The sequence below is a fragment of the Coregonus clupeaformis genome, unplaced genomic scaffold, assembly GCF_020615455.1.
Source record: "Coregonus clupeaformis isolate EN_2021a unplaced genomic scaffold, ASM2061545v1 scaf0001, whole genome shotgun sequence".
NCBI lineage: Eukaryota > Metazoa > Chordata > Actinopteri > Salmoniformes > Salmonidae > Coregonus > Coregonus clupeaformis.
This window is the reverse complement of record NW_025533456.1, coordinates 2,607,588-2,679,676: the sequence shown is the minus strand read 5'-3', so window position 1 is coordinate 2,679,676 and position 72,089 is coordinate 2,607,588. Positions and strand designations below refer to the sequence as shown.

Genomic DNA, 72,089 nt, shown 5'->3' with positions numbered 1-72,089 from the left:
AAACTTATTTTAGTCATGTGCCCTTCAGAATGACTACACATAAATATTTGGGAATTTGGGTCACACACAATTTCAAAGATCTCTATAAAGCCAATTTCCCTCCCTTGATACTCCGCCTGACACAGGATCTTGAACGCTGGGATTTACTTTCTCTTTCTTTGGGCAGAAGAATTAACCCTGTTAAAATGAATGTATTACCTACGTTTTTATACTTATTTCAATGTATTCCTATCTTTCCGACAATTTTTTTTTATCTCCATAGATAAACTGATATCTGCTTTTATCTGGAAAAAGAAAAACCCTCGGATACGTAAGAGCATATATCTTTTTCAAATCAAATCACATTTTATTTGTCACATGCGCGAATACAACAGGTGTAGACCTTACCGTGAAATGCTTACTTACAAGCCCTTAACCAACAATGCAGTTTTAAGAAAAATAAGAGTTAAGAAAAAATATTAATTAATAAAACTAAAGCAAAAAATAAAAGAGCAACAATTAAATAACAATAGCGAGACTATATACAGAGGGTACTGGTACTGAGTCAATGTGCCGGGACACAGGTTAGTTGAGGTAATTGATGTAATATGTACAGTGAGGAAAAAATGTATTTGATCCCCTGCTGATTTTATACGTTTGCCCACTGACAAAGAAATGATCAGTCTATAATTTTAATGGTAGGTTTATTTGAACAGTGAGAGACAGAATAACAACAAAAAAATCCAGAAAAACGCATTTCAAAAATGTTATAAATTGATTTGCATTTTAATGACGGAAATAAGTATTTGACCCCTCTGCAAAACACCAAGCCATTTGATTAGCTGTTCAACAGTCTTATGGCTTGGGGGTAGAAGCTGTTTAGAAGCCTCTTGGACATAGACTTGGTGCTCCGGTACCGCTTGCCATGCGGTAGCAGAGAGAACAGTTTTAGGGCTTTCTCTGACGCCGCCTGGTATAGAGGTCCTGGCTGGCAGGAAGTTTGGCCCCAGTGATGTACTGGGCCGTACGCACTACGCTCTGTAGTGCCTTGCGGTCAGAGGCCGAGCAGTTGCCATACCAGGCTGTGATCCAACCAGTCAGGATGCTCTCGATGGTGCAGCTGTTTGACTATTTGAGGATCTGAGGACCCATGCCAAATCTTTTCAGTCTCCTGAGGGGGAATATGTGTTGTCATGCCCTCTTCACGACTGTCTTGGTGTGTTTGGACCATGATAGTTTGTTGGTGATGTGGACACCAAGGAACTTGAAGCTCTCAACCTGCTCCACTACAGCCCCGTCGATGAGAATGGGGGCGTGCTCGGCCCTCCTTTTCCTGTAGTCCACGATCATCTCCTTTGTCTTGATCAAGTTGAGGGAGAGGTTGTTGTCCTGGCACCACACTTCCAGGTCCATGACCTCCTCCCTCAGAGATCTCGCCCCCAGTGTGGTCTAGCATTTCTGAAATTTCAATATTATTACTGGGCAGCTAATATAAGAATAATTCTATATTGGATGACAGAAATCCCTGATGTTACAGGCCTGAAATGGTTGACCTTGGAGATCTCATCCTGTGGCCCCACCTCCTTAGCTGCCTTACTCTGCTCAAAACTTGCTCTGCTCAAAACTTGCATTAGCTGAGCCTGTTTCCAAATATACTACAAACCCTATTGTGAAACATTCTCAAAAAATCTGGAAACAGTTGAGGCGATCGTTTGGTCTGAGTGAATTTTCTACTTCTGCCCCATTATTAAAGAACCATACATTCTGTCCATCATTATTAGACCAGGCGTTTCATATCTGGTCTGGAAAAGGAATCTCCTCACTGAACGACATGTACATTGATATGGATTATGCATCTTTTGAACAGTTAGTACACAAATGCAATATTCCTAGATACCATTTCTTTAGATACCTGCAATTGCGTAGTTTTGTGTCTTCATACTCTAGTCACTTCCCATCACGCCCACATACCTCCCTTCTAGATTCTATTTTTAAAGTGAACCCTTATATCAAAGACGGCATAAGCTTTATCTAAATGTTATTAAACTTGCACAATCTGGATTCCCTGAACTCTCTTAAGAACCAAATGGGAAGAGGATTTAGGTGAACAACTTTCTGATGAAACTTGGCAGAGTATGCTTCAGAGAATACATTCTTCATCTATATGTCTAAGACATGCTATAATTCAATTTAAAATAGTTAATCATCTGCATTGGTCAAAGGCAAAATTATCCAAGATTAGACCAGAAATAGATCCCACTTAAGGCTCCTGTTACTTTATTGCACATGTTTTGGACATGCCCGAAATTGACAGATTTCTGGATATCAATTTTTGAGATGTTTTCTAAGATACTGGAGAGACCTATAGAACCTTCTGCCTTTATTGCATTATTGGGAGTGGCACCACAGGAGGCCCCTCTAAACAGTTCTATGGGCAACATGCTGGTATTTACTACTCTTCTAGCTAGACGTTGTCACGTCTCCTCCCTTTGCTCCCCTCCGGCGCTCTGATTCGCCAGTCTACTGAGCCACCGGTCTGAGCGCACCATCTCGGCAACACCGGAATGGAAACCCAATGCACCCTAATCACCTCCAGTGCACCTGCACCTCATCACCTCATCACCACCCCTATTTAGCCCTGGACTGTTCTGGATGATGTTGTGTGTGATTGTTTAGCTTTGTGTTGTTTACTCTATCTTTGTTATTTCTCTTTGTCATTGTGAAGTAAACCTTGACCTTGTTAATTCCTGCGTCTGCGTCCTGCCTCTTCGTATACTCAGTACTCGTCACAGAATCACACACCAAACGAAAATGGATGCAGCAGGAGTTTCCCAGTGCCTCGACCAGCACCAGCAGCAGCTTGCCCAGTTGAACGCCGCCATGCAGGAAGTGCTCCAAACTCTGCATAATCTGCCCAGCGCTCCGGTTCCACCTCTGGGAGCGGCGAGTGCCCCCAATCCACCTGTTCCCACTTCTGCGGGAACCATTGCCCTACCGGAGCACTATGACGGTAAAACTACTAAATGTAGCGGCTTCCTGCTACAGGTTTCACTTTATCTGGCGCGTCAGCCTGGGGCATATCCATCTGACCAAGCCAGGATAGCACTGGTGATTTCGCTACTTAAAGGAAAGGTTCTGGATTGGGCCATGGCTGTCTGGGAAGGAGAGGAGGCAGTGGCGCTTCCCTACCCCACCTTCTTCGCTCGGTTCAGGGCGGTGTTTGATCATCCCATGGGGGGAAAGGATGGGGGTGAGCGTCTCCTCCATCTACAACAGAGAGAGGGGCCCGTGTCCGAGTACGCTCTGAGCTTTCGCATGGTGGCGGCAACTTCCGGCTGGAATGAGCGTGCTCTGCACACGGCCTTCAGGAGAGGCTTACGGGAGGACATCAAGACGGAACTCGCATGTCGGGACGACGAGATGGACCTTGATACCCTCATCACCACGTCCATCCGTCTTCACGACATGTTGAGAGAGAGAGATGGCGTTCCCAACACCTCCCGGAGCCTCGACGCTCACCCCATCTGAGCTATGGAAGCCGCCCTGCTTCCGAGTCCTCAACCATGGAGGTGGGCAGCACCCCCTAATTTGGAGCACATAAGGGCAGCGAAACGGATGAACTTCATCAAGCCAGGTGGGCCCAATTTCTCACTCACTTCCAATTAATTCTGTCCTACCGCCCAGGATCTCAGAATGTGAAGGCACTCTCCAGGATGCACCATACCGGAGAAAGGAAGGATCTTCCTCTTTGTATACTCAGTACTCGTCACAGACGTCTTATACTATCTAAGTGGAAGGATCGGTTTCCTCCTACTTTTAACCATTGGATAAATGAAGTTATGCACCATCTCAAGCTAGAGAAAATACGCTACTCCGTTAGGGGATCTGCAATTACATTTTATAATATCTGTCAACCTTTGTAGAAGACAGAACTCCATAAACCAACCCTAAATAGAATTTATATCATTCTTTTTACTCTTTTTAACTTTTTGTTTTATAATAACTTTGTAATGAAGAAATGGGAAAATACATCAGAGAGAGTGAGAGTGGGAACCAGGCTTGCTCACTGAGAGGTACAGGTGTTTTTCAGTGATGGGCACTCCTACGTCAGCGGTTAGACACATACTGCCCTCCACTCCTATACACCCCTCTCTCCGTCTATAAAACGATCTCAGCACACTGGCTACACATACACCACTCATTGTCAGGGTCTACAACAAAAAGAGAGAGTGAAAGAGAGAGTGACAGGAAAATAGTATAGAGAGAAGGTAAGCAAAGAAAATAGTGTGGCTCGGGTAGGAGAGGGAGAGAGAGAGCGTGCAGAGAGAGAAGGCGAAACTGCTTTTTTCCGTTGATATTTTCCCCCTGCAGAAAATGGCTGCCTTCATTAAAACATTAATGATCCCTGAACTGTGCTGTTACTGAGGGTGAGAGGAGAGGGGAAGCATGGAGCAGGACAGAGAGAGAAGAAGGAGGGGAAGAAAAAGTAAAGCAAGGGTGCGAGAGCGAGAGAGAGAGAGAGAGAGAGAGAGAGAGAGAGAGAGAGAGAGAGAGAGAGGGGGATAGAGAGAGAGAGAGAGAGAGAGAGAGAGAGAGAGAGAGAGAGAGAGAGAGAGAGAATGTCGCTTACATATGGAATGTCTCCTTGATTCTCCTTATGCACTCCTTGTACTGTACAGAGACTTTAACATAATGATGACATGTCACACAGATACCATTGATGGTGCATCCTGTATATGGACATGCTAAGCACAGATATATCTATACAGATTGTATCGAATTCTATGTGACCAGAAAGGAAAGCTTGTAGCATGAATGAGTCTTTGAATGGGCCATTCCACTTTATATTTGTATTTATTAGGGATCCCCATTAGCTGTTGCTAAGACAGCAGCTACTCTTCCCGGGGTGCAAACACATTAAGAAACTTACATCACACATAAAACAAAAGATAAAACAGTACATCATATAACATTATTACACCACTACATATCTACAATACAAAATGTGTAATACCACCATATACAGTGCCTTGCAAAAGTATTCATCCCCCTTGGCGTTTTTCCTATTTTGTTGCATTACAACCTGTAATTTAAATTGATTTTTATTTGGATTTCATGTAATGGACATACACAAAATAGTCAAAATTGGTGAAGTGGAATTAAAAAAATAACTTGTTTCAAGAAATGTTTAAAATAAATAACGGAAAAGTGGTGCGTGCATATGTATTCACCCCCTTTGCTATGAAGCCCCTAAATAAGATCTGGTGCAACCAATTACCGTCAGAAGTCAAATAGTTAGTTAAATAAAGTCCACATGTGTGCAATCTAAGTGTCACATGATCTCAGTATATATACACCTGTTCTGAAAGGCCCCAGAGTCTGCAACACCACTAAGCAAGGGGCACCACCAAGCAAGTGGCACCATGAAGACCAAGGAGCTCTCCAAACAGGTCAGGGACAAAATTGTGGAGAAGTACAGATCAGGGTTGGGTTATAAAAAAATATCAGAAACTTTGAACATCACACGGAGCACCATTAAATCCATTATTAAAAAATGGAAAGAATATGGCACCACAACAAACCTGCCAAGTGAGGGCCGCCCACCAAAACTCACGGACCAGGCAAGGATGGCATTAATCAGAGAGGCAACAAAGAGACCAAAGATAACCCTGAAGGACCTGCAAAGCTCCACTTGGAGTATCTGTCAATAGGTCCACTTTAAGCCGTACACTCCGCAGAGCTGGGCTTTATGGAAGAGTGGCCAGAAAAAAGCCATTGCTTAAAGAAAAAAATAAGCAAACACAAAATACATGTGGGAGACTCCCCAAACATATGGAAGAAGGTACTCTGGTCATATGACACTAAAATTGAGCTTTTTGGCCATCAAGGAAAAAGCTATGTCTGGTGCAAACCCAACACCTCTCATCACCCCAAGAACACCATTCCCACAGTGAAGCATGGTGGTGGCAGCATCATGCTGTGGGGATGATTTTCATCGGCAGGGACTTGGAAACTGGTCAGAATTGAAGGAATGATGGATGGCGCTAAATACAGGAATTTTTTTTAGGGAAACCTGTTTCAGTCTTCCAGAGATTTGAGACTGGGACAGAGGTTCACCTTCCAGCAGGACAATGACCCTAAGCATACTGCTAAAGCAACACTTGAGTGGTTTAAGGGGAAATGTTTAAATGTCTTGGAATGGCCTAGTCAAAGCCCAGACCTCAATCCAATTGAGAATCTGTGGTATGACTTAAAGATTTGCCTTGAAGAATGGGCAAAAATCCCAGTGGATAGAAGTGCCAAGCTTATAGAGACATACCCCAAGAGACTTGCAGCTGTAATTGCATCTTCAAAGTGGTAGGCATGTTATGTAAATCAAATGATATAAACCGCACATTTTTCTATTTTAATTCCAGGTTAAGGCAACAAAATAGGAAAAATGCCAAGGGGGGTGAATACTTTCGCAAGCCACTGTAACAATATTGCAATGTACGTGTGTGTATTGTGTGTGTGCTAGCGTGTGTGCGCGTATGTGTGTGTCTGTTCCTGTGTGTGTGTGTGTATCTTCACAGTCCCCTCTGTTCCATAAGGTGTATTTTTATCTGTTTTTTAAAATCTGATTTTAGTGCTTGCATCAGTCACCAGATGTGGAATAGAGTTTCATTAAGTCATGGCTCTATGTAGTACTGTGTGCCTCCCATAGTCTGTTCTTGACTTGGGGATTGTGAAGAGACCTCTGGTGGCACGTGTTGTGGGGTATGCATGGGTGTCCGATTCAGCATGTCAACACTTCTTACAAAAACAACTAGTGATGAAGTCAATCTCTCCTCCACTTTGAGCCATCAGAGATTTACATACATATTATTCACTTTAGCTCTCAATGTACATTTAAGGGCCAGCCATGCTGCCCTGTTCTGAGCCAATTGCAATGTTCCCTAAGTCACTCTTTGTGGCACCTGACCACACGACTGAACAGTAGTCCAGGTGCGACAAAACTAGGGCCTGTAGGACCTGCCTTGTTGATAGTGTTGTTAAGAAGGCAGAGTAGCACTTTATTATGGACAGACTTCTCCCCATTTTAGCTACTGTTGTATCAACATGTTTTGACCATGACAGTTTACAATCCAGGGTTATTCCAAGCAGTTTAGTCCCCAGAACTTGCTCAATTTCCACATTTTTCATTACAATATTTAGTTGAGGTTTAGGATTTAGTGAATGATTTGTCCAAAATAAAATGCTTTTCATTTAAAAAATATTTAGGACTAACTTATTCCTTGCCACACGTTCTGAAGCTAACTGCAGCTCTTTGTTAAGTGTTGCAGTCATTTCACTCGCTGTAGTAGCTGACATGTAAAGTGTTGAGTCATCTGCATACATAGACACACTAGCTTTACTCAAAGCCAGTGGCATGTCATTAGTAAAGATTGAAAAAAGTAAGGGCCCTAGACAGCTGCCCTGTGGAATTCCTGATTCTACCTAGATTATGTTGGAGAGGCTTCCATTAAAGAATACCCTCTGGGTTCTGTTAGACAGGTAACTCTTTATCCACAATATAGCAGGGGGTGTAAAGCCATAACACTTACGTTTTTCCAGCAGAAGACTATGATCGATAACGTCAGAATCCGCATTGAAATCTAACAAAACAGCTCCTACAATCTTTTTATTATCAAAGTTCAGTTTACTCAACTAAAACCCATTGGTTGTACCTCAAGCAAAATATGAATAGTAAGAATTGGATTTATAAAGTACTCTTCCAAGTGCTTAAAGTCAAGGAGGGGGAGGGGAAAGTTACCTGATCCACTACCAATGTGTATCACCCATCTAGGTGACGGTAGGCCTATCATGGGGGTTGTATGAGATTCATTCTCTGTCTATTGATCCGCGGTATTGTCGTTTTCCAGGTGTGTGTGTTAGTGTGTATGTGTGTTAGTGTGTGTGTTAGGACTCCAAGTTTACATTAATTTGCATACTCTATACCTTAATGAACATGACCGTAATCACATGACCCACCGTCATCAACCAATCAGGGCCCTTCAAACAAGTAACTGCTTATTGAAGTGCTGTGGTTAAATGTCATGGCTGGTGTTTGATTTGAATTTGAATTTTTAAACATCTCTCTCATTACATTTTCCATGATTTAATCAATTATTCATGGGATTCCACAAACAAGCCGGTAGTGGCGGTGATGCAGATAAACAGCTTTTCTCATAGACCTTAAACATTTACGTCATTTAGCAGATTCTCTTATCCAGAGCGACTTACAAATTGGTGCATTCAACTTATGATAGCCAGTGGGACAACCACCCTATTTTTTGCTTTTTCTTGTTTAAAAAAAAAATATTTTTTTATTTTTATGGGGGGGTAGAAGGATTACTTTGATACTATTCCATGTATTCCTTAAAGAGGTAGGGTTTCAAGTGTCTCTGGAAGGTGGTCAGTGACTCCGCTGTCCTGGAGTAAACATGATGTGCTGTTTTCCCGTTATCATAACCTCCAAATAATCACTCCTCCTCTTCCCCTCCTCTCTTCCTCCTCTCCTCCCCTTTCCCTCTACACAAGTCTACTGAGAGAGAGGAAGAGAAGCGGAGGATGAGAGAGAGAGGAGAGGATGAGAGAGAGGGGAAAGGATAAGAGGAAAGGGGGATAAGGGAACAAAAGGGAGAAAGGGGAGAGAGATAGGAAGGAAGAGAGAGAGAGAGAGGATGAGTGGAAATGGGGATGAGAGACAGAAAGAGAGGGATGACAGGAGAGCAGAAGGAGAGACAGAGAGTGGTGGCAGATGGAGGAGAGATGAGGGCTGGGGGTCTCGGGAGAGACAGAAAGAGAGAACGAAAGAGCGAGATAAAGAGAGAGATGGAAAACACATTGAAACCAAGGCAACGGGCAGCGTCTCTGATTATTAACGTGTCTCCTGTATGATGGAGGAATGAAACTTTGGTCACACACAGAGAGGAGGAGAGGATGATGGGGGAATGAAACGTTGGTCAAACACAGAGAGGAGGAGAGGATGATGGGGGAATGAAACGTTGGTCAAACACAGAGAGGAGGAGAGGATGATGGGGGAATGAAACGTTGGTCACACACAGAGAGGAGGAGAGGATGATGGGAGAATGAAATGTTAGTCACACACAGAGAGGATGAGTGGATGATGGGGGACAGAAACGTTGGTCACACACAGAGAGGAGGAGAGGATGATGGGAGAATGAAATGTTAGTCACACACAGAGAGGATGAGTGGATGATGGGGGACAGAAACGTTGGTCACACACAGAGAGGAGGAGAGGATGATGGGAGAATGAAATGTTAGTCACACACAGAGAGGATGAGTGGATGATGGGGGACAGAAACGTTGGTCACACACAGAGAGGAGGAGAGGATGATGGGGGAATGAAACGTTGGTCACACAAATCAAATCAAATCAAATCAAATTTTATTGGTCACATGCGCCGAATACAACAGGTGCAGACATTACAGTGAAATGCTTACTTACAGCCCTTAACCAACAGTGCATTTATTTTAAACAAAAAAGTAAGAATAAAACAACAACAAAAAAGTGTTGAGAAAAAAAGAGCAGAAGTAAAATAAAGTGACAGTAGGGAGGCTATATATACAGTAAAATAAAGTGACAGTAGGGAGGCTATATATACAGGGGGGTACCGTTGCATAGTCAATGTGCGGGGGCACCGGCTAGTAGAGGTAGTTGAGGTAATATGTACATGTGGGTAGAGTTAAAGTGACTATGCATAAATACTTAACAGAGTAGCAGCAGCGTAAAAAGGATGGGGTGGGGGGCAGTGCAAATAGTCCGGGTAGCCATGATTAGCTGTTCAGGAGTCTTATGGCTTGGGGGTAGAAGCTGTTGAGAAGTCTTTTGGACCTAGACTTGGCACTCCGGTACCGCTTGCCGTGCGGTAGCAGAGAGAACAGTCTATGACTAGGGTGGCTGGAGTCTTTGACAATTTTGAGGGCCTTCCTCTGACACCGCCTGGTATAGAGGTCCTGGATGGCAGGGAGCTTTGCCCCAGTGATGTACTGGGCCGTACGCACTACCCTCTGTAGTGCCTTGCGGTCAGAGGCCAAGCAGTTGCCATACCAGGCGGTGATGCAACCAGTCAGGATGCTCTCGATGGTGCAGCTGTAGAATTTTTTGAGGATCTGAGGACCCATGCCAAATCTTTTTAGTCTCCTGAGGGGGAATAGGCTTTGTCGTGCCCTCTTCACGACTGTCTTGGTGTGTTTGGACCATGATAGTTCGTTGGTGATGTGGACACCAAGGAACTTGAAGCTCTCAACCTGTTCCACTACAGCCCCGTCGATGAGAATGGGGGCGTGCTCAGTCCTCTTTTTTTTCCTGTAGTCCACAATCATCTCCTTTGTCTTGGTCACGTTGAGGGAGAGGTTGTTGTCCTGGCACCACACGGCCAGATCTCTGACCTCCTCCCTGTAGGCTGTCTCATCGTTGTCGGTGATCAGGCCTACCACTGTTGTGTCGTCGGCAAACTTAATGATGGTGTTGGAGTCGTGCCTGGCCATGCAGTCATGGGTGAACAGAGAGTACAGGAGGGGGACTGAGCACGCACCCCCTGAGGGGCCCCCGTGTTGAGGATCAGTGTGGCAGATGTGTTGTTACCTACCCTTACCACCTGGGGGCGGCCCGTCAGGAAGTCCAGGATCCAGTTGCAGAGGGAGGTGTTTAGTCCCAGGATCCTTAGCTTAGTGATGAGCTTAGAGGGCACTATGGTGTTGAATGCTGAGCTGTAGTCAATGAATAGCATTCTCACGTAGGTGTTCCTCTTGTCCAGGTGGGAAAGGGCAGTGTGGAGTGCGATAGAGATTGCATCATCTGTGGATCTGTTGGGGCGGTATGCAAATTGGAGTGGGTCTAGGGTTTCTGGGATTATGCTGTTGATGTGAGCCATGACCAGTCTTTCAAAGCACTTCATGGCTACAGACGTCAGTGCTACGGGTCGGTAGTCATTTAGGCAGGTTATCTTAGAGTTCTTGGGCACGGGGACTATGGTGGTCTGCTTGAAACATGTTGGTATTACAGACTCAGTCAGGGACATGTTGAAAATGTCAGTGAAGACACTTGCCAGTTGGTCAGCACATGCTCGGAGTACACGTCCTGGTAATCCGTCTGGCCCTGCGGCCTTGTGAATGTTGACCTGCTTAAAAGTCTTACTCACATCGGCTACGGAGAGCGTGATCACATAGTCGTCCGGAACAGCTGGTGCTCTCGTGCATGCTTCAGTGTTGCTTGCCTCGAAGCGAGCATAGAAGTGGTTTAGCTCGTCTGGTAGGCTTGTGTCACTGGGCAGCTCGCGGCTGGGCTTCCCTTTGTAGTCTGTAATAGTTTTCAAGCCCTGCCACATCCGACGAGCGTCAGAGCCAGTGTAGTATGATTCAATCTTAGACCTGTATTGACTCTTTGCCTGTTTGATGGTTCGTCGGAGGTCATAGCGGGATTTCTTATAAGCGTCCGGGTTAGAGTCCCGTTCCTTGAAAGCGGCAGCTCTACCCTTTAGCTCAGTGCGGATGTTTCCTGTAATCCATGGCTTCTGGTTGGGGTATGTACGTACGGTCACTGTGGGGACGACATCATCGATGCACTTATTGATGAAGCCAGTGACTGATGTGGTGTACTCCTCAATGCTGTCTGAAGAATCCCGGAACATGTTCCAGTCTGTGCTAGCAAAACAGTCCTGTAGCTTAGCATCTGCGTCATCTGACCACTTTTTTATTAGCCGAATCACTGGTGCTTCCTGCTTCAGTTTTTGCTTATAAGCAGGAATCAGGAGGATAGAGTTATGGTCAGATTTGCCAAATGGAGGGCGAGGGAGAGCTTTGTATGCGTCTCTGTGTGTGGAGTAAAGGTGGTCTAGAGTTTTTTCCCCTCTGGTTGCACATTTAACATGCTGGTAGAAATGAGGTAGAACGTATTTAAGTTTCCCTGCATTAAAGTCCCCGGCTACTAGGAGCGCTGCATCTGGATGAGCGTTTTCCTGTTGATTAATGGCCTTGTACAACTCATTCAGTGCAATCTTAATGCCAGCATTGGTTTGTGGTGGTAAATAGACAGCTATGAAAAATATAGATGAAAACTCTCTTGGTAAATAGTGTGGTCTACAGCTTATCATAAGATACTCTACCTCAGGCGAGCAAAACCTCGAGACTTCCTTAGTATTTGATTTTGTGCACCAGCTGTTGTTTACAAATATACACAGACCGCCACCCCTTGTCTTACCAGAGTCTGCCGTTCTGTCCTGTCGATGTAGCGTATAGCCCGCTAGCTGAATGTTGTCATTGTTGTCGTTCAGCCACGACTCCGTGAAACATAAGATATTACAGTTTTTAATGTCCCGTTGGTAGGATAACCGTAATCTTAAATCGTCAATTTTATTCTCAAAAGATTGAACATTGGCTAATAGGATTGATGGGAGAGGCAGTTTACTCGTTCGCCGTCGGATCCTTACAAGGCACCCGGATCTGCGTCCACGATATCTCCGTCTCTTCCTCACGCGAATGACGGGGATCTGGGCCTTGTCGGGAGTCTGTAGAATATCCTTCGCGAACGCCTCGTTGAAGAAAAAGTCTTCGTCCAACGCGAGGTGAGTAATCGCTGTCCTGATATCCAGAAGCTCTCTTTGGTTATAAGAGACGATGGCAGAAACATTATGTACAAAATAAATTACAAATAACGCGGAAAAACACACATAGTAGTACAATTGGTTAGAGGGCTGTAAAACGGCAGCCATCTTCTTCCGGCGCTGTTCTCGCTTGATGAGGAGGAGAGGATGATGGGGGAATGAAACGTTGGTCACACACAGAGAGGAGGAGAGGATGATGGGGGAATGAAACGTTGGTCACACACAGACAGGAGGATGAGATTGGTCTGAATGTGGGATTATCTCAGGTTTTAACATTCAATGCCATGGCTCTAACAGAGGAAATTACGTTTAAATAAGACCTCTTATCTCTCTCTCTCTCTCTCTCTCTCTCTCTCTCTCTCTCTCTCTCTCTCTCTCTCTCTCTCTCTCTCACTGGTCAGATAAATAAGGGAACTTGTAATGAGAACTTGCAACCCTGAAAAACAACTCTATTGTGTTCCTTACATTACCTTATGTTAGTCGCAAATTGTGAAGATTAAAGGAACCTCAGCTCTCTCTCTCTCTCTCTCTCTCTCTCTCTTACACACACACAAACACACACACACACCAGTCGACCTATGTCTGACTAAAGACAGACAGAGTAAAAAAAATGGAAGGTGAGAATATTGAAAAAGAAACATGACCTTTTCTTTTCATTTATTTCCTGCCTGCCTTCCTCTCTCTCTCTCACCCTCTCTCTCACCCTCTCGCTAATGGTTATTTGCTTGGTGGAAAGGGCTTTGCTTTCTCACTGAAGAGATAAAGAGACAAAGGGAGAGAGAGACAGAACGTGGTGGGAAGAATCAAGGAGGAGGAGGAGGACACCGCTCTTCACGCTCCTCCTCTTCTGTAATAAAAGAGAACGGTCTGGGCAGCCAGGAGAGAGAGAGATGAAAAGAGAGAAAGAGAGAATTACATGTCAATATTTGTTCCCTTTGGCTTGTCCGATAGAAACTGATACATTAGATCCTGGTCTCCCCTGTAAGCCTATTCCAATCATTCTGCTGTCTTTTGTTTGGCATTCTGTCTGTCTGGTCTCCCAGGAGATATCAAGAGATGGCAAAGAAAATAAAAGAATGGAAAAGAAATAGAAAGAGGACTGGTTCAGGGCGACGGAGAGGGAGAGAGGGAGAGGGAGAGAGAGGGGGAGAGAGAGACAGGGGGGAGAGAGAGAGTCAGAGGGATGCGGAGAGAGAGAGAGAGAGAGAGGTAGAGAGAGAGGGAGGGAGAGAGAGGGAGGGGAGAGAGAGAGGGGGAGAGGGAGAGGGAGAGAGAGGGGGTGAGAGATTCAGAGGGATGCGGAGAGAGAGAGAAAGAGAGAGAGAGAGAGAGAGGGAGAGGTAGAGAGAGAGGGAGGGAGAGAGAGGGAGGGGAGAGAGAGAGAGAGAGGGGGAGGGGGAGAGGGAGAGAGAGAGAGGGAGAGAGAGGGGGTGAGAGAGAGGGGGGAAAGAGAGATAGAGAGAGGGTAGAGAGAGAGGGATAGGGAGGGGGAGAGAGAGAGAGAGCGAGAGAGAGAGAGAGAGAGAGATAGAGAGAGAGAGAAAGAGAGAGAGAGGTGGGGAAAGAGAGGGGGGTGAGAGGGGGAGAGAGAGAGGGAGAGGGAGAGTGAGGCAGAGGGGGAGAGGGAGAGGGAGGCGGAGGGGGAGAGAGAGAGGGGAGAGGGAGAGAGAGAGGAAGAGAGAAAGGGGGCAAGAGAGAGGGGGCAAGAGAGAGGTGGCAAGAGAGAGGGAGGGGAAGAGAAAGAGGGAGAGGGAGTCGGAGGGGAGAGAGAGGGAGGCGGAGGGGGAAGAGAGAGAGAGGGAGGCGGAGGGGGAGAGAGAGAGAGGGAGGCGGAGGGGGAGAGAGAGGGGAGAGGGGGAGATAGGGGAGAGAGAGAGGGAGGAGGGAGAGGGGAGAGAGAGAGGGAGGAGGAGGGAGGGGAGAGGGAGAGGTAGAGAGAGGGGGGAGAGATAGGGAGATGGAGGCGGAGGGGGAGAGAGAGGGAGAGGGAGGTGGGAGAGAGAGTGAGGGGGAGATCGAGAGGGAGAATGAGGGAGGGAGAGGGAGGTGGAGGGGGAGAGAGAGAGAGAGAGAGAGAGAGAGAGAGAGAGAGAGAGAGAGAGAGAGAGAGAGAGAGAGAGAGAGAGAGAGAGAGAGAGAGAGAGAGAGAGAGAGAGAGAGAGAGAGAGAGGGGGAGAGAGAGAGAGAGAGAGAGAGAGAGAGAGAGAGAGGGGGAGAGACGGGTGAGAGAGGGTGAGAGCGAGAGAGAGAGGGGGTGAGAGGGGAGAGAGAGAGGGAGGGAGAGGGAGAGGGAGGCAGAGGGGGAGAGAGAGAGGGAGAGAGAGGGGGGAAGGGAGAGGGTGAGAGAGAGAGAGAGAGAGAGAGAGAGAGAGAGGGGTGAGAGGGGGAGGAGAGGGAGGCAGAGGGGGAGAGAGAGGGGGAGAGGGAGGCGGAGTGGGAGAGAGATAGGGAGAGGGAGAGAGAGGGGAAGAGAGAGGGAGGGGAGAGAGAGGGAGAGGGAGAGAGAGAGAGGGGGCAAGAGAGAGGGAGAGGGAGCGAGAGAGAGGGGGCAAGAGAGAGAGAGAGGGAAGAGAAAGAGGGAGTCGGAGGGGAGAGAGAGGGAGGTGGAGGGGGAGAGAGAGGGAGGCGGAGGGGGAGAGAGAGGGAGAAAGAGGGAGAAAGAGGGGGAGAGAGGGAGGCGGAGGAGGAGGGAGAGGGAGAGAGAGGGGGAGAGAGGGAGAGAGAGAAGGAGAGGGAGAGGGAGGGGGAGGGGGAGGTAGGGGGAGAGAGAGAGGGAGAGAGGGAGAGAGAGAGGGAGGGGGAGGGGGAGGGGGAGGAGGAGGGAGAGGGAGGAGGGAGGGGAGGGAGAGAGAGAGAGGGAAGAGAGAGGGAGGGGAGAGAGAGGGAGAGGGAGAGAGAGAGAGGGGGCAAGATAGAGGGGGGAAAGAGAGAGGGAGAGGGAGAGAGAGGGGGAGAGAGAGGGAGAGGGAGGCGGAGGGGGAGAGAGAGGGAGAGGGAGGTGGGAGAGAGAGTGAGGGGGGGAGATCGAGAGGGAGAATGAGGGAGGGAGAGGGAGGTGGAGGGGGAGGGAGTGGGATAGAGAGAGAGAGAGAGAGAGAGAGAGAGAGAGAGAGAGAGAGAGAGAGAGAGAGAGAGAGAGAGAGAGAGAGAGAGAGAATGACAAACACAGACAAACAATTAATGTAGAGCCCTAGAATGAAATGTAATGAGTAGACAGTTCCCATGCATACATAGCTGAGGACAGGACATCATCATCTATCTACTGTCTATCTATCCACATAGTTTCACTGTCACTATAACTATGTGTTATCAATGGTGTACGTGGCATAAAATTACTTTGTGTCCTATTGTGAATTATTACAGGTCGAGCAGTAGTATTATATTGCTAAGGTGCAAGCAAATCATCAAAACATCAAGCAAAGAATGAAACATCTTCTATCACCCTTCATACAATGACGTTTCACTATCACAACAACTACTTTTGTATGTTAGTACCATATTGACCAATAATAACTCTTAACTCATAACTACATGATATATTGCTCATGGTTAGTGTGTAGCATTCGTCATGGTAGCCTATAGTGTTTTCTAGTATTATAGTATTGAGCGGTCATATTGCTCAGGTGCCAGTGATATCCCCAGTTAATAAAAGAGATGCCCGTAAGGGCATACAAAGGCTCATCAGTCTCCATGCCACAGGGGGGTCAGAGGTGAGAGGTGAGCCTGGCACTCCATCTGGTTCAGAGGGCCGGGGCAGCGGGGGGCTGATAGGGGTGAGAGTCCAGCCACGCCTACCCCTCACTCCTCATCTCAGATACTGAGACTTCCCTCCCAAGGGGTGCAGAGGTGAGGGGATTGGGCGGGGGGGGTGGGTAATCTGCCACGCAATTTTACAGTTAGTGAGTGCATACATTTTTCATACGCAATGCACCTCTAGTGTGACAGATGGGGACAGGACACACACACACATGCAGGCCACATGCGCGCACACAGGCCATGTGCACGCGCACACACACACACACACTTCCTTCAATTTCCTGTGCCCTTGGTGTCCTTTGGAGGCTGGCAAGGTCGTGACCCCAGTACCCTGACCCCCAGACTGGGCAGCATATGGAGCTGAAGCCCTGGGGGATTAGAGAGACAGACAGAGACAGGGCAAAGGAAGGCCTGGATGGCATGGTTGGGCCTGGCCTGTTTCTACCTGGCTTAAACACACATCCACATTTAGGATGCGTCCCAAATGGCACCCTATTCTTTATATAGTGCACTACTTTTGACCAGAGCCTATGGGGTAGTGCACTAGCTAGGGGTTTAAACACACAGCTAGCCACATTTACTCACTTCCACCTCTGCAAACCATATTCATACCCCCCATCCATGTAATCATATTCAGTATGATCGATAAGGCAAAACTGTTCCTAGATCAGCACTCCTACACTGAGAAGCTTTATATAGTTAGTATTTAGTATTTTATTAAGATCTCCATCAGCTGTTGGGGAGCCACACACACAGCCCCAGACATTCACATTTTCCCTACCAATCCTCACTATCAACAACACCAGAAGCACAGCTGAGTTAAATCTCTAACTAGATTGTTCTAGAAACAGTTTCACTTGAGATGCATTGAATCGATCCAGGTAGATCCAGCCTTCATCTACAATCCTCTGTCCAATCCAACACCATCACGTCATCTACATCCAATCTACTCCATCAGTGTAGTGAAAGCCCATCCTTCACCCCCCATTTACTCTTAACAACCTAGTCAGACTGAGACGTATGTGTGTGTGTGTACATGCAACAGTGTGTGTGTGTACGTGTGTACATGTGCGCACGTGTGTGCGCTTGTGTATGTGTGTCTCACCTGTGTGAATTGTCTCTGCGAGAACATATCACCAGCTGCTAGGGGGAAATGGAGATAGAAGCACTCCTGACTGCCATGTAGCGTCTACACAGACACTTCGTTCTGCCATGAGAACTCATTTAGATGGGCACTTTGGATAGAGGGAGACGTACGCACACACACACTGATGTAGACGTACACACACACACGCATACACACACACTGACATAGACGCCCACACACATACTCACAAACACAGTGACACACACACACATACCCTGTCACATCACCAGAAATCTGCTTAACTGCAGCGTAGATCAGGAGCTCTGCCACTCTTTCTAATAACTCTGTTCTGTATTCAGATCCAATCTCCCCATCTCTCTCTCTCTCTCTCTCTCTCTTCTCTTCTCTCACGGACACCTATCTCCCCTACTCTCTCCCCTGCCTCCATATTTTCCTTTCTTCCTCTCTACCTTTCCTCTGTCTGTTACAGCGTCCGTGGCAACACAAAGGAATGGTTGGCGAGCAAAGAGGAGGTAGGTAAGCATGTACACACACACAAACACACACACATACACACGCACAAACCCGGAGAGGTAATGACAGACACTTTGTAATTAGCCAGAGTAAACAATTACAGCGGGAGGAGAAACATTCACATGCAAATCAATTCAGGACCAGACACACACACACACACACACACACACACACACACACACACACACACACACACACACACACCGGAAATTACAGCACCAGACAGATGATAACATGACAACACAATGCTGCAACTGCCGCTGAATACATTTGTATCAGTAATTAGGAATACCTTGCTTCCAGGTTGTATATCTCTCTCTCTCTCTCTCGTCTCTCTGTCTCTCTGTCTGTCTGTCTGTCTGTCTGTCTGTCTGTCTGTCTGTCTGTCTGTCTGTCTGTCTCTCTCTCTCTCTCTCTGTTTGTCTTTAGCCAACTAACATTTTTTACTTTCATTGTTCTTTTGTCAGCCTTTCTCATTACATCTTATGGAATTATTTCAGTGAGTAGTGTGTTTGTGTGCGTGCGTAGAATAGAAAATGCAATCAAATTGAGGTTGAATGGCATGGAAGGGAACCAGGAATGAATCGTGCCCACATTAGGAACCAGTGAATTATCATTGTATGCCTCTTTGCCTCTTAATTGTTTAACTGATGAATTAAATGATTTGTCAAGTTCATCACCAATAAACATTTAGTCTTTTAACCGTATGTTACATTAGTGACTTGCATGGTAAACAATTAGTTATTGTTCATCTTCTATCATAATATATTACATACATAGTACACTACATACTCAATGAGAGAGAGTAGTTGTTTATGCGTTGTTGTATTTAATGAATATGTCACCTGGTGATGAAGAGCTTTTTTTCCTCTCACGTTTGCTGTTTTCCCGTTTTGAAATACTTCTGCTGTGCCAACCTATTCACGAGTGCTGTGTTCAATAATTGAAGTGTGAAATCTCATGTGTGCTACCAATAATGCATGTGCTAAATTCTCACGAGTGCTATCCATTAAGCTAGTTGGCCAATGATATGCTAACCCACATTCCTGCATGCCTCTCTTTCCACTCTTGCTTGTGCACAGGTGAAGGAAATGAACGGGACTCCCTAAAAGACGAAAGTGCACAGCCAGTGAGCGTGCCTCTCTCCCAGCATCCGACAGTTTGGACACACAGCTCTCCGGTGGCCGCCTGCAGTGGTGGAAAAAGTACCCAATTGTCATACTTAAGTAAAAGTAAATATACCTTAATAGAAAATGACTCAAGTAAAAGTCACCCAGTAGAATACTACTTAAGTAAAAGTCTAAAAGTATTTGGTTAAGTATACTTAAGTATCAAAAGTAAATGTAATCGCTAAAATATACTTAAGTATCAATTCCTTATATTAAGCAAACCAGACTGAACCATTTTCTTGTTTGTTATTTATTTATGGAAAGCCAGGGGCACATTCCAACACTCAGACATCATTTACAAACAAAGCACGTGTGTTTAGTGAGTCCGCCAGATCAGAGGCAGTATGGATGACCAGGGATGTTCTCTTGATAAGTGTGTGAATTGGACCATTTTCCTGTCCTGCTAAGCATTCAAAATGTAATGAGTACCTTTGGGTGTCAGGGAAAATGTATGGAGTAAAAAGTACATAATTTTCTTTAGGAATGTAGTGAAGTAAAAGATCCCCCCCAAAACGACTTATGTAGTCCCCTGTAGCTCAGTTGGTAGAGCACGGCGCTTGCAACGCCAGGGTTGTGGGTTCGTTTCCCACGGGGGGCCAGTATGAAAATGTATGCACTCACTAACTGTAAGTCGCTCTGGATAAGAGCGTCTGCTAAATGACTAAAATGTAAAAATATAGTACTTCTAAGTATTCTTACTTAAGTACTTTACACCACAGGACGCACAGAGCCCATATCCATGCCTGTCTTAAACACTCATTGCTACAAACTAAAGTGAAGTACTCTTTTCCTCTCGCCCTCGAAGTTATCATCTACGGATCAACGTCACTTCTGTAATGTGGATAAGTTCTGATTATGCAGGATATGAGCTAACATTGTGCTGAAGATATACTGTAGAAGTAAGAGGGAAGTCATACGGGGAAACTGATACCTACTTGCCTCCGATACTTACACTGCCTTCTTCTTCCCCACTACCTTCCCTTCACAGAGACTGGAACCTGTGGAGAGAAAGAGAATCAATAGAGAGCTAAGGAGAAAAGAGGAGAAAAAAGGAGACCACCTTCCGGAGACACTTGAAACCCTACCTCTTTAAGGAATACCTGGAATAGTATAAAGTAATCCTTCTTCCCCCACCCCCCATACATAAAAAAAAGGTGGTTGTCCCACTGGCTATCATAAGTTGAATGCACCAATTTGTAAGTCGCTCTGGATAAGAGCGTCTGCTAAATGATGTAAATGTAAATGTAATGTAAAAGGCCTAACTGAAAGTGAAGGAACTGACGCCACGGGCGGATTCGACTACAGAGGCTGGCTACATGAGTATTGACTGTTGGAAATGATAAATGATGATTGATTGTTTAATCAAACAGAGGAGACCTTTTTTTAAACAGACAGTGCACATTTTTGGACTACCATTTTTAAGAGACATTTCCTGGCTTTTCAAATAAAGTTTTCCATATTTACATTTCAGTCATTTAGCAGACGCTCTTATCCAGAGCAACTTACAGTTAGTGAGTGCATACATTTTTCATACTGCCCCCCCGTGGGAAATGAACCCACAACCCTGGCGTTGCAAGCCCCATGCTCTACCAACTGAGCTACAGGGGACCATATCTGACACATAAACAATTATAATCACTATGATTTTCCATCTTCGTTTCATACCACAACCTTTCCTTCTTCTAGTCTATTTCAAATTGGTCTTGTATGATAAAAAATCACACCCTTCAATTACATTTCCCCCATTATGGAGACTCTTTAAGGATGTAAATCTCTCTTCATCCCTTACTTTTCATTTTGGCCCTATTCTCTGGTTTTCTGCTTCTCTGAAGTAATTGCAGTAATAGTGAACACTGCTGCTAATTAATTATGCAGAGGCTGAAAATTGAGGTGTGAGAGAGAGGGAGAGAGAGGGTGGAGAGATAGAGATGAGGCCTGTGCCAAATGGACTACTGTACAGAGACCATGGAGAGAAAAAGAGAGGACTGGAGAAGAGGGGGAGGGGGGGTTGTAATGTGGAAGAGGAAAGAAAAGAAAAGAGAGACAATGAGCATTGGTGGAAAGAACAAGGGAACAAGACATGGAGATGAGAGGAGAATAAAATAAAGGGAAGATAATGTTTGACCAACGATCTATGGTAAGCTTGGAGACCCAGAATGAGAGAGGAAGGAAATTGCACAAGGTATGATACCGTACACCAGGAGAAACAGAAAGAAAAACGATACCATTTCCCTACTGTTCCAGAGGTGACGACTGATCGGCATGCACACTCTCAGATCCTCTATTCTCCACTAACTCCCCCCTCCCCTCGCCCCACCCCTCTTCTTTCCATCCCCCTCGCCCTCCCCTCTGTCGCCCTCTCAAAATGGACTGCTCGGTTCCCTAATTAAAACCTTTAGTCAAACTCATAATTAGGCCCAATCAGTGCCATGTTATTAATTTCCTCCTTTATCTCCCCCTCCTACACTGAAGGCCAAGATGCTTATGAAATAATTTAGGCAACTTAACATGTCCAAATGTGAGAGAGAAGGGGGTAGGAGGCTAGAAAGAGAGAGAGGGAGCGAGGGAGCGAGAGACTGAGAGACAGAGAGAGAGAGAGAGAGAGAGAGAGAGAGAGAGAGAGAGAGAGAGAGAGAGAGAGAGAGGGAGAGAGAGAGAGAGAGAGAGAGAGAGAGAGAGAGAGAGAGAGAGAGAGAGAGAGGGAGCGAGAGAGAGGGAGAGACGGGGAGAGAGAGAAAGAGAGACGGGGAGAGAGAGAGAGAGAGGGAGCGAGAGAGAGAGAGAGAGATGGGGAGAGAGAGAGAGACGGAGAGAGAGAGAGAGAGAGAGAGAGAGAGAGAGGGAGCGAGAGAGAGAGAGCGATAAAAAGGATGAGAAAAGAGAGAGCGAGAATAAAGGGAGAGAGAGAAACAAAAAGGAGCTAGAGAGTAGTGAAAGAGAGGAGAGGAAAAATATGATTGGGGACCAGCCTACTTATTACTGTTTCTCTGTTCAGTCTCCGCTGCTCTGATTATTATTATGAGGCCCTAATAAAACAGACTGCCTAACAGATTATACCCACAATTACTCTATATCCATCCACCCTTACCTATTAGCCCAACTAAGGTTGCAAAATTCTGGTAACTTTCCCAAAATGTCCAGGTTTTACAGAAATCCTGATCGGAAGTTTCACTGAATCAGGAGGGAATAAACAGGAAATCCGAAATCCCCCAACCAGGATTTTTGGAAAATATGGACATTTTGGGAAAGTTATTTATATTTTTCTAACCTATACTGAAAAAAATGTAAACGCAACATGCAACAATTTCAACGATTTTACTGAGTTACAGTTCATTTAAAGATATCAGTCAATTGAAATAAATTAATTAGGCCCTAATTTCTCCCCAAAAAAAGGGCTTTATTACAGACAGAAACACTCCTCAGTTCCATCAGCTGTCCAGGTGGCTGGTCTTAGACGATCCAACAGGTGAAGAAGCCGGATGTGGAGGTCCTGGGCTGGCGTGGTTAAACGTGGTCTGCGGTTGTGAGTTCAGTTGGACGTACTGCCAAATTCTCTAAAAGGATGTTGGAGGCGGCTTATGGTAGAGAAATTAACATTCAAATTGTCTGGCAACAGCGCTGGAGGACATTCCTGCAGTCAGCATGCCAATTGCACACTCCCTCAAAACTTGAGACATCTGTGATATTGTGTAGTGTGACAAAATTTCACATTTTAGAGTGGCGTTTTATTGTCCCCAGCACAAGGTGCACCTGTGTAATGATCATGCTGTTTAATCAGCTTCTTGATATGCCACACCTGTCAGGTGGATGGATTATCTTGGCAAAGGAGAAATGCTCACTAACAGGGATATAAACAAATTTGTGCACAACATTTGAGAGAAATAACCTTTTTGTGCGAATGGAAAAGTTCTGGGATCTTTTATTTCAGCTCATGAAACATGGGACCATCACTTTGCGTTTATATTTTTGTTCAGTATATTTCCAACTGAGTGTTGGTGTCGAAGCAAACCTAGATGTTCTCAGGATCTGACCTTTCCAACTGAGTACAGACTGTACCGTTATTACTTAAAGTTACTGAATCTGCCAAAGTCATACAATGTGCTGTACAGTTTAGGTGATTCTATATAAGCTTTTCATGACAATATTGTTATCATAATATGTTATATTATTAAATATTATAGAAGTCATTTTTATCACAGAAGCCATAGTACCATCATCATGTGTTGCATTGTGTAATACATATGATGGTCCAGAGACCTCCCAGCAACACATGATCATATCCCATATCACATTCCACACATAATGACTTACTCTAAGCAGTCATTTCCTGCTGAATTAGGTCCACTAAACACCACAGCATTAACAGAGCCAGAATAATAATAGCATCAGTTGAGTTGACCTCTTGACATCTGGAACAGCTTAAATCTATCCTACTGATAACACTGCATATAACACTATTATATATTATATATACAGTATATATAACACTGCACTGGAAATGAACGGAGTCTGATAGGGATTCAATTCTCCATCTTAAGCCGCGACGAAGCAAATAGCAGAGCAGCTTAGGGGGGTGATGGAGGGATGGAGAGATTGAGAGGAGAGCGGGAGGGAGGAATAGAGGGATAATGGAAAGACAGAGCTGGTTTCCCTCTCCTTTATGAGGGTAGCTAATGCCCTGAAAACACATTTGTGACCTCCTTCTTTACTGTAGCTGAAGTCATTATTTGGGTAAATGATATCACCTGTTGATTATCCTCCAGACATCCTCTGTGGCTCATATCTCTCTCTCTTTTCATTCTCTAACTCTCTCTTTCTCTCTCTTTTAATTCTCCCTCTCTCTCTCCGTTTTTCTCTATTTGTTACTCTCGGCTTCTGCTTGCTTTCATTCCTTTTTGATTTCTAAGTATTTCTTTCTTTACTTCCCTCTCTCTCTTTTACACTCCCACATGTCTGTCTTTGTGCCCTGCAGGCCTGCATTAGCCTATTTCCATTTTCCATTGAAGGTGACTAGCTGCCTGTCTGTCTGACCCAGGGTGCGTACCAAATGGCACCATATTCCCTATGGGCCCTGGTCAAAAGTAGAGCACAGGGTACCATGTGGGACAAAGGCCCAATGTCTAGCTACCTACCCTCATTGGCATCTTAATGTCCTAGTGATGCTACTTCCTCCTCTCTTCTGAAAACCCAGGAATGACCAGCCCATCTGCCCCGCAACCATCATCTATCAGTCAATCTTTGCTTTCCAGAAACACAAACAATGAATATCTCTGTGTGTGAGACTGTACAGTAACTGCTGTGAAGGACTGTCTGCAATGAAATGACAACTCCAGCCCCGAGGGAACCTGTAGTGTGTGTGAGTGCGTGTGCATGCGGATGCGTGTGTATGTGCGTATGTGTAATACATTACTGTTTGTATGAACGTGAATAGGGTATTGTGTACGTGGTATGTGGGTGATATGTATTTGTTATAAGTGTTTGTGTATATATGCGTGCGTGTATGTGTGTGTGTTTCTATGACTGCACCATATATTTATTCTAAAGTCATTTCAGGACAACCTTGAAAAGAAACCTCTGTCATACCATAGCTCTAGCTACGAATCAACCAGCCAGCGAGGATACAGTACATTTAGGCCTGGTGGCTGTGTGATATCACACTGCACACTTTAACACACATCCAAACACTACCTAATGCATTCTGCTGTAGCCATTTTACCTTCCGGGAAGTTCCACCTTAAAAAGCACAAGAAGAGGATTTCGACACCCACCATCTCAGATTGTTCTGAAATCGTTACTGTAGTTAGCAACAGATACAATTAAATATAATTTGATCTCTGAGAAATTAAGCTAATTGATTGCACTCAAATTGGCAATTTTAATTTATAAGATTCAGATAATATTAAATAAATAATAGTACGCAACATCCAATTTGGGCCAAACTTCTTCTTCTTCCTACCAATGAGTAACAAATTAAGGAATCCCCCCAAAAATTAAAAAGCCACCCACGGACTCCTCACACCCCATGCCAATCCCACCCCAACAACCAGTATACAGTATCAGTTCTCTATGTTTGACAAGTAGTATAAAGCTGTGGCTTGTAGTATTGCTTCTCCGTACTATGTAATGTATGCCCTGTGAATCTGGAGATGTTTTCTTTTTCTCTCCCCTGTTCAGAGAAATTAGTCATTGTAGTCGTTTGCATTATTTACCATAAAGTAGTTTGAAAGTACCAAGTTTTGACCACTAGCTGCCGCTGGTCTTGATATACCGCCGCACAGAGGTGGGTAGTTACATGCCACAAGTAACCTTTCTAGTTACTCTCTGTGGGGTGTACTTGTACTCTTACTCAAGTAATTTCTGAAGGATACTCAGAACAAATAATTTCAGTTACATAGGTTTATATTATTTTATCGTTGCTGTCAGATGTAGTGATTATTTGTTTTTTACATGAATCGATACTATTCCCCTTTATGTCTATAAGAACGTTTCACGACCCCTTAACCAATGAAATGTATTCAAAATAGCTTGTCATCAAAACTCTTAAGTCCATTGGCTCTTAAAGTTGTCCATCTAACCCCATATCTCCACCACGGCTCTTGACGTGAAGTGCACGTCTTAAGGATATTTTTGTTTGTGGGTTCTTAGCCCAACACGATCAGAGGTAAGTTGCACTTTAATTACCTTCTGCTTTTGTAATATTATATACAGTCGTGGTCAAAAGTTTTGAGAATGACACAAATACTAATTCTCACAAAGTCTGCTGCCTCAGTTTTGATGATGGCAATTTGCATATACTCCAGAATGTCATGAAGAATGATCAGATGAATTGCAATTAATTGCAAAGTCCCTCTTTGCCATGAAAATGAACTTAATCCCCCAAAAACATTTCCACTGCATTTCAGCCCTGTCACAAAAGGACCAGCTGCCATCATGTCAGTGATTCTCTCGTTAACACAGGTGAGAGTGTTGACGAGGACAAGGCTCGAGATCACTCTGTCATGCTGATTGAGATAGAACAGACTGCAAGCTTTAAAAGGAGGGTGGTGCTTGAAATCATTGTTCTTCCTCTGTTAACCATGGTTACCTGCAAGGAAACACGTGCCGTCATCATTGCTTTGCATAAAAAGGGCTTCACAGGCAAGGATATTGCTGCTAGTAAGATTGCACCTAAATCAACCATTTATCGGATCATCAAGAACTTCAAGGAGAGAGGTTCAATTGTTGTGAAGAAGGCGCCAGGGCGCCCAAGAAAGTCCAGCAAGCGCCAAGACCGTCTCCTAATGTTGATTCAGCTGCGGGATCAGGGCACCACTAGTGCAGAGCTTGCTCAGGAATGGCAGCAGGCAGGTGTGAGTGCATCTGCACGCACAGTGAGGTGAAGACTTTTGGAGGATGGCCTGGTGTCAAGAAGGGCAGCAAAGAAGCCACTTCTCTCTAGGAAAAACATCAGGGACGGACTGATATTCTGCTAAAGGTACAGGGATTGGACTGCTGAGGACTGGGGTAAAGTCATTTTCTCTGATGAATCCCCTTTCCGATTGTTTGGGGCATCCAGAAAACACCTTGTCCGGAGAAGACAAGGTGAGCGCTACCATCAGTCCTGTTTCATGCCAACAGTAAAGCATCCTGAGACCATTCATGTGTGGGTTTGCTTCTCAGCCAAGGGAGTGGGCTCACTCACAATTTTGCCTAAGAACACAGCCATGAATAAAGAATGGTACCAACTCATCCTCCGATAGCAACTTCTCCCAACCATCCAAGAACAGTTTGGTGACGACCAATGCCTTTTCCAGCATGATGGAGCACCTTGCCATAGGGCAAAATAACTAAGTGGCTCGGGGAACAAAACATCGAAAATGTTGGGTCCATGGCCAGGAAACTCCCCAGACCTTAATCCCATTGAGAACTTGTGGTCGATCCTCAAGAGGCGGGTGGACTAACAAAAACCCACAAATTCTGACAAACTCCAAGCATTGATTATGCAAGAATGGGCTGCCATCAGTCAGGATGTGGCCCAGAAGTTAATTGACAGCATGCCATTGCGGATTGCAGAGGTCTTGAAAAAGAAGGGTCAACACTGCAAATATTGACTCTTTGCATAAACAATGTAATTGTCAATAAAAGCCTTTGACACTTATGGAATGCTTGTAATTATACTTTAGTATACCATACACAGCGAGCCAGACTACCGAAGGGAACAAGTACAACACCCTCAATAGCACAAGCTAAAGGAAAATAATTATTTCCAGTGTGTGAGTGAGTGTGATTCCAAATTGTGATCAATATAGCCCCTCATTGTGCTACTTGTGTTTCCCCGCCAGCTGCTGTCGGGGGACACTGACTCGACGCCGAAAACTTTGGAACTCAAGAATTCAGATACCTGTGTCAACAATTGCTACCAACTAGCCAGCAAGCTAGCTAGCTAGGTTGCAACGGAGCCCGCTTTGCCTGGAATAGCTAAAAAACGTTTCCAGTGCTGTAGAAGCTGTGTTTATTACGCTCTTGTCTGGGACAATATTGAGAATCCTGAGTTCCAATGCGGCAATTGTTTATTTGCGGAGGATTACAGGAATAAGGTGGCTATGCTAAGCAAACACATCTCAATTCTGCACAAACTTATGGGGAAAACACAAATTGGAACTTTCTCTCTCTCAACTCCTATGGCTGGATGCCGCTATGGCCCCTATCCGAATGGTCTGTGCTACCTGGAACTTGTTTGCCAAGGAAATCGTCTCCATCTGCTTCTCCTCCTCCATCCTGTAGTGGAGTAGACGGAGAACAGCAAGAAGAGTGTTCTAAATCAGCGCTGGTCCATTTCACAAGTCATGGAAACCGAAGGCAGCGGCATGCTGCTAAGCGGACAGGAGTGACTGCGAGAGGTTCGGAGCAGATTGACATAAGAAATAGCTTTGCTGCACTGGTGCCTGATCTACCTGCGCCTTCATTGCTGGGATTGCCTGTGTCTGCGACGGCGTAGCTGACTCCAGCAGCAACTTCGTCGTCAAGTTCGGCTCCTTTCCCTCTCTCTTGATCTGACGGGGCACTGCCTGCTGTGGGAGGTCTGGACCTATCTCCGGGAGCAGCGGGCGTACGCTATCCTGCTTCTCATGGGCCCGTGAAAGAATTGTGTAAGAGGTGGGAATGGGCGGATTTCGCCATTCTCTTCTCCGGCCGTTGTGGGCAGTTCAATGGTGAGAAATGGGCGGCAGGTAGCTTAGTGGTTAAGAGCATTGTGCCAGTAACCGAAAGGTCGCTGGTTCTAATCCCCGAGCAGACTAGGTGAAAAATCTGTCGATGTGCCCTTGAGCAAGGCACGTAACCCTAATTGCTCCTGTAAGTCGCTCTGGAAAAGAGTGTCTGTTACATGACAAAACATTTTAAAATGTCCCTGGAGCAAAACCTTTGTGCTATCCAGGAGCACGAGCACAGGACATCAATAAGCTGCTCCCAAACATTTTAAACCAGCATCAGGAAATGTAGTCTATCATAGTTCACGTGGGATTCAATGACATTATGAAGGGCAGCTCAGAACAGCTGAAGATGGATTTTAAAAAACTGATTGAGTCACTACTTGACACCAACAAACACCCCATAATATCTGTCCCTCCCTAAATTGTGGTATTGAATGGTTCAGCAGACTTTTAGCCCGCCATAACTGGCTACAAGACTATTGCAGCTCTGTGGTTGTAACAAAGCTAGTTTTATAAGGAGAATGGGATCCAACCAAATCATTTGGGTTCCTGGATCCTTTCACAGCATTATAAGGCTGCGTTGAGACAATTACTTATTAATGACCCAAGCGCAGCTCATTTAATCCCTACCATTGTGTCGCTGAGTTGTCATAATGCTTCAGCAAATGTACATTATACCAGGGGCATTGCACCCTGCACTAACATAAATAACATGAGCATGTCTACCTCTGCTAAGCTTCCCAGTAAAGCAATCAAATCAATCAAGAATCCCAGAAAAGTGCTAAAAATAGGTCACGTTAACATATGTAGCTTAAGAAACAAGTTTCATGAAATCAATAATTTGCTAGTAACAGATCACATCCATATTCTGACAATCTCTGAAACTCACTTAGATTATACCTTTGATGATACAGTGGTAGCAATACATGGTTATAAGATCTACAGAAAATACAGAAATGCCAAAAGGTGGATGTGTGGCCATCTATATTCAGAACCACATTCCTGTAAAGCTTAGAGAGGATCTCATGTTAAATACTGTTGAAGTAATAATATAGGTTCATCTGCCTCACCTAAAGCCCATTCTGATGGGAAGCTGCTATAGACCACCAAGTGCTAATAGTCAGTATCTGGATAACATGTGTGAAATGCTTGATAACGTATGTGATATCAATAGAGGTGTATATTTTCTGGGTGATTTAAATATTGACTGGCTTCATCAGGCTGCCCACTCAAGAGAAAGGTTGCAGCTTTTCACTCAAGAGAAAGCTGCAACCTGGTTCAGGCTATCAATCAGTCAACCTACCAGGGTAGTTACAAACAGCACAGGAATGAAATCATCAACATGTATTGATCACATCTTTACTAATGCTGCAGAAATGTGCTTTAAAGCAGTATCCAAATTCATTGGATGTAGTGATCACAATATAGTAGCCAAACTGTATCTAGGAAAACCAAAGTTCCAAAGGCTGGGCCTAATATAGTGTATTAGAGGTCATACAATAAGTTTAGTAGTGATTCCTATGTTGTTGATGTAAATAATATTTGTTGGTCTGTGGTGTGCAATGAAGAGCAACCAGACGCTGCACTTGGCACATTTATGAAATTGCTTATCCCAGTTACTAATAAGCATGCACCCATTAAGAAAATGGTTGTAAAAACTGTTAAATCCCCATGGATTGATGAGGAATTGAAAAATTGTATGGCTGAGAGGGATGAGGCAAAATGAATGGCAAATAAGTCTGGCTGCACAACCGATTGGCAAACATACTGCAAATTGAGAAATCATGTGACTAAACTGAATAAAAAGAAGAAGCTACACTATGAAACAAAGATAAATGACATGACTTTCGAAGGAACACTACCATGCACACACCATCACTGATATAAGGTTAGCCCATTGAAATAGTGGAAGAGTACAAATACCTTGGGCTAGTCATTGACAACAAGCCGTCCTGGGATCAGTGTACTGACGCTATTTTTAAGAAAGGCCAACAGACTGTATTTCTTACGGAAACTACACTTTTTTGATGATCATGGTTCTCTTTTATAAGTAATTATTTGAGAGAATTCTGTCCTACTGCTTGACCTGCTGGTTTGGGAATATCAAGTTTCACAGAAAAATAGGTTGGGCAAGATAGTCAGGACTTGCGGAAAAGTCAAGGGGCAGCAATAGCAAGAACTGTCATCTCTCTACCTGGGCAGAGCCATCAAGAAGGCAAATAAAATAGAGGTTGACTCTTCCCATTCACTCCACTTCAAATTCCAGCCCCTTCCCTCTGGCCGCTGGTATAGACTACCTAAGATAAAAACAATAGGGCCAACTACTCTTTTATTCCGAATGCAATTCTGCAACTTAACAAAATGTTGGATTAATTGCACTTAACACTTGCACTATGAAACTGCACTTACCCTGCCTATTTGCTTGTAAATATTTGCTATCCCTCGCCATTTATGTTAAATTTTTTATATGTGATATTTTTTGTGACTGCTGCAAAATGAATTGCCTCTCTGAGGACATTAAAGTTTTCTGAATCAAGAATGACAGTAAAAAGCTTTGGAGCACCTTAAATGACATTTTGGGCAAGAAGGCAAACTCAGCTCCATCATTCATTGAATCAGATGGCTCATTCATCACAAAACCCACTGATATTGCCAACTACTTTAATTATTTTTTCATTGGCAAGATTAGCAAATTTAGGAATGACATGCCAGCAACAAACACTGACACTACACATCCAAGTATATCTGACCAAATTATGAAAGACAAACATCGTAATTTAGAATTCTGTAGTGAGAGTGGAAGAGGTGAAAAAATAATGGTTGTCTATCAACAACGACAAGCCACCGGTGTCCGAGGATAATAGCGGACGATATTGCCACGTCTTGTCCCCTGTAGCTCAGTTGGTAGAGCATGGCGCTTGCAACGCCAGGGTTGTGGGTTCGTTTCCCACGGGGGGGCCAGTATGAAAATGTATGCACTCACTAACTGTAAGTCGCTCTGGATAAGAGTGTCTGCTAAATGACTAAAATGTAAATGTCTTCAATTTAAGCCTACCAGAAAGTGTTTGCGCTCAGGCCTGGAGGGAAGCAAAAGTAATTCTGCTACCTAAGAATAGTAAAGCCCCCTTTACTGGCTCAAATAGCTGACCAATCAGCCTGTTACCAACCCTTATTAAACTTTTGGAAAAAATTGTGTTTGACCAGATACAATGCTATTTTACAGTAAATAAATTGACAACAGACTTTCAGCACGCTTATAGGGAAGGACATTCAACAAGCACAACACTTATACAAATGGCTGATGATTAGCTGAGAGAAATTGATGATAAAAATATTGTGGGGGCTGTTTTGTTAGACTTCAGTGCAGCTTTTGACATTATCGATCATAGTCTGTTGATGGAAAAACATATGTGTTATGGCTTTACACCCCCTGCTATATTGTGGATAAAGAGTTACCTGTATAACAGAACACAGAGGGTGTTCTTTAATGGAAGCCTCTCCAACATAATCCAGGTAGAATCAGGAATTCCCCAGGGCAGCTGTCTAGGCCCCTTACTTTTTCAATCTTTACTAATGACATCCCCCTGGCTTTAAGTAAGTCTATGTATGCGGATGACTCAACACTAACACGTCAGCTACTACAGCGACTGAAATGACTGCAACACTTGACAAAGAGCTACAGCTAGTTTCAGAATGGCTGGCAAGGAATAAGTTAGTCCTAAATATTTAAAAAACTAAAAGCATTGTATTTGAGACAAATCATTCACTAAACCTCAACTAAATATTGTAATGAATAATGTGAAAATTGAGCAAGTGACTAAACTGCTTGGAGTATCCCTGGATTGTAAACTGTCATGGTCAAAACATATTGATACAACAGTAGCTATAATGGCGAGAAGTCTGTCCATAATAAAGCGCTGCTCTGCCATCTTAACAGCACTATCAACAAGGCAGGTCCTACAGGCCCTAGTTTTGTCGCAGTCATGTGGTAAGGTGCCTCAAAGAGGGAACAGGACAGCACGGCTGGCCCTTGGATGTACTCAGAGAGCTAACATTAATAATATGCTTGTCAATCTCTCCTAGGTCAAAATGGAGGAGGGATTGACTTCATCACTACTTGTATTTGTGAGAGGTATTGACATGTTGAATGCACCGAGCTGTCTGTTTGAACTACTGGCACACAGCTCGGACACCCATGCATACCCCACAAGACATGCCACCAGAGGTCTCTTCACAGTCCCCAAGTCCAGAACAGACTATGGGAGGCGCACAGCACTACATAGAACCATGACTACATGGAACTCTATTCCACATCAAGTAACTCATGCAAGTAGTAAAATTTGATTTAGAAAACAGATCAAAATAAACCTTATGGAACAGCGGGGACTGTGAAGCAACACAAATATAGGCACAGACACATGCATACACACACACACAATAACATAGGCACTATACAAACACGTACACATGGATTTTGTGTTGTAGATATGTGGTAGTAGAGTAGGGGCCTGAGGGCACACACTTAGTGTGTTGTGAAATCTGTTGTGAATGTATTGTAATGTTTTTAAATTGTATAACTGCCTTAATTTTGCTGGACCCCAGGAAGAGTAGCTGCTGCCTTCGCAGCAGCTAATGGGGATCCATAATAAATACAAATACAAACATGCTCAATGGGTGACATGTCTGGTGAGTATGCAGGCCATGGAAGAACTGGGACATTTTTAGCTTATGCCTGCCCATACCATAACCCCATCGCCACCATGGGGCACTCTGATCACAACGTTGACATCAGTAAACCGCTCGCCCACACGACGCCATACACGTGGTCTGCGGTTGTGAGGCGTACTGCCAAATTCTCTAAAACAACATTGGTAGAGAAATTAACATTCCATTTTCTGGCAACAGCTCTGGTGGACATTCTTGCAGTCAGCATGCCAATTGCACGCTCCCTCAAAACTTGAGACATCTGTGGCATTGTGTTGTGTGACAAAACTGCACATTTTAGAGTGGCCTTTTATTGTCGCCAGCACAAGGTGCACCTGTGTAATGACCATGCTGTTTAATCAGCTTCTTGATATGCCACACCTGTCAGATGAATGGATTATCTTGGCAATGAAGAAATGCTCACTAACAGGGATGTAAACAAATTTGTGCACAACATTTTGGAGAAATAAGATTATTGTGCATATGGAACATTTCTGGGATCTTTTATTTCAGCTCATGAAACTTGGGACCAACACTTTACATGTTATGTTGATATTTTTGTTCAGTATATTTCTGTAGTAAGATAAGTATTTCTCTGATTTAATTCTGCTGTTGAAATTGTGTTTTGAGGACAAGTGCAAATGAAATGGCTAGCTAGCTAGCTAGTTTGCTTTGGCTAACCCAGAATCTGACAGAATGTTTAATCTCTTGTTTTTAATCCCCTTTTTGGCTAAGTTAACTAGCCCCCTTAGCATAACGAGTGAACAGATTAATCAGATGTATGTGGCAATAGCTAACTAGCTATCTATCAAATTAGGTTGCCATTAGATAAACTGGCTAAGCTTGCTGCTGTGTCAACCATGTAGCTAGCTAGCTAAATAACGTTAGCTAGATTAACCGATCAGCCCAGCGCAGACTCCTCCCACTCCATTGCTCTCTCTCACTGTGGGTGCATTGCCCTCTTTCACTGTGTGTGTGTAAATGTCATTCTGTTTTCATAACAAGGCCTATAAGCACATCTGTCATGTAATGAAACATCTCAGTGAGCTTTTTGTGTCATTAGCTACTAGAAGAATAATTTGTTATTTTATTAATTACAGCTTGTGGCGGCACAACCGAGGGGGAGGAGAATGGGCCAGCCAATAAATGAAAAGACCCTTTAAAGTTGAAAGGAGAGGTTTGGAAGAGAAGGAGGAAGGAGTGTAAATCGTACCTTGGCAGGAAAAAGATGATTGAGTTGACTATGGCAATTGATATCTGCACTGTTTGATTATTAGTTACATGATTCCTACCTGAATACCTACCTTGATGTTTAATTCCATGCTGAAATGTGTCTGATTATTTTTTTTAATGTACCTTCATTTTATCAGGTAGTCATACTGAGACCAAGGTCTCTTTTACAGATTAGCCCTTCATTACAGAAATACCAGAAAATATGAATACAAAATGCAAGCAGAAAGAAAGAAAAACACGGTCATAAAAACCAAACACATTCATCAGTAATAAGGTCCTCAATCTGCTTTCTGAATTGCCCTAAAGGCATCAAAACATCCAATTTAAGAATATTTTGAACATTGTTCCACAAATAAGGTGCAAGAAAACCAAAAGCTGATTTACCTAACTCAGTAGAGACCAAAGGCATTTCCAGAGTTAGCCATCCCTGAGACCGGGTGTGGTAACTCATAAGTCTAAAGTTTAATAATTATGTTTTAGGTACAGTGGGATTTTTTTTTATAGGGCTTTATACATGACAACATAGCACTGGGATATGCTTAACACCCCGGCCATCCTACAATCTAAACTAGATGCCCTCAATCTCACACAAATTATCAACGAACCTACCAGGTACAACCCTGAATCCGTAAACATGGGTACCCTCATAGATATCATCCTGACTAACTTACCCTCTAAATACACCTCCACTGTCTTCAACCAGGATCTCAGCGATCACTGCCTTATTGCCTGCGTCCGTAACGGGTCCGCGGTCAAACGACCACCCCTCATCACTGTCAAACGCTCCCAAAAACACTTCATCGAGCAGGCCTTCCTAATTGACCTGGCCCAGGTATCCTGGATGGATATAGATCTCATTCCGTCAGTAGAGGATGCCTGGTTGTTCTTTAAAAGTAATTTCCTCTCAATCTTAAATAAACATGCCCCATTCAAAAAATACAGAACTAAGAACAGATATAGCCCCTGGTTCTCCTCAGACTTGACTGCCCTTGACCAGCACAAAAACATCCTGTGGCGTACTGCATTAGCATCAAATAGCCCCCGCGATATGCAACTTTTCAGGGAAGTTAGGAACAAATATACACAAGCAGTTAGGAAAGCAAAGGCTAACTTTTTCAAACAGAAATTTGCATCCTGTAGCACTAACTCCAAAAAGTTTTGGGACACTGTAAAGTCCATGGAAAATAAGAGCACTTCCTCCCAGCTGCCCACTGCACTGAGGCTAGGAAACACTATCACCACCGATAAATCTACAATAATCGAGAATTTCAACAAGCATTTTGCTACGGCTGGCCATGCTTTCCACCTGGCTACCACTACCCCGGCCACCAGCTCTGCACCCTCCGCTGCAACTTGCCCATGCCCCCCCCGCTTCTCCTTCACACAAATCCAGACAGCTGATGTTCTGAAAGAGCTGCAAAATCTGGACCCCTACAAATCATCTGGGCTAGACAATCTGGACCCTTTCTTTCTAAAACTAGCCGCCGAAATTGTCGCAACCCCTATTACTAGCCTGTTCAATCTCTCTTTCGTAACGTCTGAGATCCCCGGAGATTGGAAAGCTGCTGCGGTCATCCCCCTCTTCAAAGGGGGTGACACTCTAGATCCAAACTGTTACAGACCCATATCCATCCTGCCCTGCCTTTCAAAAGTTTTTGAAAGCCAAGTCAACAAACAGATCACCGACCATTTCGAATCCCACCGTACCTTCTCCGCTATGCAATCCGGTTTCCGAGCTGGTCATGGGTGCACTTCAGCCACGCTCAAGGTCCTAAACGATATTATAACCGCGATCGATAATAGACAGTACTGTGCAGCCGTTTTCATTGACCTGGCCAAGGCTTTCGACTCTGTCAACCACCGCATTCTTATTGGCAGACTAAATAGCCTTGGTTTCTCAAATGACTGCCTGGTTCACCAACTACTTCTCAGATAGAGTTCAATGTGTCAAATCGGAGGGCCTGTTGTCTGGACCTATGGCAGTCTCTATGGGGGTGCCACAGGGTTCAATTCTTGGACCGACTCTTTTCTCTGTGTATATCAATGACGTCGCTCTTGCTGCTGGTGACTCTCAGATCCACCTCTACGCAGACGACACCATTTTGTATACATCTGGCCCTTCATTGGACACTGTGTTAACAAACCTCCAAACGAGCTTCAATGCCATACAACACTCCTTCAGTAGCCTCCAACTGCTCTTAAACACTAGTAAAACTAAATGCATGCTCTTCAACCGAACGCTGCTTGCACCCGCCCACCCGACTAGAATCACTACTCTCGACGGGTCTGACCTAGAGTATGTGGACAACTACAAATATCTAGGTGTCTGGTTAGACTGTAAACTCTCCTTCCAGACTCACATTAAGAATCTCCAATCCAAAGTTAAATCTAGAATCGGTTTCCTATTTCGCAACAAAGCCTCCTTCACTCATGCTGCCAAACATGCCCTCGTAAAACTGACTATCCTACCGATCCTTGACTTCGGCGATGTCATTTACAAAATAGCCTCCAACACTCTACTCAGCAAATTGGATGTAGTCTATCACAGTGCCATCCGTTTTGTCTCCAAAGCCCCATATACTACCCACCACTGTGACCTGTACGCTCTTGTTGGCTGGTCCTCACTACATATTCGTCGCCAAACCCACTGGCTCCAGGCCATCTATAAATCACTGCTAGGCAAATCCCCGCCTTATCTTAGCTCATTGGTCACCATAGCAACACCCACCCGTAGTCTGCGCTCCAGCAGGTATATCTCACTGGTCATCCCCAAAGCCAACACCTCCTTTGGCCACCATTCCTTCCAGTTCTCTGCTGCCAATGACTGGAACAAATTGCAAAAATCTCTGAAGCTGGAGACACTTATCTCCCTCACTAACTTTAAGCATCAGTTGTCAGAGCACCTTACCGATCACTGCACCTGTACACAGCCCATCTGAAATTAGCCCGCCCAACTACCTCATCCCTTTATTGTTATTTATTTTGCTCATTTGTACCCCAGTATCTCTATTTGCACATCATCTCTTGCACATCTATCATTCCAGTGTTAATACTAATTGTAATTATTTTGCACTATAGCCTATTTATTGCCTTACCTCCATAACTTGCTACATTTGCACACACTGTATATATATGTATTTCTGTTATATTTTTGACTTTGTTTTGTTTTACCCCATATGTAACTCTGTGTTGTTGTTTTTATCGCACTGCTTTGCTTTATCTTGGCCAGGTCGCAGTTGTAAATGAGAACTTGTTCTCAACTGGTTTACCTGGTTAAATAAAGGTAAAATAAATAAATAAAAGTATCAACCTAAATGACATAGTAAATTAATGTCAAATCAATTGCACTAAGTTTTTGTTATTGTTGTTAGCTGTCACAATTTACCATAAGGTGTAAAACATTACCAAACTAAATGTGTAACTAGTACTTAAGTAGTTTTCTGACAGGTTTGTCCTTCTCTTAGCAAACTAATACTTTATCCCAACTCTCCTTCACTAGTCCGACATGTGGCAGCTCTCTGAGAGGGTGCAATTCTCATATGAAGACTTTTCCTACAAGCCCAAAACTTTTATGGGGAAATTGGCTAGGGACTAAAATGTTGTGACAACCCTTACGGAACCCAATACCATTCTTTCCATTGCAAATCACTATGTTTGTTTGGGACTTTTACCATCGAAGACCATAACATTGAAAACATTAGAACTGCTGGAGCCTAATCAAATCAAATAAAATGTTATTGGTCACATACACATATTTAGCAGATGTTATTGCGGGTGTAGCGAAATGCTTGTGTTCCTAGCTCCAACAGAGCAGTAGTGTCTAACAATTCACAACAATACAAACCAATCTAAAAGTAAAAGAATGGAATTAAGAAATATATAAATATTAGGACGACCAATGTCGGCGTGGCATTTACTAAAATACAGTAGAATACAGTATATACATATGAAATTAGTAAAACCGTATGTAAACATTATTAAAGTGACCAGTGATTCCATGTCTATGTACAGTGCATTCGGAAAGTATTCAGACCCCTTCCCTTTTTCCACATTTTGTTACGTTACAGCCTTATTCTAAAATTTATTAAATCAATAAAAACCCTCATCAATCTACACACAATACCCCATAATGACAAAGCAAAAACAGGTTTTTATAACTTTTGGCAAATTTATAAAACCTTAAAAACAGAAATACATTATTTACATAATTATTCAGACCCTTTGCTATGAGACTCGAAATTGAGCTCAGGTGCATCCTGTTTCCATTGATCATCCTTGAGATGTTTCTACAACTTTATTGGAGTCCACCTGTGGTCAATTCAATTGATTGGACATGATTTGGAAAGGCACACACCTGTCTATACAAGGTCCCACAGTTGACAGTGCATGTAAGAGCTAAAACCAAGCCATGAGGTCGAAAGAATTGTCCATAGAGCTCTGAGACAGGAGCTGTGTCGAGGCACAGATCTGGGGAAGGGTACCAAAACATTTATGCAGCATTGAAGGTTCCCAAAAACACAGTGGCCTCCATCATTCTTAAATGGAAGAAGTTTGGAACCACCAAGACCCTTCCTAGAGCTGGCCGCCCGGCCAAACTGAGCAATCAGGGGAGAAGGGCCTTGGTGCGGGAGGTGACCAAGAACCCGATGGTCACCCTGACAGAGCTCCAGAGTTCCTCTGTGGAGATGGGAGAACCTTCCAGAAGGACAACCATCTCTGTAGCACTCCACCAATCAGGCCTTTATGGTCTTTGTCCTGAATGCCAAGCGGTGACGTCTGGAGAAAACCTGGCACCATCCCTACGGTGAAGCATGGTGGTGGCAGCATCATGCTGTGGGGATGTTTTTCAGTGGCAGGGACTGGGAGACTAGTCAGGATTGAGGGAAAGATGAATGCAGCAAAGTACAGAGAGATCCTTGATGAAAACCTGCTCCAGAGCGCTCTGGACCTCAGACTGGGGTGAAGGTTCACCTTCCAACAGGTCAACAACCCTAATGCCACAGCCAAGACAACGCAGGAGTCTCTTCGGGACAAGTCTCTGAATGTCCTTGAGTGGCCCAGCCAGATTCTGGACTTGAACCCGATCTTGAGAGGATCTGCAGAGAAAAATGGGAGAAACTCCCCAAATACAGGTGTATCAAGCTTGTAGCGTCACACCCAAGAAGACTTGAGGCTGTAATCGCTGCCAAAGGTGCTTCAACAAAGTACTGAGTAAAGGGTCTGAATACTTACGTAAATGTGATATTTCAGTTTTATATTTTTAATACATAAGCAAACAATTCTAAATTTCTGTTTTTGCTTTGTCAATATGGGGTATTGTGTGTAGATTGATGAGGAAAAAAAACTATTTAATAAATTTTAGAATAAGTCTGTAACGTAACAAAATGTGGAAAAAGTCAAGGGGTCTGAATACTATCCGAATGCACTGAGGTCATTCTTACATAGGTATTCCTCTTGTCCAGATGGGATAGGGCAGTGTGCAGTGCGATGGCGATTGCATCGTCTGTGGATCTACTGGGGCGGTATGCAAATTGAAATGGGTCTAGGGTGTCAGGTAAGGTGGAGTTGATATTATCCTTAACTAGCCTCTCAAAGCACTTCATGATGACAGAAGTGATTGCTACGGAGCGATAGTCATTTAGTTCAGATACCTTTCCTTTCTTGGGTACAGGAACATCTTGAAGCAAGTGGGGACAGCAGACTGGGATAGGGAGAGATTGAATATGTCCGTAAACACTCCAGTCAGCTGGTCTGCACATGCTCTGAGGACACAGCTAGGGTTGCCGCCTGGGCCGGCAGCCTTGCGAGTGTTAACACGCTGAAATGTCTTACTCACGTCAGCCATGGAGAACGAGAGCCCAAAGTCCTTGGGAGCAGGCCGCATCGGTGGCACTATGTTATCCTCAAAGCGGGCGAAGAAGGTGTTTAGCTTGTCCGGGAGAAAGACGTGGCTGGTTTCCCTTTGTAATCCGTGATTGTCTGTAGGCCCTGCCACATACGTCTTGTGTCTGAGCCGTTGAATTGCGACTCCACTTAGTCTCTGTACTGATGTTTTGCCTGTTTGATTGCCTTACGGAGGGAATAACTACACTGTTTGTTTTCAACCAAATTCCTAGTCACCTTGCCGTGGTTTAATGCGATGGTTCGCGCTTTGAGTTTTGCACGAATGCTGCCATCTATCTACAGTTTTTGGTTTGGGTAGGTTTTAACAGTCAAAGTGGGAACAACATCCCCTATACACATCCTGATGAACTCAGTCACCGTGTTTGTGTATACGTCAATGTTATTCTCAGAGGCAACCCAGACCATATCCCAGTCATCGTGATCAAAACAAAACTTGAAGTATGGATTCCGATTGGTCCGATTGGTTTGCTTGTTCATCAAGAATGGTCTAACAGTGTCACAAATTCAGCCGAGGCTGCCCCTCCTCCTTGCTCGGGCAGGCTTCGGCGTTCGTCGTCACCGGAGTACTAGCTGCCACCGATCAATGTTTTCTGTGTTACACTTTTCTTGTCTGTATTGATCACACCTGTTACCCATTATGTTAATTTGTTTCCCTATTTTACCCTCTGGTTCCCTCATGGTGTTGTGCGTGATTGTTCGTTGTTTTGATGTCTTTTGGTGAGCTGGTATTTTGCTCTTCCCTGCGTGGAGGATTTGCTCTGCTATTTTGTTCCAGTAAAGAACTTCGTTATTATAGTTCTGTGTCCTGCGCCTGATTCCATCCTACCTCTACACCCAGACGCATGACAAACAGTAACTGATACAGACCTTTTTAGAAGGGAATAAACCACACACAAGGGGGCCATTTCCCGGACACAGATTAAGCGTGAAAGAAGGAAAAACTAAATTGCTTTCATGGAGGACTGGCTTGAATTCTGAGGATGATGACCACACAATGTTTTTGAATCACGAGCTAAATCTATTGGTTTTCTACCCAAAGTTGCAAAGGAAATGTGATCTATTTAATAAACACAAGAGACCAGCAAAATTGAGAAAAGAGTGTGGCGGTACACTACTTTATGGTAAATAAGTGACTTCAGCGACAAATGTATCTTAACAGCGGAAAAAAAACATCTGCATATTCACAGGGAATACATTAGATAGTATGGAGAAGCAATACTCCAAGCCACAGCTTCTTACTACAATTTTTTGGGGATTCCTCATGTCTTACTCATTGGTAGGAAGAAGTTTGGTCCAAATCGGATGTTGGGTACTATTATTTATTGAATATTATCTGAATCCTATAAATAAAAAAGGCCAATTTGGGTGCAAACATTTAGCTTGATTTCCTGAGATCAAATTACATTTCAACTAAATAATGTTTCAGTAATGCTAATCTTACCTTTTTCTAACTACATAAACTATTTCAGAACAATCTGGTGGGTGTCATGGCTTGCTGAAATGACATGGAATGACTATTCGACTATTCCTCTTTCCGCTCCCAGCCTCTTCTCTCTCGGTCTGTTCCAGCCTATCTGACATGACAGTACCAGCTGGGCGGCTGGCAGAGAGAGGGGAGAGGAGAGAATGGGTGGAGGAGAGGAAGGAGGGGGGTGAGAGGGGTGGACGTGCTTATTTTATGTTATAACGTCTGTTCCCTGCAAGATCTGAGTCACACCTGAGTGATGCCTTTTTGGGGGTTGGGTTGAGAGTTATATTTTATTTCTATGAAGACAGCTGTCAACGCTATGTGCTGGGAGCTTTCTGGCTGTTGCAATAGTGGATGACACATTGGACACAATTAATGCCCCATTTTGAGAAGTATGTGTGTGTGCACACCTGTGTTTGTTGGAACACGGCTTATGAACACTGATATAAAATATAAAACACTCGCACCCCACTCCCAACATACACACACACTGCCACGGTCAGCTCTGTCCACTTTTACAGGCCTGCAGGAAACATTTGAGACGTACAGCAGATGTGTCTGTGATTTCAGCACCACTAAACAAGCTCTCCCTTTCCCCCTCTCTTTCCCTCTCGGACTAGCTCTTTGGCGGGTCAGACACACCAGCTCCCGTCTCTCCCAACCCTACTCCCCCCTCTCTCCCGTCTCTTACCCCTCTCGGACCAGCTCTTTGGCGAGTCACAGCAGACACACCAGAGCTCCTGGTCTTCAGGTTTGGCTGATTGGGATGATTGAGGACAACCTGGGAGCCGGGCCCACTAAACATCAGCCACTAGGGGGGATTGAACCGTTGACTCTGTCCAGATAGACATGTAAAACCAGATCCAGTTGGTTCTATATGGGCAGCTGCTGAAAGACAGACAGATAGACAAACACACACACCGTTACACACTCTCTGTTTGTCCTGAACGGCCTCCAAAAATCTGCTTATGGGCCTCAGGAGTAAGGGATGGAGGAGTGGAGAGGGGAGGGGAGAGAGGGATGGTGGTGTAGGGATTGTTTTATGTATTCATAAGGAAACTCAATTAAGTTTTATGGCGAAGGTCTTTTACCTGCTTTATGTCTCGTGTCGCTGGCACGCGGCTACGCTGGAATATGAAATTTGATTCGCCACCAAGAAAGAGAGAGAAAAAATATGGATGGAGAGAAATGGAGGGAGTAGTGGTGGGTCCCTGTGGCTTGGGAGGAGGTCAGAGAGAACTACACATCAGGTGCACTGAGATGGAGTGATGGAGGGACAGAGGAATGGAGGGACAGAGGGATGGAGAGATGTGGGCGAGGTGATGAGAGATGGGGCTAGACTGAATGGAGGAGTGGAGAAACATTCGATTCACTGGAGAAACATGACACAGCGGGAGGTTGGAGAGAATGGTTGTAGGGAAAAATGCTCTACAGAGAGGGAGAGAGGGAGAAATGGAGAGAGAAAGAAAGAAAAAGGCACTGAGGGAGTACTACAGCTAAAGGCCCAGTTGACATTACCAGTAATAGCCATCATTCTGAGGTGTAGATTTCGATTCTACTGTTGTGGCCCTCAGCTATAGCGCCATTTAACCCCAGTTACAGCCAAGAACAGTATACGTAACAGTCTTCTAAATGGATTACATGTGAAGAGTGAGCTCTCTATCAGACAAGAACACCTGGTAGGGGAAGAACAGGGCTGGAGGCAGTGGTAGACAGACACATTGACAGGAGTGTATAGGGTGAAGGTTAGAGGGCTTAGGGGGTAAGGTGCTAGCCACATACACATTGACATGAGTGTATGGGCTGGAGGAGAGAGGGAAGAGTGTTTAGAGCATATGTAGTAAAGGGGGAAAGTGATAGTCGCAGAGACATGGACAGGAATGTATAGGGCGGAGTGGGGGATAAAGGTGGGTATGAAGGTACACTGGTGGTCAAAGTGCAACCCCCTATATGGCTCTGAAGGATGTCAATCACCTGATCTTTAGTTCCCGCTGACTGAGAGAGCACTCTCGGGTTTCCATCTGTGTTTCCCTGGGGACTTGTTTAACCGTGGCGCTGCCTGACCCTTTATGAATCACCTGGTGTTTAAATGTGCGTCGGCGCTCATTACGAACATTGTTGACTGTGAACCAGTGTGAGGCTTCCAGGCACCGCTGGATGGTCCCCAAGGATGGGTTAAGACCCCTCATGTTACACTCATCCCACCCGTGGGCTGTGGCTTCACACACACACACACACACACACACACACCATCTTCCGCCTAACAGGGTGGGCTCATCATCATTAGGGTGTTCATGTTCTGTGTGTGTGTGTGTGTGTCTGTGTGATATTGTGTCATACATGTCATGAGGCTGAGTGTAAGCAGCAGTACATGTGGATGATATGTTGTGATATGTGTGTCTGTGTGGCTGCGTGTAAGATGACACTACACCATCCTAGACATGTGAGAAGATGATGGATATGTAAATTGTAACGGTAGTTTATCTTCAAGTAACAATACGTGCCTGCGGTTGGATCTGGTATAGAGGTGTGTGTGCTTCAGTGTGTGTGTACACGTGGATTCTAGTGTATGTGTGTGCACTTCAGGGTGTGCTCTAGTGTGTGTGGTATAGTGATTGTGCTGCTGATGGCTATCTCGGGAAGTGCTCTATTGATTAGACAGAGGTAAATAATTGGCTGGGTTCTACAGGCTGTCATGTCCAGGCTGATTGCTCTGCCCTGGTGGTCAACAGGCAGGCAGGTCTGCTGTTATCACTACCATCCTCCATCTCCAGCCACTTCTCTCCTTCTTAGACCATCTCTAGATCTATCGATTTTACAGCTATATTTGTAGCCTACATCCATTAATCAATTTGCTCTTTGGCCATAAGCTATGGTTATTATGCTGTCTCTATATTGATGGCTACAAGTCAAATCTATGTACCCGTGTTTTCCTTGCTGTCTGGCGTTTTACAGTGTTAAGAACAAGGAAATCGAGGCCAGTTGGGGGGAAAAGAGAGTTAAGAAAATACAGAAGGACGAGGTTTGGGAGGTCGGGCTGGAACGGCACTATAAAACAGTGCTTGGGCTTCTCGGCGGGCAGATGTAGACATGGGAGCATGGGGCCACTTAAATTAGATGACACAGAAAAAGCCGTTAGCGAACCCACACGACTGGGACTGGAACTGCAGCTCCAGCTGTGTTGGGACCTGAGGGACCCATTGGGAATTTATCGTAGGCTATGGACATAATTTTATTCACCTACTTCAATAAAAGTTTACTGTAGCCTGTAGGCTTCTATATTTCTCAGATGGTTGTTCTGCCGATTGTGCAATAGAAATGCATAATAATAATAATAATAATAATAATAATAATAATAATAATATGCCATTTAGCAGACGCTTTTATCCAAAGCGACTTACAGTCATGCGTGCATACATTTTTGTGTATGGGTGGTCCCGGGGATTGAACCCACTACCTTGGCGTTACAAGCGCCGTGCTCTACCAGCTGAGCTACAGACGAACACAGAATATTAATGTACCGGTATATGTATTCTGACATCGGCTACATTTATAGCCTACAGACAGACATGACTTCCCAAACCTTGAAACAATTGTTGATTGTTTGCTTGCGGCTTCATTGCCATTGCCACCATGGAATGTTAGACATTACTGGAAAAGGGGAAAGCGCCTGGACTTCAGTGTGTTGCTCTGGGTTGGAAACAAACTATCCAAATGACGAACAGACAGACTTCCAGAACTTTCTTTGCCACGTCTGAGCAAAGAGAAAAAGCCTCAGTTCCCCTGTTAAACAAGCCAGAGGAAAGTGGTGGAGAGAGAGCGAAATACATTTTAATTAACTTGCTGTAAAAATCTAACTTTCACTTTTGCCCTTCAATTCACATCAGCATAGACAAACAGATGTTGGCGTCATTCTTTTATCTGCTCCGTAGGCTGATAATGAACTATGGTTTTGTGTTGAAAGAAAGGAGCGCTTCCTCAATAAAAGATGTTCGTAAGAAAGCCAATTAAACAGATTTTAGCAATTGCATAATTACAGGTTTACATCAATCTAATTTTGTATTGGTCACATGCGCAGAATACAACAGGTGTAGACTTTACCGTAAGAGAAATATGTGCCCCAAAAAAACTAAATAGTAACACAATAAAATAACAATAACGTGGCTATATACAAGGAGTACCAATATCAAGACAATGTGCAGGAGTATGAGGTAGTTGAGGTAATATGTACATGTAGGTAGGGGTAAAAGTGACTAAGCAATCATAATAGATAATCAACAGAGTAGTAGCAGCATGTGTGAAGAGTGTTAGTGTGTGAAAGTGTGTCCATGTGTGAGTGTGTCTGTGTGTGTGTATGGCGTCAATATGCATGTGTGTGTGTGTGTGTGTGTGTTGGAGTGTCAGTGTAGTATGTGTGAGTGTTTGGGTAGAGTCTAGTGAGTGTGCATAGTGCCAGTGCAAGAGAGTCGGTGCAAAGAAAAAAAGTATTACAAATAATAATAAAGGGGGTCAATGTAAATAGTCCTGGTAGCCATTTGATTAACTGTTCAGCAGTCTTATGGCTTGGGGGTAGAAGCTGTTCAGGAGCCATTTGGACCCAGACTTGGCGCTCCGGTACCGCTTGCCGTGCGGTAGCAGAGAAAGTCTATGACTTAGGTGGCTGGCGTCTTTACAATTGTTAGGTCTTTCCTCTGACACCCCTTTGTATAGAGGTCTTGGATGGCACGGAGTTTGGCTCCAGTGATGTACTGGGCCATACGCACTACCCTCTGTAGCGCCTTGCGGTCGGATGCCAAGCAGTTATCATAACAAGAGGTGAAGCAGCCAGTCAAGGTGCTCTCAACGGTGCAGCTGTATAACATTTTGAGGATCTGAGGGCCCATGCCAAATGTTTTCAGCCTCCTGGGAGGGAAGAGGCGTTGTCGTGCCCTCTTCACGACTGTGTCGGTATGTTTGGATGATGATAGGTCCTTAGTGATATGGACACTGAGGATCTTGAAGTTCTCGACCCGCTCCACTACAGCCCTGTCGATGTGAATGGGGGCGTGTTCAGCCCTCCGTTTCCTGTAGTCCACGATAAGCTCCTTTGTCTTGCTGACGATGAGGGAGAGGTTGTTGTCCTGGCACCACACTCCCTATAGACTGTCTTATCGTCATCGGTGATCATGCCTACCACCGTCATGTTGTCGGCAAACTTAATGGCGTTGGAGTTGTGTGTGGCCATGCATTTGTGGGTAAACAGGAAGTACAGGAGGGGACTAAGCACGCACCCCTGAGGGGCCCCCATGTTGAGGGTCGGCGTGGCGGATGTGCTGTTGCCTACCCTGACCACCTGGGGGTGGCCTGTCAGGAAGTCCAGGATTCACTTGCAGAGGGAGGTGTTCAGTCCCAGGGTCCTTAGCTTAGTGATGAGCTTGGAGGGCACTATGGTGTTGAACGCTGAGCTGTAGTCAACGAACAGCATTCTCACGTAGGTGTTCCTTTTGTCCAGGTGGCAAACGGCAGTGTGGAGTACAATTGGGATTGCGTCATCTATGGATCTGTTGGGGCGGTATGCAAATTGGAGTGGTTCCAGGGTTTCTGGGTGTTGATGTGAGCCATGACCAGCCTTTCAAAGCATTTCATGGCTACAGATGGGAGTGCTACGGGGCGATAGTCATTTAGACAGGTTACTTTGGGCGTTCTATGGTGGTTTGCTTGAAACATGTAGGCATTATAGACTGGGTCAGGGAGAGGTTGAAAATGTCAGTGAAAACACTTGCCAGCTGGTCAGCGCATGCTCGGAGTACGCGTCCTGGTAATCCGTCTGGCCCTGCGGCCTTGTGAATGTTAACCTGTTTAAAGGTCTTACGTCAGCTACGGAGAGCGAGATCACACAGTCGTCTGGAACAGCTGGTGCTCACATGCATGGTTCAGTGGCTCGCGTCACTGGGCAGCTCTCGGCTGGGTTTCCCTTTGAATTAGATCATAGTTTGCAAGCCCTGCCACATCCGACGAGCGTCAGAGCTGGTGTAGTCGGTCTCGATCTTAGTCCTGTTTGATGGTTCGTCGGAGGGCGTAACGGGATTTCTTATAAGTGTCCAGCTCCTTGAACGCAGCAGCTCTAGCCTTTAGGTCAGTATGGATGTTGTCTGTAATCAAGGGCTTCTGGTTGGGATATGTACTGTACATACGATCACTGTAGAGATGACATCATCAATGTACTTATTAATGAAGGCGGTGACTGATATGGTAAACTCCTCAATGCCATCGGATGAATCCCGGAACATATTCCAGTCTGTGCTAGCGAAACAGTCCTGTAGCTTAGCAGCAGCTTCTTTGGACCACTTCCGTATTGAGCACATCACTGGTACTTCCGTTTGAGTTGTTTGTTTGTCTTCTATAAACACCCCAGACAACTCAGAAAGATAGTAATTCCATGTATCGAATGAGATATGCCTCTTGCATGTGTGTAGATCTTTGTTTTGGTCGCGCTGTGTGACGCTCTGTCATCTACTTCCACACGTGGCCGCGTCGCTAGAAACGATTAGTTCCAGCAAAGATGCTGGGAAATTCTAGATGTGCTGCAGCTAAAATGGCGAAGAACCTCCTTGTGCGGTACAAAACATGGATTACTGTCTTTGAGTTCTCTCTGGTGTTTGTAGAACCACCTGCAACTGGACACTGATATTTATAAGATGAATCTTTTTTTCAGAATGGAGAATGAAGAGAGTATAGCCAATACCAGGTTAGTTGAAGAATCTATGGCAGTGTTTTGTATAGGCAAACCTGTAACATCCAGTAATGGACACCAAAGATCTTTGGCTATATCACATTATCTGGTGTACAAACTATAGCTAGGCCAAGGGGGGCATGAGCGGGATGGAGGTGACAACACTGGAGGGTGACATTCAGGCTAAGGTCTGGTCTTAACCAACGCCCTGCACTTTAAAGATGAGGAAAAACAAATAATATGGAGATATCATTCCTTCTTGGGGTAGTAACCATAGTAATAGTGGTTAATTCATAATAAATGGAGATGGATTGAGATTTAAATTAGGTTTGTGTGGGGCATCATTTAGAATCACACTGGATCTGCCAAACGCTCATTTATATTGGACACTTGCAAAACTGCTGGAGGTCTTTAGATTGGTTAAACCATGTGGTTGGTTGTCCATGACAACGTTTGATTATAATTTATGATTGTGTGTGTGTGTGTTTATGTGTGTGTGCGTGCCAGCATGACCACCTGTGTGTGTAAGCATGAGCATGCATGCTTCAGAGTGTGTGTGTGTGTGTGTGCGCACCAGTGTGTGTGTGTGTGTGTGCGCACGCGTACCAGTGTGTGTGTGTGTGTGAGAGAGAGAGCTGGTGGTCGCAGCATATAAAGGATGATTCTTTGGTCCATCACTGAGAGCTTATTTATCTTCTGGTTGGTGGTGATGTCATCCTAAATAACTGAATAACAAGTGACCGGGCTCTCTCTATGTATTTCTCTCTACCTCTCTGTGCTCAGATTCTGCAGTGGAGAAGCACTGGCTAGGTCTCAACACCTAGTATTTACACTCAACACTGTTACCGCTCTCTTCCTCTTTATACAGTGCATTCAGAAAGTATTCAGACCCCTTGACTTTTTCCACTTTGTTACATTACAGCCTTATTAAAAAATGGATAACCTTTTTTTTTTTTTTATCAATCTACACACAATACCCCACAATGACGAAGCAAAAACATAAGTATTCAGACCCTTTACTCAGTACTTGGTTGAAGCACGTTTGGCAACGATTACAGCCTCGAGTCTTCTTGGGTTTGATGCTACAAGCTTGGCACACCTGTATTTGGGGAGTTTCTCCCATTCTTCTCTGCAGATCCTCTTAAGATCTGTCAGGTTGGATGGGGAGTGTCGCTGCACCGCTATTTTCAGGTCTCTCCAGAGATGTTTGATCAGGTTCCAGGCTCTGGTTGAGCCACTCAAGGACATTCAGAGACTTGTCCAGAAGCCACTCCTGTGGTGTCTTGGCTGTGTGCTTAGGGTCGTGCTCCCTTTGGAATGTGAACCTTCGCCCCAGTCTAAGGGCCTGAGTGCTCTGGAGCAGGTTTTCATCAAGGATCTCTCTGTACTTTGCTTTGTTAATCTTTCCCTCGATCCTGACTAGTCTCCCAGTCACTGCCGCTGAAAAACATCCCAACATCATGATGCTGCCACCACCATGCTTCACCGTAGGGATGGTGCCAGGTTTCCTCCAGATGTGACACTTGGCATTCAGGCCAAGAGTTCAATCTTGGTTTCATCAGACCAGCGACTCTTGTTTCTCATGGTCTGAGTCCTTTAGGTACCTTTTGGCAAACTCCAAGCGGCCTGTCATGTGCCTTTTACTGAGGAGTGGCTTCCGTCTGGCCACTCTACCATAAAGGCCTGATTGGTGGAGTGCTGCAGAGATGGTTGTCCTTCTGGAAGGTTCTCCCATCTCCACATAGGAACTTTGGAGCTCTGTCAGAGTCACCATCGGGTTCTTGGTCACCTCCCTCACCAAGGCCCTTCTCCCCCAATTGCTCAGTTTGGCCGGGCGGCCAGCTCTAGGAAGAGTCTTGGTGGTTCCAAACTTCTTCCATTTAAGAATGTTGGAGGCCACTGTGTTCTTGGGAACCTTCAATGCTGCAGAAATGTTTTGGTACCCTTCCCCAGATCTGTTCCTCGACACAATACTGTCTCAGAGCTCTACGGACAATTCCTTCGATATCATGGCTTGATTTTTGCTCTTACATGCACTGTCAACTATGGGACCTTCTATAGACAGGTGTGTGCCTTTCCAAATCATGTCCAATCAATTGAATTTACCACAGGTGGGCTCCAATCAATTTGTAGAAACATCTCAAGGATGAATAATGGAAACAGGATGCACCTGAGCTCAATTTCGAGTCTCACAGCAAATGGTCTGACTACTTATGTAAATAAGGTTTATTTTGTATATTTTTTAATACATTTGCTAAAATTTGCTTTGACATTATGGGGTAGTGTGTTTAAAAAAATCAATTTTAGAATAAGGCTGTAACGTAACAAAATGTGGAAAAAAGTAAAGGGGTCTGAATACCTTCCGAATGCACTGTATATGCCTACTCTGTCTCATTCAAGCTCCCTCTCACGCTTTCCATCGCTCTCCCCAACTTTCTCTCTTCCTCCTCGCTAAGTTATTCTCTTGCTCAGGTGAAGAGAGAAGGGGGGCTGTCTGAGAGAAAAAGGGCTTAGACACAGCCTACCCTCAGAAAAATACATTCCTGACTGACGGTAGATTGATAAGCAATCTAATTAATTTTCTTTGTTTGATGTTTTGACTTCATTACGAAATTCGTTTTTATGTTAATCCCTCGTTGGTTAGTTCATTAATTTTGGGGATGAAATACACAAATTAGATTATATAATAGATAACAGCAAATCAATTACATTACGCAAATTGGATTCTTAGTTTTGATTTATAATTTAAAAAGTAGTCAATGTTTTTGTGCTGGCTGCTGTGTTGTTCTTGTTCTTTAGTAATTCATTTATTTGTCTGTAATTTTCTGGCCCGGGGCTTTTATCACCGTCTGGTAATGTAATGGTCTCCAAAACAGTTCCTCTGTCATTGTTGCAGGAGGAATCCTTTGGCGTGGCACCAGCATCTGCTTGTATGTCACTTGTTTTTGTTAGTTTCCATTTGGTTCCTTTTAGTTAATTATTGAAAGCACTCCCGGCAGCCCTCCCTCTCTGTTCTCTACAAAAGAGAGAGAACTGAAAGAGGGAGAGAAAGAGATGGGGAAAGGAGGGAGAGGGGCAATTAGTGGGGGAGGGAGGGGGGATGTAAAAGCAAAGTGAATACAGAGAGGATGAAAGAGTCAGGGAAATGTAAAGAGAGGGATGATGGGTTTGGAGAGGGGGAGTAAAGCAGAAGAAGAGAGTGAACAGTAAAAAAGAGAAGGCACAAGGAAGGGAGGGAGTGAGAAAAGTAAAGAAAGGGAAAGAGTGGCGGCCTGCTTAGAGAAAGAGAGAAAAATAGAGAGATTGAGCGACATGGTGGAGGGATGTAAAAGGTCTACCTAGGGAGTTCAAGTCCACACGTGTTAATTCAGCCTTTGTTCCTGACATTAAACAAACACGAGAGAGAAATCTGATCTCAAAACAGCCAAAAAACCCACATACACAGATAAGGCCACAAAAGGAAGAGAGAAAAAAACAAAACAACAAACGAATGAACATTTAACCTCTAATAATAGCTTCCGGAATAGAATACTGCAACGACCTGTAATCACATAGCTGAGTTTATGAGGGAGGGAGGGAGGGAGGGATGGAGGGGGTAGGCGGCTTCATTGATTTAATTGATTCTCAGTTTCACTCAGATGTTTTGGGTATGAATCAGAAGGGACCGACTGGTTTTCAATGCTGCACAATTGTCTAGTTTTTTTCCATTGATATGGATGGCTGGTAATAACAAACGGTGTGTTGTGTGTGTATAGCTATAGGATAATTCCCTCTAAGCTCGGAGGAGGACTACTTGTCTAGACAAAGATTTACAGATTCACTCACATCTCAGTGTCCTCCCTTGGTTTGCCACAGAACACTGATGACACACACAGGTAAACAAACATACACGCTCATTGGGGAATTCACCCATAACACCATGAGACTGTAATTCCATATACATGTGCCACCCCAGGTGTCCAGAAACTCTACACTTTAGAGCTAACTTGTATTTGCAAGTCTTGGAGAACGAATGGCATGCCGTTCTGCTGTGTGCCTGGACTGGCCGGGTTCCAAGGGGATAGGTTCACCAGCCAGCGTGCCCAATAATATGTGTCTTTCATCATGAGTGACATAACCCTGAGTTATTACCTTGTTTCTTTCTAGAGAACGGAGAAGGGAGCTCCCCTCTATCAAATAACAGCCTCTATCGAATGTGGCAGGAAGGTCTCGTTATATCATATATAGTGTAGTTTATTACTACACAGGGCCCTGTGTAGCTCAGTTGGTAGAGCATGGCGCTTGCAACGCCAGGGTTGTGGGTTCGATTCCCACAGGGGGCCAGTATGAAAAAAAAAAAAATTTATGCACTCACTAACTCTAAGTCGCTCTGGATAAGAGCGTCTGCTAAATGACTAAAAATTTTAAATTACTGTGGTGGTGCAACATTCTGGCCTGTCCTAAATTGACAGCAGTGAGAAGGTGAGCTGAATGGTGAGTGTGAGAGTGTGGTGAGGTAAGGTGAGCTGAATGGAATGAATGAGAACTGTAAGTGATGGGAGACTGTGACATTCTGAACTCTATAACTAACTCTCCTTGTGTCCCAAATGGCACCCTATTCCCTATTTAGTGCACTATACACTCTTAGAAAAAAGGGTTATTCGGCTGTCACCATAAGAGATTCCTTTTTGGTTCCACATATAACCCTTTTGGATTCCATGTAGAATCCCCTGTGGAAAGGGTCCTACATGGAACTGAAAAGGGTTCTACCTGGAACCAAAAAGGGTTCCTCAAAGGGTTCTCCTATGGGGACAGCCAAAGAACCCTTTTAGGTTCTTGATAGCAAAATAAATTCTTAGTGTACTTTTGATCAGGGCCCATAGAAGTGACAAAAGCCTCTGATCAAAAGTAGTGCACTATATAGGGAATAGGGTGCCATTTGAGATGCATCCTCAATGACCCTGAGATGTGAGCCAATGAATTGGCTGTGCTGAGGAGAGCCATAAGGTTTTCAATGGACTATGGATCAATGGTTTATAGCACATGACTGTTTGTGTGTAGGGTTTTGTCTTGACTCATTATTTTAGGACTGCACAATGCATTGTTTACATATCTTAGGATTGTTTTAGTGCATATCCTTATAATAAACATGCTCCTCTCTGTGTCTCTCTCTCAGTAGGACTGTGGGAAATGCAAATAAGTACAGCAAGTTGTCCATGTTGCACCATGTAGGTGCGTTGTCTACACTAACTCATCAATACACACAAGCTCACAACCACTTCTCCATTCTATTTCAATTTATTCAATTCAAGGTGAGATTTAAAATTAAGTTCATAGCAATTCACTTTCCTGAATGGAAAACTTGCTTACAAGCCATTCTCTCACAACACATTATTATATGCCCACACTCTCCTATTCCTTTCATTTATTCACCCACCCACCCCAGGTGTTTATGATCACTATGAAGACATGGAGAATATGTTGCAGGTGTTAGAGCTGGGACTGTGGGGAGGCAGGGCCAGTATGGTGTTAGAGCTGGGGCTGTGGGGAGGCAGGGCCAGTATGGTGTTAGAGCTGGGGCTGTGAGGAGGCAGGGCCAGTATGGTGTTAGAGCTGGGGCTGTGGGGAGGCAGGGCCAGTATGGTGTTAGAGCTGGGGCTATGGGGAGGCAGGGCCAGTATGGTGTTAGAGCTGGGGCTGTGGGGAGGCAGGGCCAGCATGGTGTTGAAACTGGGGCTGTGGGGAGGCAGGGCCAGTATGATGTTAGAGCTGGGGCTGTGGGGAGGCAGGGCCAGTATGGTGTTAGAGCTGGGGCTGTGGGGAGGCAGGGCCAGTATGGTGTTAGAGCTGGGGCTGTGGGGAGGCAGGGCCAGCATGGTGTTGGAGCTGGGGCTTTGAGGAGGCAGGGCCAGCATGGTGTTGAAGCTGGGGCTGTGGGGAGGCAGGGCCAGTATGGTGTTAGAGCTGGGGCTGTGGGGAGGCAGGGCCAGTATGGTGTTAGAGCTGGGGCTGTGGGGAGGCAGGGCCAGTATGGTGTTAGAGCTGGGGCTGTGGGGAGGCAGGGCCAGTATGGTGTTGGAGCTGGGGCTGTGGGGAGGCAGGGCCAGTATGGTGTTAGAGCTGGGGCTGTGGGGAGGCAGGGCCAGTATGGTGTTAGAGCTGGGGCTGTGGGGAGGCAGGGCCAGTATGGTGTTGGAGCTGGGGCTGTGGGGAGGCAGGGCCAGTATGGTGTTGAAGCTGGGGCAGTGGGGAGGCAGGGCCAGCATGGTGTTGAAGCTGGGGCAGTGGGGAGGCAGGGCCAGCATGGTGTTGAAGCTGGGGCTGTGGGGAGGCAGGGCCAGTATGGTGTTAAAGCTGGGGGGAGGCAGTGCCAGTATGGTGTTGAAGCTGGGGCAGTGGGGAGGCAGGGCCAGCATGGTGTTGAAGCTGGGGCTGTGGGGAGGCAGGGCCAGTATGGTGTTAAAGCTGGGGGGAGGCAGTGCCAGTATGGTGTTGAAGCTGGGGCTGTGGGGAGGCAGGGCCAGTATGGTGTTGAAGCTGGGGCAGTGGGGAGGCAGGGCCAGCATGGTGTTGAAGCTGGGGCTGTGGGGAGGCAGGGCCAGTATGGTGTTAAAGCTGGGGGGAGGCAGTGCCAGTATGGTGTTGAAGCTGGGGCTGTGGGGAGGCAGGGCCAGTATGGTGTTGAAGCTGGGGCTGTGGGGAGGCAGGGCCAGTATGGTGTTGGAGCTGGGGAGGCAGGGCCAGTATGGTGTTAGAGCTGGGGCTGTGGGGAGGCAGGGCCAGTATGGTGTTGAAGCTGGGGCAGTGGGGAGGCAGGGCCAGTATGGTGTTGAAGCTGGGGGTGTGGGGAGGCAGGGCCAGTATGGTGTTAAAGCTGGGGGGAGGCAGTGCCAGTATGGTGTTAGAGCTGGGGGCTGGCTCGGGGAGGCAGGGCCAGTATGGTGTTAGAGCTGGGGCTGTGGGGAGGCAGGGCCAGTATGGTGTTAGAGCTGGGGCTGTGGGGAGGCAGGGCCAGCATGGTGTTGGAGCTGGGGCTTTGAGGAGGCAGGGCCAGTATGGTGTTAGAGCTGGGGCTGTGGGGAGGCAGGGCCAGTATGGTGTTGGAGCTGGGGCTGTGGGGAGGCAGGGCCAGTATGGTGTTGGAGCTGGGGCTGTGGGGAGGCAGGGCCAGTATGGTGTTGAAGCTGGAGCTGTGGGGAGGCAGGGCCAGTATGGTGTTAGAGCTGGGGCTGTGGGGAGGCAGGGCCAGTATGGTGTTGGAGCTGGGGCTGTGGGGAGGCAGGGCCAGTATGGTGTTGGAGCTGGGGCTGTGGGGAGGCAGGGCCAGTATGGTGTTGAAGCTGGAGCTGTGGGGAGGCAGGGCCAGTATGGTGTTAGAGCTGGGGCTGTGGGGAGGCAGGGCCAGTATGGTGTTAGAGCTGGGGCTGTGGGGAGGCAGGGCCAGCATGGTGTTGAAACTGGGGCTGTGGGGAGGCAGGGCCAGTATGGTGTTAGAGCTGGGGCTGTGGGGAGGCAGGGCCAGTATGATGTTAGAGCTGGGGCTGTGGGGAGGCAGGGCCAGTATGGTGTTAGAGCTGGGGCTGTGGGGAGGCAGGGCCAGTATGGTGTTAGAGCTGGGGCTGTGGGGAGGCAGGGCCAGCATGATGCTGATACTGCCAATAATGACCAGCACGCATAGCCTACAGCTAAATACTGGAGATCTAATAGATACATTTATGCTGTAGTTATGGAGTATAGTTATGGTCTAGATGCTGATCTCAAGTCAGTTTTGTGTTTTACCATTAATGGTTCAGTGATTCAGGTTAGGATTGGTGAGAGAATAAGCTGATCCTGGATCTGTGCCTACTTCTACCCAGAGCATCAGTTAGGACAAAATAATGTGTTAACCTACAGAATGTTATATTAGCTGAACCAGGTTTCTTCGTTAATGTTTATTTTATTGGTAAATCTAAACTTCAATCGTCTACTTCTGAATCCCTGAATAAGTCTTGTATGTGCAGTGTATATGGGGGCGGTGAAGGGAGCCATGCCTGTTCTGTGGTAACTGGGAAGAAGATTTTGGTCTTGTCCTCCTCCGCTGCTATCTGGCTCAGGAGTTCAGTGAGGACAGCTAGTGATGCCTTTGTAGCTTTCTCTATGGCACTAGCCTTACACCCTAGCCTGTCCAACACACCTTGATACGCTCCATTGGTCCCCTCCATCTTGCCCTTCCATCGGCGTTTGTATCCTCTCAGCACGGCCAGGTCCGCGGGGGTCCCTCCATTCTCTCCCAGGGCTTTGACTGGCTCCAGCAGGGCCTGGGCGAAGGCATGGACGGCCAGCTGCTCCATGCCCACCAGGGTTAACCCATCCTGGGTCAGCCCTGCGGACAAGCCCACCTCAGAGGCTCCAGCCCCGGGGACCACCCTGGGCTCTGCTAGGAGGGAGCAGTAAACCCGCAGGGAGGCACGCAGAGCAGCATCTGCGCTATCCAGCAGGGCCTGGTCTGGGCTACGGACAGTCACTGTGACCTTACAGCAGGTCTCCTCCTCCAGGGGCTCCTCCACTACCACGCTGGCCCAGAGAGGGATGCTGTGGCTGAGGTAGGAGGTGGGGGTTTTCCTGGGTGACTGGTGGGGCTTTTTGGGTGAGTGGTGGTGGTGGGTTGTTGGGCTTGTCAGACGCCCTTTAGGCCTGTGTAGTCGTCGACTGTGTTGGGCAGAGCGGACCGAGGTGATATGCTTGTAAATCTGCCTCTGAGTGGAGCAGCGGGACATGAGTTTGGCAAAGCTGCCATGGATCAAGACCTCATACGGACCTCCTCTTCTGTCAATTCTGTTCCTCGCCTCCCTTCTGTCCTTCTGACCCTCTGCCTCCACTGTCTCTCCTTCATTCTCTCCCTCTCTCCATACCTCTCCTTCTCCTTCGGATCTCTCTCTCCATATCTCCAGGCCCAGATCCACCCAGTCGTCAAACTTGTTTTCTTCCACACCATCATCCTCCTCCTCAGTTTCTTCATTTCTAGTTTTTTCATCTTCCATTTGTTTCATAGCATCCTCCACCTTCTGACATATTCTCTGTTGATCTTGGTTCTCTACCTCTTCCTCTCTGAGTGACTCATTACTCTTCGTCTCGTTTTCTCCCTCCTCCACTTCCTCTTCACTAGCCTCTGCAGTCCCTTCACTCTCCATCTCTTTTCCCTCCTCCACTTCCTCTTCACTAGCCTCTGCAGTCCCTTCACTCTCCATCTCTTTTCCCTCCTCCACTTCCTCTTCACTAGCCTCTGCAGTCCCTTCACTCTCCATCTCTTTTCCCTCCTCCACTTCCTCTTCACTAGCCTCTGCAGTCCCTTCACTCTCCATCTCTTTTCCCTCCTCCACTTCCTCTTCACTAGCCTCTGCAGTCCCTTCACTCTCCATCTCTTTTCCCTCCTCCTTCATCATCTGAACTTCTTCATCTCCAGTCCTCTCCTCCTCTCCCTTTGTCTGTATCAGCTCCTCTCCATCTCCATCTGTTTCTATCTGTCCATCCTCTGTCTCTGAACCCTGGTCTGGTATCTCCTTCTCTAGCACCGTACACACTCTGACACAGCTGGGGTCAAAGGTCACTCCTTCCCACACCTCTCCTCGGTCACCAGAAGTTATGGGTCTCCAGCTGTGGACACAACACCGGGCCACCACCCCCGTCAGCAGGGCCTCGAACCCTGGCTGCCAGGAGGAGAGGAAGGGCCCCAGGATGTTCCTCACATCCAGCTCCTCCCTGGGGTCCTTCAGGGACCCACAGGCCATCCCCTCTAACAGAGCCAGGGCCCTGCCACACGCCTGGCGGTAGCCCCCCTGGATCTCAGCCCCAGTCACCCCCAGGGTTAGTAGGTCCTTAGCCTGGGTCAGGAGAGAGGCGGCCAGGAGGAGGACCGTCCCAGCCCCATCACCGTGCTCCCTGGCCTGGGTAGAGGCTGCGGAGGCCAGGGTGAGGGCGGAGGGGTCCTCCAGGGCCATGTGGTTTAGGACGGAGGGGGTGTCAGGGCTGGTGACTGGTGAGTTGGTGATGCCGTGGGGGAAGCGGAAGAGAAGGGATTTGGCTAAGCCCCTGGGACCATAGCAGGGGCGGAGACGCTGGCCCAGGGCCACACATGGCTCCACAAGGAGGGCCTCCTGGGGACGTTGTTTAGGGGTCCCAGGCCAACTGGGGATCTTAGGGATTTTGGGAGTGTCTGTTGCTGGGGTGTGGTCGTCAATTCTCATGTTGAGTCTGTAAAGAGGGACAGAGAGCGAGAGATGGAGAGAGAGGTTAGCAGGCATTTTTCCAGTTCTCCACTTTGCCATTAAAAGTATGCAACTTCAACTCAACAGGTCAGAGAGAGAAAGAGAGTTGGTAGGAACTGTACAGATGGGTTTTACGTTAGAGAGAGGAGAATGAGAATGTTGTGGGGGTCTAAAGAGATAGAGAGGGAGGTTAGTTCAACATGACAGTTACAGAGAAAACCAAATAAAAAACATTTTCCCTGGAGCAGACTGAGTAGTGGATCTTATCATGACGTCTGCGGTGTAGTGTAGTACCGTGACGGAGGAGTGAACTCTAGAGTGGATGGCCTGTGAGAGCTTTACACACACACACACACACACACACACACACACACACACACACATACACACATAACCCCCCCAGTCTAACATATGTCCACAGAATGTGGCTGCCATGTACCTCTGCTCAGCTCTGCCTGGAGGAACAAGGGTTTGACATTAACATGGAGAGGACGGGCTCTCTGACGGACAGGCACAGGAGAGGAGGCTGTCCTAGACTGCGTCCCATAGCACCCTATTCCCTGTATAATGCTCTACTTTGACCAGGGCCCAAAAGTAGCCTGCTCTTAAGTAGTGCATTATATAGGAAGTAGGGTGCCACTTACCCTCCTCAATTTAGGCAGCCACTTACCCTCCTCAATTTAGGCAGCTACTTACCCTCCTCAATTTAGGCAGCTACTTACCCTCCTCAATTTAGGCAGCTACTTACCCTCCTCAATTTAGGCAGCTACTTACCCTCCTCAATTTAGGCAGCTACTTACCCTCCTCAATTTAGGCAGCTACTTACCCTCCTCAATTTGGGAGGCTGTCCTAAACTAAAGAGGAGAACATCTCTCTGGGACCATGGTTACTTGGATAGGAATAGGAAAGCAACAGAGAAGGCTACACACTGTTTAGGGGCTAGGAGTTACGCTACATATTGCCTACGGTATATTTCCTAGCCTGCAGATATTATTGAAGTTGATCCCCCCCCCCCAATTGGGTCGAGCAAATATTGCTCATCACACCGTGTAAATACTGTTTACCTCCCCGCCTGTCATCAGTCAGGACAGCCCCAGATTCTAAAGAGGGGGAGGAGAGAGTAGGAGAGCTAGAACATTAGGAAACAACAAGTTACATTTTCTTCAGATGATCAGACTCAGAGCTGATTCGTTCTCTGTCATTCTGTCACTAGACTAGTAGCGTAAGTTAGATGTTGTGTTCTAGCGTTCTCTCTGCATCGTTATAGGAGGAGACCCTAAAAGCTTGGCACGCGAGGGTAGCCTGTCACTGACTAAACATTCAAGCTTAAGGCGCCATTCACACACACACACACACACACGCACACACTCTTCTCCTGGCCCATCATCCTATCCCCAGCCTGTGTAGTCATCCTTATCTCTTGATCTCTGTTAAGACTGAGTCCTCCTAGTCCTGTCCTGGTCGGGGCTCCCATCACATCACATGACATGTGTGCTAATGTGGCATCGCTCAGCGGCCTGCCTACCGTGAGGGCCCTGCTGACCTAAATAGGAGTGACATTCAGCAGGCGAGGGGGTAGAAGGTGGAGGGAGACAGGGAGGGGTGCTGGGTCGAGCACTGGGGGACAAGCAACTAAAAATAACTCTTGGTTCACTCGTTAGTTTGCTCTCTCTCTCTCTTCTGGTGGAGAGCACACTGTGATGGAGGAGCCATGGCACAGTGGTGGAGCCACAGAGAGAAAGAGAGATGGAGGGAGGAGGGAGAGAAAGAGAGACCCCTCTTTAACGAACCTGGCCTGGTCACTGACACACACCCCAGAGTACCAATCTGGCCTCCAGTCCATGATGAAGACATGAGTAGACACAGGAGAGCTCAGTCATGTCTAATGAGGTCAAAAGGTCATCGAATATTTACAGCACCACACTCTGCTTGTGTACATTATCACAACCACTGGAGAGCTCCCTGTACCTTTTACCATAGGTCAAGCATTAATCCATATTAATTAATAAGGTGGGTTTCATTGCTGCAGTTACCACCTCAAATGCCCTAATAAAAGCTCATGGTTTTCCATGAGCCGGTTAAACGCAGTAATGTTGGCGTTGTGAAATGGAGGGGATGGAGGGATGAAGGGATGAATAAGAGAAGGTATTGATAGAGCGTAGGAGAGGGGAGGTAAGGGCCATGTAAATAAGACATTAGGGAGGGAGGCGCAGGCTGCTGATTAGGTGTGGAGCAGCTTTGAGGCTTTCAGGAGGTTCTGAAGTGAGCTTTGACTTACTTTACAGGGTTGAATGAAACATCTCTCTCTCTGTGGGCTAAGACATTGCATAGACGATGGTGATACACACGTTCTATAACTTTGTATTCCCACGCCCTCCACCATTAGACGTACAGAACACAGGATGTGTGTGTGTGTGTGTTGCACTGCTCGCTTTCATGCATAATGCAACTCTTTTTGTTTTCTATTTTTCGTTTGATGCTATTGTTATTTATGCTGTTAATAACCATATAGGGAGACTATACATCCCTCCGACTTGGATCAATTATAAAGCAAGGTTGACTAAAGAAAGAGAGGCGGATAGAGGGAGAAACATAAAGGTGATGTAAAATATGCCAGAGGAGGGAAGGATAGAAGGGGAGGAAATTAAAGAGTGATCTGAGTGCATGTTTATTTATTTACCCTTTGTTATATCAGGTTAGTCCCATAGCAACTCTGTAAGCATCTACAAACAAGAGATGAGTGGCTGTTAGGAAAATCCTGCTTTCGCTCCCTGTATCCTCCTCCTCATCTCCCTTAACTATTTCCATCATGCCTCATCCTCTCTTCATTTGTTACTCTCTATCACATTGTGCCCATCGAGGCTTCTCCATCATCTCCATCTCTTTATAAACCAGCAGAAAGAATACTATGGCTCTTTAGAGATGCATCCAACTACTCCAGTCATACCCTCCCAGGCCTGACTCGCCTCCCTCAACTCTTTCATCCAAAGGTTCATCCAGCAGCTACGTACCCTCCTCAATACGACTAATTCATTTTGATACCGAGTGGACCACACGACAGAGAGTGTCCACGCTTCCAAGACCCAGATAGTGGGGGGGGGGGGTGTTAGTACATCACTGGGACCCACCCACCCAGGACATCTACTAGAAGTGGTGCTGAGGAAGGCACATAGCATCATCAAGGACCCCACACACGAGCTGTTGTCTCCCTTACCATCGGGCAGAGGTCTGATACCAACAGGCTCAGAGACAGTTTCTATCTACAAAGCCATCAGACTTCTGAACACTTGAACTGGACTGAACACCTGCAATGACTCTCCACACCTTAGCACATATGCACTCACTCATGCACACACCCACACATTCATGCTACGGTACACACACACATCAAAACTGCTGCTACCATACTCTTATTATAGTGCTCAATTTATATACTTGCCTCCCAATCTCAATTCTCTGATACAAATGCCAATATTGGACTATAAATTGTGCCTTCCTATATAATACTTACGCTAAACGGTTTATTCTATTCTACTGAGACATTTACTTTATGTTCATATTCTTATATTTTATTATTTCTTATTGTTGTTGTTGCATTGTCCAGAACCATGTGCATCCTGTACATGCAACTAATAAAACTTGAAACACCAGTACACAATGGGCATGGGAAGTCCCCAGCAGATCATCTCATAGACACCTCCAGTACAGAAAAGGCACGGAAAGAACAACTGAACTCCAGTGCTGTAGTGAGCTACACCTTCCTATAGCCTGCCTGCTGCAGCCCTGCCCTGGGGCACCAGTGTCATCCCGTACCACGGTGCCACAGCCACGCTTACATTTTTAAACACGTGACTGTTTTTAAAATATTAACAACAGACAGAGCCCCCTAGCTCGGAGCTCTTGTCTTCCACATGAATTAGCTTTTGAGCAGTAGATGAGGGAGGGAGGGATGAAAATACAACAAATTATGTTATATTCATACGGTACTTACAATGGAGGTTAAAAGTTGCCTGCTAATGTCACCGTGTGACTGTAATTTCTGGTGACAGTATGGCTGTGGTGAGACACGGTACCATGTTAGCACCTGCCGTGGTAACAGGCTGCTTAAGGTCAACAAGGACCAACTGACTTCCTCCTCAGAGAGAGATAACTTCACATGCAGCTTGGAAGGAGGAGGAGGAGGAGAGGTAGACTGATCTGTTTTGAGCTGTCTTACCAATGGCTGACAATGCCCATAGGAGTTGGCAAAACAGCACAAACAGGCTAGAGAAAGCTGCCGCTCTTAAGGCAGTTTTTCTTGGTGTGAAGAATATTTGTCCTCCTAGAAGTGTGCCTATTCATTAAGTTTAAATCTATTTCTGTTTACTGGAAGATAGGGCACCTGATTGCCGACGGAGATAGAAAGGGAGAGAGAGTGATGTATACAAGGGATGTCCAAAAAGAGAAGGATGAGCCGAGGAGGGGGAAAAAGAGTGAGAGAGAAATGGAGGGAGCGAGACAGAGGAGGATAAAATAGAGGGAGGCGCCAGGGGCAGATGAGGATGCCATGGAGGTGGCTGAGCAGCGGAGAGAGACAGTGATGAAGTGGTGGAGGGCGGAAGAGAGGGAAAGAAGAAAGGAGGAATAATAGATGAGGACAATAGAAGTGCATTAGAGAGCAGGGGGTGGTGTGTGTGTGTGTGTGTGCGCACATGTCCGTGCGTGCGTCCGCGGACTAACATGAGACAGGGACAGACGTAGTGCAAAGTGGAAGCAGTGGATCCAGTTGTACCATGTTAAAGCAGGTGACAAACTGCCATGGTCCCCGTCCTACAAATAACTAGCCCTCTCACTGGTCCACTACTTTATATAGAGCAGCCTCCTTTCTATTGAGTCACTGAGTCTGTAACATGGAGGCATGAAAAGGCACCTTCAAAAACTAATTACTAGAAGTCATGTCTGATGTTTAGCCTTATGTGAATAATATCAAATAGTATGTGCTTCCTATAGTGAACTGTCAGATGGAAAAGATTAGATAGCAAATCATTATCAACAAAGGTGGCCTTATTCACACCACAGGCTACCTAGTCAAAACGCACTAAAACAAGACAGCGTCATCACTCACTTCTCCATCATGGCCCTCCCTCGGCTTGTTCCCCCCTGCCCTCTGCCTCCCTCCCCTCCCCTATGCCTCCCCAGCTACCCTCTGAGGTAGCCTGTCATGTGGAGTGGGAGTGGTCCTCTCCTCTGCCATGCGTGTGGGAGTATAAACTAGCTGTCACCACGGCGATGCTGCTTCTTCCTGTTGGAATTCATATCAGACACAACAAAGGAGGTGGCTGCATGGCGAGGTCACGGGCCACAACCATCCTTCCTACATTATTCATGGGCCACTTCCCTGTCCGCCACACACACAGCAGCTCCTGACACTGAGTTTGTACCATCACGTCGCAACAAGGTCACCTGTCAGCGTTTGATTGAATTTGGGAGACAATATTTTGAAAATTACTTTTGAAATGTTATTGATAGACTGTACATTTTGTTTTTATATTTGAGTTGATAATTTGCGAGTTTGGAAGACTGCAGTGTTTTTTCTCAACTCCCCAAATGTCATCGCATCATGAAATGTTAAAATGTGCCTTCCCCCGTCATTGTTTGGACTTCTGTGCTTGCATAATTAAGCAGCGAGGGAGGTCGACGCCCTGAGTTGGTGTCTCCTGACACGGGACGTGTTCTCGAGGAGAGCTGGGAGGTTGTGATTGGAGAATTGAATTGAGTTTGTGTCTGTCCATGTCCAAAGTACTGACTGTGTTTGTCTCGTTTATGCTGGACACAGAACCAGCTGTCTTGTGCTGGGCCTGACTGACGCCTGGGACTAGAAGACAGTGGATTTCTCTGGGGCTTCAGCGGCCAAGGGGCCCCACCTAAGGGCCGTCCACCACTGGGCCTCTCTGGAGCTGGACTCCGAAGCTGGGGAGGGGGCGACTGAGCTGGGGGACGAGAAGGTGGAGAAGCCCAAGCTGTTCTATGCCGACCACGCCTTCATTGTCCTGGTGATGGATAACACTACAGGGGCCCTGCTACTGATGGGGACCCTGGACCAGGCTGGGGGCCCGCCTTGCATGATGTGCTGTAGTGGGACCACCCCACTGGAGCCTACACATTCACTCTCTGCACTCAGACACACATGCTGAAGCCATTGAGACTGACAATCCTTGGCCCCTCAGACTCTCCATCTCTCTGCGACACACATTCACAAAACCTAGCAGACTAGCAGACAGTTAGACATTGTGTTTTGTAGGCTGACTAACTGGCCCATTGAGACTGGCACTGCCACTCACTGTGGCACACTATCAGGCTGCGACTAGCTGGCTGTCACATCTTCACACTGACATTAACCCCCCCCCCCCTCTCTGACACTGGCATGCTCACACAGACTGTCTGACACTTACGGCACACATGAATGGAAGTATAATACATTACCATATATGACAGAAACACTGTAACGCTACGTTAGAGGGACTGGTGCTAGAGGGACTGACACACACACACACGTCCTCTCTTGGCACTGGCGCGAGAGTCAACAAACTGACAAACACAAACTTGCATACCGACAAACACTAACATTCTGACAAACCGATCTGGCACCAGTTGACAGACTTGAACAACAACGAGACTAACAGTCACGAACGGAGACACAGACACCCAGAGTCATTCCAGGAGACAGGCAGATGTAGGCAGTGAGGTGACGTGGCGGGCAGATGAAGGGTGCTCTCTGTGGGCCTGATAAGCTGGCTAGAGGCCCCTCTTCCTCTGGTCCCCTGGGTGTCTACTGAAGGAGCGATCACTGTGTGTGTGTGTGTGTGTGTGTCTCCTGAGAAGAGCAATCGCTAAGACAAGTAGTTATTGATGGGCCTGGCTTAATGTTAATGTGTCTAATGAGTCAGAACCACTGTGAACAACACATAGGGACCAGGAACCTTTTAATTCCATCAGAGATCAATGAGGCCAGGGCCTTTGTGTTGTGTCACTTACAAAGCTGTAACCAATTTATGGCACCTGACTGGACACTTTGACTTTAATGTTGCTCATTTTATTATTATGGGCTATCAATGTCAATGTTATGGATTCGCGTTTGCTTTAACATGTATTACAATGCTGGAGGGATCAATGAGTGTATGACTGAATAGTGCCAACCTTTGAGTGGGCTGTTTTGTGATATGAAACATTGCTGCGCTATAGCGTAAGCCTTTTGTTTTGGTGTTTTTCAACGCTTCAGAGAGACATCTACTTATTTTCCATGTCAATAAAGCTGTTCTTTTTTAATTTTGCATTGCATTTCTCAATCCATTCATCTACATTTAGCGAGGATAGAGTAGATAATTGAGAGCACAGACAGATTATTGCCAATTCAGTTGAGACCACAATAACTGTCCACCTCTGGACAGCAGTGATAAAGACAGAGCACTGCTTTTTTAATACTTCCTCCGCTCACTAAAATGGATCGGCTTGTCTGGAGCCTCAGAGGTCTATGAAACTAGATTTAGAGGCCAGAACACACATCAAGATATTGAGCTTTGAGTCTTGACAAATTGCACACTGATGAGGGCCTAGCAGGATCCATAGCCCCCATGACAGTCTATGGCTGCAACCTGCCCTAAAATGTACCCAACAAACTTTCTGTCCAGAAGGCTACAAAACAAGCAAGAGAGGAAATATGTCAGTTTCTTCTCCACAAATGAATTATTGAGAAATAAAACGAACGAATGAAGAAAGAAAAAAAGGAGTCGCTCTTTGCCATTAATCTTAAAAAAGAGTAAGTGTCCCTGCGTTGGCATGTTTTATTAAAACGTTTTAGTCTATTTTTTTTGCTGATTCCAATGGATGCCTTAGTGCTTTGCTAGTCACACAGACATCCAGATGTCATAACTTCTGCAGGGCCTGCAATGTTTATGACCAAAATGGAAATATTTCTTAGGGGTTAAAGTGTAAATGAGTAGCAACATCTGTCCTGTTAGGGGCCATGGAATATGCTGCCCAGAGACAAGCCTGTAGACTGCTAATGCACATTCTTGAAGTCTCTGATATTGTACCAGCTATCACAACACTATTTATTATTATTATTTAACTAAAACACTAATCCCAAAGTACAGGACTACACAATACAAGATCAACTAGTGAAATAAGTAACAATATGGTGTTGTTCTGGTTGTGTGTGAGCTGACTAAGCCGTACTGCAGTAGTAATGTACATTATATGAGGTATAAAGAGCAGAGGCTGAGTAAACACAAGGCTCCATTGACAGCAGGCTGATGAGCATGCAGGCTGTTGCTGTTATGTGTGTGCACACACATCAGTCTTGCTCACAGCATCAGCCCTCCTGCTGACTCACCTTCACTTTCTATTTAGCTCAAAAGCAGCTAGCAGAGAGCAGTTGCACCAACCTACACACACAGAGGAACTGAACCTAAAAACTGAGGAATATAGCTTTGCAAAAGCGGTATTTACTTTCCTTCTGAAGCAGCCAAATCTCAAGACACAGACTGAAATACCGACACAGCTCTAAATGTGTTTTAAATGTATCATTCTGTTTCTTTCGACGTGTGTTGAGATTTTACTCCACCATTTCCTCTGGTCCTAGGCTACAGAACGATTAATCAACAGATACATTACACATTCAAGAACATTTTGTGTAGATGTTTACAAGATAGCATGAAGAGTACAGTTTACTCTCTCTCTGTATGTCAATGCACACACACACACCTGTCTGTCTATGGAATAGACAGGTAATTGAGTTGAATGCATTATGGGGGCTAGGGGCTGAGTGACAGAGAGACGGGGTGACATTATCACAGCCAAAAGCTTCCAACATAGCTTCCACCATATAAAGGGGTTAAGGGTATTTAAAGTTGAATCTCTGTTTTTAAATAAAAGATTATAAAAAGCTGGCCACGAACTTCATCTCCCCTGCTGCCTTTTGTCAAAGTTCAGCTCTGAGCTGCCTGTGCCCATCTGATGCACAACAGAGGGTTGAAAGAGTGCACTCTCTCCATCTCTCCTAGTGGAGAGGAATCCCAGCCGCGGTACTTACCCTTTTGAGTAAAAGGCAAATGGCTCACTATGGCTGTGTGATCCTCAAGGGTCAACGGGTAGATAGGAATCTTACAGGTGCCTGTCCATTTTCGCCTTGTCTCTTTTAAAAGCTTGAGATGGGGAAATGGTGAAAAGTGAAATAGATTTGTTAGACTAGAAAAATAGATGTGTTTCAAACTTGTTACATTTGCACACACTGTATATATATTTTCTGTTCTATTTTTTGACTTTATGTTTTGTTTTACCCCATATGTAACTCTGTGTTGTTGTTTTTATCGCACTGCTTTGCTTTATCTTGGCCAGGTCGCAGTTGTAAATGAGAACTTGTTCTCAACTGGCTTACCTGGTTAAATAAAATAAATAAAAATAAATGTTTCAGCCTCTTAGGAATTACATGTTGACATTTGAGGGACCTCTCTGTAGGTAACATTTGGCCTAAAGTTTGTTAGTCAGAGTAACTTATGTTCCTCCATCCTAAATAGATCATTTGGAGGAGAGAGCCAACAGAGGAATGCAGTAGTGAATAGGCCTACTAAGGATGCATTTTGTTATTTAAATGAGTAAATGCAAAATTGCACCATGGCCTAGATTTTCTAGAGTTATGTCCAATGTAGCTTCACATTCATAATGCAAACGTTTCATTGACCTATGCCTACTCATCCAGGCTCAGGCACTGCAGTGAGTCAGGGACGCTCTTTTAAATCCATATTTCTAGAATTAAATAAGGTATTTTTCAACAGGAATGTAATATGTCAATTTCACTACAGAATGTGCATCAACAAATGCTTATAATTTTCGAAATATCACTCACTTTGTTGACTTACCGTAGTCTTCAGTTAAGAATGATTTTGTAAAATGTGTAGAAGACAGTTGGTTGTATTCGCTCAAACATGGCACGCGCACTCAATGATTCACCTGTGTTGCACCTGCTGCATTTCTGACTGTGCTGTTTGTTTTGTATTATATTTATGGAATGTATCAATTATACCTAGTCAACTTAATGTATCACTTTGGGAGTATACCATTTGTATGCACATGACAAATGTGTCAACCTGCTTCCACCCTTTTCATTAACTTTTCTTCCTCCGCATCAATATCGGGGGTGGCCTAATTCTCACAATTGGCAATCAGTCTTTGCTTTATGAGCAAATTAGGACATAAACCCTCACATTATTGTAGAGGGGTTGCCTTCTCGTGGGGCGCGAGTGCAACCAAAAAAGGGAGTTGAAAATGGTGCAAGCAGCCTGTCTAGTGCGCCGTTTGCATGGAGACGTGTCTACAAAGCACGAGAGTGGGGACAACACAGAAGAAACCAACAAAGTTGGCTAGCCAGTTTACTTCAACTATTTATGAAACCATTGCATATCTAGTGGTTTTAGAGTATGTAAGAATAAACTGCTAAATCATTACAAACGTGGATTTGCCAACAGTATTATTACCTTACGAAAGGTAAGGCGGTTGTCAACTAGTCACATGCACAAGTACAATGAAATGCCTAACTTGCATGCTAACTAGCTAATATATTTGGTCTGCAGCTACCAGTAGCTAACTAACGTTAGCTAGTCAAGTGGGGGTTGCTAAGTACTTCTACTGATGTACAAATTTACAATTTTGGAAAGGAAATTATGCTGGCCTTCAGAGGCAAACACACCCTGCCATTAGACAATGCCAAATTTATAACGGAAAAAAAGTGTATCACGTTAGCTAGCTACTGTATGTTCAATAACTTAAACAGAAATAAATGTGTATCACGTTAGCTAGCTAGCTATGTTCAAAAACTTATAAGCCTTTTTTATGCCCACTTAACTCCAACTGGAACAATTCTTGGTGGCTATCCTCTGCAAAAACAAATCGTCCACTGTCCCTCTAACAGTTAGTTCATCTCTGCCTGAAGCAGACTGTTTGTTCTCCAGACCATATTAATGTTATTGATCACTGTCAACCTGCTGCCTCCCATCTCTGATCTAAAGGGAGGGTGCATTTCAAAGGGTTTTCTGCAAACGTTCTCTTTATTACTCCCTTCTCTCCTTTCCTTAATAACATGTCTCCTTTATTACATACAGTCCTTAGAAACGGACAACTTGGGAACAAAATACAAGTTTTAATAGAGACAGGGTCCCCCTGTCAGCTTTGACAAGTGAGGTGGCTGACTAGACCAGAGAGCGGATATCAGTTTAAGATAAAAAAAATAAAAATTACTTTGCGAACCTGTTGCCTTTTTGATTTTATTACTTTTGTTGCAGATATTTCCTCCAGACATCACACAAATTTGCAAGCATTTATTCGCTGGGCCACCAGACTATCCTGTGGAATAAGGGGTTCCTATGGAGGGGACTAAAGGCTCCGTTTATTCACCTTCACTTGAGTCAGTTTATCAGTATAATGTTTTTTTTTTTATTAAAAAAATGTAATCCTCTCCAGCTGACGACAAACATCAGCCGCTGGTTCGTTTGCCACGGCGGACCCAAAGACATTTGTTCTCCAGACCATGTTAATGTTACATGTTTGGCTTGACAAGGACAGCAATGGAGTTGGCATGATAGCACAAACAGATCTGGGACCAGGCTAACATAACCAAACCTTAGCTCTAAATACTAACTAGTTTACCATGTCACACCACCAGGGTATGTGTTCAGGAGACCTTGTTAATGTTCTGAAAGTTGCAGATAGAAATATAATGTATAGAGCTGACATGCCTCCTTTACTCTTCATGATCTGGAAGCATGTCTGTTCTCTATAATGTATGTCTATCTGATAAGGTTGAGCCCTGCTGAACATGTCATGACCCAGCAAACCTCTCCCTGAGACTGACATCATTCAGCTTGTTTTCTTCATAGTTCAAATGTTCCAAATGACTAAATTAGCCAATTATACTCTATTTGATTCGGTTGCCAAAAAGTTATTCAAATGACAAGGCATAAATTAGACTTTATGAAAGATACTTTTATCCAAAATGTCTAAATTATGTAATTAAGTTATTACACGAGCAGATGTTTGACAAATAGTCCTACCCATGGGCTCTCTAGGGGCTGGAGTTTCCCGTCCTTTTGTAACTTCATAGCATTCAGTGGTACTCAGCATAATTATATCATATCAGCATTGAACTCATAAGCACTGCGGAAAGCAATGACAACCCCCCACTCTCCCAAAATGACAGAAAAGAGAATGGCAGAGATTATCTTGACAATGCAGTGAATAAGATGTAATTATGAAAATGTTAGTGTCACTGTTATTATTAATACTTTTTTTAAATGTGTGTGTGTGTGTATGCGTTTTCATGCGTGTGTGTGTGTGACTCACAGAGGAGGCTCAAGAGGAAAGCAGCCAAGGAATGCCGTGATGATAGAAGAGGTGGATGCGTACACCATAGGCCTGGTAAAAATATCATGATATTTCCCTATAGCGGAAGTCCTGTCAACAGTAATGAATTGATTGTCAAACTCAATGCACCACCAAGAGACATACAAACGATGGGATCAAATTACACTGTATCTCCATTGCAGATTAACACACACACACACACACACACAAACTACAAAATGTCAAAAGCCCATTTTCTGTTCTATCCTTAATCACAGCACAAAACTTGTATCATGCAAAAGTCTACTGGACTCAATGGTCTAAATGAGGAAAACAGGAGGAGGTGGTTATAGAGCGGCTGGTCAGTGGACCCGCGCAGTCACTGTCCCTCTCATCAAATGAATTAATATAATGAATTACCACTCTGAAGCCCAGGGAAGAACACAGCAGTAGCAAAACACACACACACACAGAGCTGGCATTTCCATGCAGTGACCCGTACCCCCCACAGTGTCATCCTTTGGAAGATGGCAGCAGCTGCCGAGTAGAGCTGGTGGTGGGCGGTGTAGCTACAGTGTTTGTAATCAAACTCCCATCCGCTACACAGTCTGCCTGCTAACATATTCTACATTTAAAAGACAGCAGAGCAGAGCACCTCAGCCCTGTATATATCTGCATAGTAATATGACTAAGACCTATTTGGGTAATAATAAGTTATTTATTCTCTGTCCTCTCCATAAAGAAATGGAGGTAGAATACTATGTATTATCTCAAAGACTGTGAGTTTAGAATTGCATGTAAAGGGAGGTTGGATGGGGGGAGGGTTTGTGAAATTAGTAAGCGCCTATGTGACAATTGTTGATGTTCAATTTTTATTAGACTCACAGACAGTATCAGTCAATACAAACTGAAATCCATGAGCATTTAGACAACAAAAAATAAAAATGTAAAAAGGGCTTCAAGTTCTAATGTCAAGTACAGTGAAATGCTTTTCTTACAAGCTCCAAACTCCAATCTGCTCCAAACTCCCATCTTTATGAGAACATTTGATTGATTGACTGATTTGAAGTCCCCCCCCGCCCATGGTGGTAGACCAGCTGGCTTTTTTCGT

The 72,089-nt window shown here is 45.3% G+C and overlaps 1 protein-coding gene across 3 annotated transcripts; it reads right to left on the bottom strand.

The window, feature by feature from the left end:
• Nucleotides 1–20,105: 20,105 nt before the first annotated feature.
• On the bottom strand, nucleotides 20,106–69,581 carry LOC123482983 (T-complex protein 1 subunit theta-like). Of its 3 annotated transcripts, XM_045212241.1 has the most exons (4): nucleotides 67,924–67,964; nucleotides 67,677–67,788; nucleotides 56,536–58,592; nucleotides 20,106–20,169 (listed from the first exon to the last, which is right to left on the bottom strand). In XM_045212241.1, the coding sequence occupies exons 3-4, from the start codon at nucleotides 58,583–58,585 to the stop codon at nucleotides 20,120–20,122; spliced, it is 2,100 nt and encodes a 699-aa protein (XP_045068176.1). In that variant the 5' UTR covers nucleotides 58,586–58,592; nucleotides 67,677–67,788; nucleotides 67,924–67,964; the 3' UTR covers nucleotides 20,106–20,119. The 3 variants fall into 3 exon arrangements, with proteins under 3 accessions (XP_045068176.1, XP_045068175.1, XP_045068174.1); XM_045212240.1 differs by lacking the exons at nucleotides 20,106–20,169; nucleotides 67,924–67,964 and adding an exon at nucleotides 68,503–69,581 and having other exon boundaries at nucleotides 56,313–58,592; XM_045212239.1 differs by lacking the exon at nucleotides 20,106–20,169 and having other exon boundaries at nucleotides 56,313–58,592.
• Nucleotides 69,582–72,089: the final 2,508 nt, after the last annotated feature.

What these genes read in the sequence shown, in the direction of transcription:
- LOC123482983 (XM_045212240.1), bottom strand. Translation starts at nt 58,585, where the DNA reads ATGAGAATTGACGACCACACCCCAGCAACAGACACTCCCAAAATCCCT.